The sequence below is a fragment of the Cyclopterus lumpus genome, chromosome 5, assembly GCF_009769545.1.
Source record: "Cyclopterus lumpus isolate fCycLum1 chromosome 5, fCycLum1.pri, whole genome shotgun sequence".
Taxonomy (NCBI): domain Eukaryota; kingdom Metazoa; phylum Chordata; class Actinopteri; order Perciformes; family Cyclopteridae; genus Cyclopterus; species Cyclopterus lumpus.
The window spans coordinates 16,176,613-16,248,701 of NC_046970.1; the positions used below are offsets into that span (position 1 = coordinate 16,176,613).

The following is a 72,089-nucleotide window of genomic DNA, read 5'->3' on the forward strand; positions in this document are numbered from 1 at the left end:
TCACAGAAATAAGATAAAGTAACTTTTAATAAATACACAGTTCATCACAATTATTAAGAATAGTTGTTCATGAACAATAAAGGTGGTGAAGTTAAGCAAAATGTATAAAGTGAGGGTTAAAATGCATTTCTTATGTTAATATGTAACAACGTATGCAAAAAAAACCTTTTCTTTAATACTTTTGGCGATATGTCAAAAACTAAATTTTAACTCCATTAATCCTTTGGAGCTCGACATTTCAAAATGTATCTTAAAGGTCCACTGTACTGTAATAGATTGTTAAAGGTTTTAAAGACTTTATACACATGTTGATGTTCTTTTAGTGTTATATATTTACTCTCCCTTCATTTGAATGTTGTACAACTTAAAAGATAAGTATAAGATAAATCAAATAACATAATAATTAAGAGATTCAAACACCATCAGGCAAGACTGACTCGATTGAAAAGCATGTGGTTTTAGGTCCAAGCCTTTGTTCTCCTTTTCTGGTACGCCTGGTCGCATACATGTATAGCAATGTCATTCACAATCCTGTTATTAACGTCTTTGATTTTTCAGGGCAAACTGGGCTATCAGAATTTGTACTCTTACCTTGATGCCGCATGAATGTATAAATAGCTATATTACAATAAATGCAAAATAAATCAAAATTAAATTTAAAAAACGCAGAAAAACATTTGATAGTTCTTCTTTTAAACTTTGGTGATTAGAGGAGAGAAATATCACCATATTGATATATTGGCTACACAATATGGTGATATTTCTCCCCTCTGATCATCTATATATATATATGTGCAGTCATGAATGGTTTTGTGTTGAAAGGACTTATGCATTGCTCATATTTTAACCAAAGATAACGGTGTACTCAAATACTATATGAGGAATGGTAAACTGTGAGGTCCTGTCTCCAAAGATCCACTAGGTGGCAATATGTAGATTTGAATAAATCCATACATCCATACAGAGACTTCTCAGCCTTTTCTTTCTTTTTTCTTTCTTTTTTTTTTTTTTTTTACAAAAGTATCATTTCATTATCTGCATTAACGTTGGCCTTCACACAGCCTTTTGAAACTAAAATGAAGCGGTCTTAAAAATAAAGTATTGAATACAATCAATACCAGTGGTTTGGAATACTAAAAAGTTTAAATGGTTGAATGAAAAACGTTTTTAAAAAGTTCTATTTATTGATAATGAAAAATTGTCTTTTTATCCAACTCCAGATGTACAGTCTCCACAGAGAAATACAACCCGACAAAACCGCTGTAATTACATAGGGCGGTATCTAGTTTCAGGCGACTTGCTATTGGCTGTCTGTGTGATGCCCTGCGCTGATTCGCTGCAGCGAAAAGCTTAACTTCGTCAAAGTCCGCTGACAGACCTTCATGTGGTTCAGATGAGGGAACACATAGAGCGACCTACATCTCTCTACTGTAAATGTGTGCAGCTGTGGATTGTGCTGGCATTTACTCCGAATCAAATGCAAAGGTGAGCTAATACATTACTAAACCTCTAAGTGTAATATTTGTTTTAAAAAAAACGCCCACCATTTATCTAATGCATTGTTTTGTGTTGCAGAATCAATTTACAGGATTTGGAACTTCACTCTAGATTTTTACTCACAAGCAATGGTAAGTTGTATCCACATGTTTTAATACAATTTAACAGTTGTGTACTGCCTTAATTGTAAGATTGCAAAGGTCGTTGCTCAGAACCCTGAGGAGAAGTGTACATTTTGTACTGATTCTTAAGGTTTTTCCACTAATGACTGTTCTTTTTGGAAAGCAAGAATGTGTCTCCATGTCCCAATTAATTCACACCAAACTGTCCTTACTGCACACAACTGGGTGAATCACTTTTCCTGGTTGTGTGAAGGCAGCCAAGGAGAACAGGCCATTCTGAGAGGTGCAGACTGACCACAGAGTCCCACTGAGGATGTTTCTGTATGTCACATTAGTCTCCCCCAGGGGCCAAATGGTTCAGCACCCACAGCTGTGATAACATCACGGCATTGTGGTGTCCAAGCCAACACTGACAGGACATGGTGGTTCAACAAACTAAATATTATAGGAACTTGTATGACAACAACAAAGTTGAGGTACTCATTTTGTAAGGATTTTTAGGAGTCTGCTTCTTGCCACAAGAATGGTTTGGATGGAAGAGTATTATGACATGTAATTCCAACATGTTGCCGTCACTTCCTGCGCTATAATACAGTCCAGTCAACAAGCTGTGAGTTGGGGGGCAATCCAGAAAAGATGTGTGCCTCGTCCCTCCTCTACGAGTCAGCTCTACTTTGTTCAAATTTCCCCTCCCTCTTCAGAAGGGAGAGAGTTTGTCCTGGTGTAAAATGTGCACCCTGTTCTCCGATCCACAACGTTTTCATTTTCTGGGATCATACTGCATGGGATGGTCTCAATAAAGCTGCTCTGAGGTTTGTCAGGAATGCCTCACTTGTTATATGTTCATAGAGCAGAGTGATCTCAGCTGGTAAAAATCTTATTGGCCCAGTTATAGAAATAACAAGAGCCAACTGTGTTATAGACCAGCCAGGGCATGATGGGATATTTTGGAAGCCAGCCTAACTGCTCTGTTGCCTCCTGCAAAAGTCGATCAAAGCGTTTTGGGGAAAAGAGTTGACTTTATATGAATTCTTCCTGCACCACTGAGTCTTTGGGTCTTTCTTCTAGCTGTGTTTAGGAGATTCTACTGACTGCCTCCGGGACCAGATGCAGTGCATGATGAGATCCTTGCAGGACCTGAAGCAGATAAGCAGGCCGAGGCCACTGAGTGAACCATGTGCTCGGTCCTTCGCTGTGACACGACTCTGCAAACAGAGGGCAAAGCAAGAGCGACTCACCCGTCTACGTGTTTCTGACGCCAGTGAAACCAGCACGTATGACTCTGCCTGCTGCCTGGCCAGCCCCCTGGAGGAAGAGGAAGAGCATCAGCAGCATGAGCGCTTGGCACAAGGCTCCCCAAGCAGTGAAAAGAGTCTGGACTTTGACTCGGGTTACTCTGAGGCTTCTTGGCAAGATGAAGGTGTGGTACTAAGGAGGACCAGGAATGTCCGAGTATCCTCTTCTGCCTGCCTCCGCACCAACAGAGGACCTTCTGGCCGGATCCGGCCCAAATCGACTTCGGACGCTTGCCTGGAGTGCTGGACCTCATTTGAGGCCAGTAACCCGGAGGACTGGACAACATCGCTGCTGAGCCGCAGCAGAAACAGACAACCTCTGGTTCTTGGGGACAACAGCTTTGCTGACCTAATAAAGAATTGGATGGACCTACCAGAGTGTCCTGAGCCAGCAGAACCAAAGCCCAATGCCGGCCGCCGCCTTGCCAAAGACATTTTGATCAACATGCGGCGGAGACTAGCAGGAATGTCTAAAGGTGTGGAGGTGAGGCCGAGGCCCGCAGACTCCACACGGCTCAGCAGGGCTGCAGAGGCTCCCAAACGGATGTCCTGCCCAGTGGGACTGCAGGCTCTTAAACCCTTCTTTCACCAGTCCCACACGGGCCTTCATCAACCGGACACCGACTTCTACCAGTTCACTGCTCTAATGAAGACAGGCAGCCGGCAACCCATATGCAATGACATTATTGGATACATTTAGGTGATGCTGTACCGCCGGACTGATTATAAACAGAAATGTGAATAAAATTGTTCTATTTTCATAATTGGATTTTGTCCACAATGTTGATACATCTGGAATAAAAGTTTATTTTGGATTTAATGAAAGTTTTCTGTTCCTGAGTTTGAGTAGTGCCAACTGTTGACATATTATTAATGCAGCCATATAATATTGAGTTTGACACGTTTTAAGCGTTTTCTATATTGATATTATATCACTTTTAAGCACACAGTTCGTAGTTGGGGGTTTCTTTAAACAAATCGATAGAATAGATACCTGCAGACTTAATATATGCAGAGTACACTTTATTTTAGCTTCTGGTCTAAAGGACCTTCAACGTCCTTTTGGACCTTTCCATTGGTTTTAGCTTTTTTATACTTCCAGCACCTTATTTAAGATCAAGCCAGGTGGAGTGGTGGTTGTCCTGCAAAAAAACCATCAACATGTAAACCTAATAACAACAAACACAGTTAAGACTCTTAACCTTTTTAAACAAAGTATATTCATCAGGACTCTTTACTGGTTAAAATATGAGTTGGGGTGCAGTGTGCTCATGGTAAAGTATGTTTGTGAGGGAACTGAAGTGTCTCAGTAAAGTACACAGATGGTTCCTCGTAGACACATTTATTGAATTATTATATGCATTACAAACACCATCCTCACACACCGAGTACACAGTGAAAAGATAACCTTTTAAGTAGTTGTAGTAATAATGTCAGTGAAATACAGGCAACTGGAAAAGCACATGCCACTGGCTTCTCCACACTGACCAGCTCTGGGCTTCTTCTGGGAAGGAGGGGGGATGCTCGTGTGTTTGTAGTGTCCAGATGGTTAGAGCACCCCCAAACCATCAAAGCACTGTACCTACTGTGCCAAGGGCCTGTTCTGACTGCACTCCTTCAACATGGAGCTCAGTCTGACCTGAATTAAACCTTGAAACCAAGCCAGTACTGACCCAGCAGCTCCAGCTTCATCTAATCCTTATGCCGTGTCAGGCATCTTCACAACCTCTTAGCCTGACCTCTCGAAAGACACATTTTACTTTTAAAATGAGAACCAAAAGTTGGCAAATGGAAATTGCTGGTAATAATAGTAAGGACATTAAATGTATGCTTTTGCTGTTAAATCCCAAAAAATAGTATAATAATATTTTTCACATTACATGATTATTAATAATAAACAAATGATCCCAGTACACCAGTAAAATAATTAAGAAATAGTTGTAGAAGAAAAAGATAGATGCTGGAACAAATCATTTGTAAACCACAGCTGAATAAACAAAATGAGGATGTTTTTAGCTGATATGAAGTCACCTGAGTGTTCGGAGTGTTAGCTTTGTCACAATGAAACTGTTCTATGTGATGCCTTTTCAATGGAAACTCTGTATTGGTGGCATCACTAGAGCATGTATCTGATAGGCGGCACTGTGTCACACTCCTCATCTTCAGTAAACGAGGGGATCAACTCCAGCATCTTCTTGTGTGGAGGGATCTCTGCCTTGGCGAACGTCCTCACAACCTCAGACACACTGCAAAAATATACAGTATACGTAAGCTTTGACTTGGAGGAGAGTATGAATAAACATTGGCAAATTCTAAAACATTACATTAACACACATTTGCAATAATGTAGCTTTTAAAAAGTGTCATTGTTGTCAACAAGGCCATAAATATTGGTGTCTTCTGTAAGGAGATTCGCTTGTTCTTATTATCAACACATCCCATGAAAAGACTGAAAGCAATGAATGTATCCTACTATCTATTCTAGTATGTATGTATCCAAAGCTTTATAAAGCGTAACCCTCTCTGAGATAGACCACGACAATTGTTGTTAGTCCCACCTACACCATTCTACTGCTGGAAATACTCAAGAGGTGTATTAATCAGTGGCTGAAAATAGTCCCCAACAAAAATACCTTTTACTATTCACTTCTGTTCACGTAAGGTTTTAGAAAAACTATAGTGCACAGCTGTTTTAAAAAACTTTTTAATTTGTTTTTAAATAGGGTTTAAATATGTGTGACCTGTTATTAAGAAATTACACCTTCAGTTGGAAGGCTTAAGTTTGGCGACACAGACCTGGTTTGGGAAGTCTGGAAAGTATTGAGAATAAACTGCAAGCTTTGGTCTTTTCATGTAGATTTTGACAGTAACAAAAACATTAATAATAGCAATATAATAGCAACTAAACAATTTAAATGATTTTGACTGGCATCTGACTTTTTAAGTTCTATGCTCCCCCTCACAGGCCCAACACAGGAAGCTCGGAGCAGGGCGACTGCACAGGAAGTGACTACTGAGAGGGCATTTGTCATGCGCGGCCTGCTGTGCACATGGCCAGCCCTCTGCCCCTCTCCCACAGCAGCTCAATCTAACCACAACAGATCTAACCTCCCCAGAGACTTGAGCGTCATAAACGGACATGGACATACACACAGTCCAGTTCAAGGTGACCATGAAGATCTCACAGCAAGAATTAAGCAAAGAACGATACCAGTCAAAAAGTGTTATTTACACATGACTGCGTTTAAAACCTCTATGTTAAACCTGATTTATTACAGTTTTCCTCCTCTTCCTCGAATTTAAACAATCCCAAGGGTGCATATTCTGCTGTGATGCAGTTGTTGATGTGGAGAGTTCACAGGCAAGGCAAGTTTCAAACACCCCGGGGGCTCATGATGTGCCGCAACACTGAACAGGCCCAAACAACGTGGCTCCCCACATGCAGAATAAAAAGGTTCATACTAATTTTACTCTTAAACTCTTGTCCTCAACAAACAGACGGAAACCCGATGAGGATCGGTCTCACTCGTCAGGGTTCGGTGATGCATGTGAGTGTGTCAACAGGCTCTCTGCTCACAGGCTCAGAGGAAACACCTCATCCTGCCATTAGCCTCTAAACAAACACAGGGAGGCTGCTTGTTGTGATTGTTTATGTAGCAGGGTTGTGTGCAATGTGTGGCAATGCATATGGAAAATTGTCTTTGTCTTAGCTAGACATACCTCAGCTGGAGCCTCTCTTCTTGCCCCATGTATACGATAGCTGGTCCATAGTAGAGCTCACAGATGCTCAAGCTATATTCATCCTGCACAAGGAAATAATGCAATTAAATGCACAGTGACAAATGCAGAATACAACAAACATAACAATGCATTAAAGTGTAAAAGAGGTCATTTCTACAAAAGCAGCAGTGTTAAAGGTTGATGCCGACCTGTGGCCTCAAACAACTTCAGCAGTTCAGGAAGCTCTTCAGTGTCTCCACAAACAAACCAGGAGGAAAGCAACCAGTCAAAGGTTAAACGAAACCTGGAGCAAATACGATCACTTGCCAATGTGTTTTCCCTTTACCTCCTTAGAACAAGCTGTCGCAGTATCGATAAATCAAACGTGCGCGCAAGACATGCATATGAAAACAAGCTCGGAGTCATGTGCATGGACATTTCTACTGCAAGTGGTCTATGTTATATTATAAAGAGATACTAAATATGAAAGAGCTTTAGGAGAGTACTTACTCATACTCATACTGGATATGGAGACTAGTAGACTGGTTACAATTGGGATATCAGGTATCTTCTATAAATGTACATTGTGTTTAGGCTTACTATGGTGTGCACCTGATCAATCGGTTTCTGCACTACGTGCTCCATGTTTTTAGTTAAAGAACAAACATTATATATAATGTTTAGGATGGTGGAAGTGACAGCTTAACATTTGTCAATGTTGTGAAAACTCGTGTCTTGTACTTTGGTGTGAACTTTGTGCAAGGCAGAATGCCTTGCACAAAGTTCACACCAAAGTACAAGTTATTAACAACACAATATTTAAAATCATCTCAGTAGATGCATGTAAGGACAATCCTTATGAATCATAACATCTAGGTTGTATGAAGATAAGAGTTAGACTACATGAGTGGTCGTACAACTCTCATGTCTGTCTGCTAAATATGGAGCTCCCACGAGCAGCTGGCTAACTTTAGCACAATAACTTGAAACAGGGGAAATCCGCTGCCTGGCTCTCTCCAAAGGTAACACAAGTCACCTACTAGCTAAAAACAATAAATCTGGTGTCAGATAAGTATGTATGAATAGTACACATGTGAACTGAGGGAAAGGTTCCAAATGTTGTTCTGCCATTGGAAGAAAGTTGTTAAACAGTTCAAAAACAACCTGACCTTGAATGGAAGGTGTAAAGTGGCCAGTAATTTCAAACGAGTGTGTGCACTGGAGGAAGGTGAAGAGGTTTAGGGAGGTTTTAGAAAGAAAAATGTACAACATATGCACTCAGTAGCACCGGGTGTGAGGAGAGTGCATGTTTCCTTGCTGAAAGGAATAAGGTATACGTACCAAGATATACCGGATCAGTTCTCTCAAGGTCATTTCCTGCTGACCGTTGGGTTTGCCCACAACAAGGAAGTTATCCCACAGGGTGTATTTCTTTTCTCCGACCTGCCGATAGACACGTTGCATACGCCAACACACACACACACACACACACACACACACACACACACACACACACACACACACACACACACACACACACACAAAGTTGACAGATGAAGTACTACTTGCTGTGAGGGGTGTTCAGAGAAAACGTTGGGGTCAATAGCAGGAGTCCCGGACACTAAGAGGCAGAGGGACTGCATTTTTCATCACTGCGTTATAGAGCAGCTGAGAACAATCAGCAGCTCTCTGAGAGGTGCAGCGTCGACCCAAACAAGCCCTGTAGAGGTCAAGGAGGGGCTTCCTCCTATATGATGAAGTTACCCTCTTGCTTTTCTCAAGTTTCCCTCTACAAGACTTCTCAGTTTTACAATCGTCCTGCTCTAGTGAAAATAAATAGTCAACCATGTCAGTGTAGTTTGGGGTGGACGATATTTGTGCAATTCCAAAAAAAAAATGAAGAATGTTGCTTATATAACTTCTGTGAGCACTGTTAGCTCTGGGCTAAGAAATAACATCATTGGAATTCTTCCAGACACCTTGCCAGATTGCACTTCTAGTAGCTGAAGTTTGAGCTTTAAGGGGCCATTTTCACTTTATCTTGTCACTAGAGAGATATTGTTTTTTACATACCATTCCGTGTTTACCATAATCATCACAATCCACACCTGTAGGACCTAAGGTGCAAACATCACCTGACTTGAAATGTGTCAGGATTCCTCACGTGCAAAAAATATGTCAAAATGTGACACAAAGTCAGATGACCCTGATGACTTTTGCGCTGTCTGGTGAGAGAAGTTGTGAAGATCAAAACTTGGCTCAAGATGTGAATACCAAAACTCCGGCTAAACCTGGATCCAATTATCTCTGCTCCAGCAGCCAAGGGGAACGTTTCGACGAGACCTCGCAGCTCCCACCACTTACAGGGTTTGGGGTTGTGGCGACACACTCGAGGCGAACCTCCCCTCAAGTCTGGCAGGGTGTCTAGGTCCTTTGTCCCACTTTCAGACAAAGTCCGTTTTGTTTGCAAGATGCACTTCTTACCCCCTGGTCATGTTAGTCTCTGCTTTAGTTTATGCAGAGTGAATTATTGAGTGAATTATCAGTACAACCCCTTCTATGGCAAAACAGAACTTAAGCCTTAAATGAAATGCACTTGTAGAACAAAAGACCTTTATTTGAAATGATCTTGCAAATGCAAAGTCATTTTCAGACTTTAAAAAGGACCTCTTTTGTTCAGGGAGTTTTTCATGAGTGGTTTTGTGTGTAGATGCAGATTTTACACAATGCTAAGCAGGCATGCAGACTATTTTTACTCTTTCCCCTCCCTTCCTCTCTTTCATATCTGTCGCACAACTCTGGAAAGGACCTGAAGCCAATCAACTCCCCCATCAGTTTGCGTGTAGAGTAACATCAACTATTCAACGGTGTAGTAGACAAAATAAGCATGAACGATGGAACCAATCTGTTGGCTGGAAACAATTACAAATGGTTTCCCACAAGCACAACTACATTTTCTTTTTGTCATGGAACCTCGACCATAAAAAAAAAAATGGCACAAAGAAACAGTTATCTCTGAGGAAAGAGAATGAATGTGAAGGAGAGTTATTGTTCTCCTCTTAAAGTAACATAAGTTCATAGCAATACACATTAGAAATGGTGAGAGCTAAACCACGGCAATGGGAGGACACAAATAGTCTTTCAACCTCATATATTTATTCAATATTGACAAAAACTAGGTTGGGTTCAAGTACTGTCCTATGGGGTGACTGTGGGTCAGTGGTCAGTGGTTAGCAGGTCCATCTTTCAAACAGGGGGTTGGTGGTTCAATCCCTGCCCTAGTCCTTGAGCAAGACACTTAAACCTGAATTATTCCCTGCAGCTGTTTTACAGTGTATGAATGTAACATGAATTTGGACAAAAGTGTCAGCTAAATGACACGTAATGTAATCTCACTCTGTGTCTGCTTGGACCTAAAGCTGGTGCACTGTTTTTAACTACACCGAGTTAGACTTCAGAGAATGAGGACGAGACAAACAGCCACTTCACAAGTGGAATAAAGCCTTGGTGGTATTCATTTAAGTTTATACTCTGTTTAACTATACTCTGTTGTTGAAGGGCGGCCAAATCTCTCATCTGTTGTTCACATTTTACTTTTTGGCTTTGGACTTCCCTTTAAAAAATGATATATTATTGTTCTTTCCGAAACAATGAAAGGAACACAATGACATTTCAAATCTTTAACCACTTCTCACTTCACTACTTTGCCCGTCATAGTTCCACTGATGCTAAGCATGGCTGTGGTATCAACTTCAATCACAATTTGGAAACACCATAATTTCCATTTAGTGTAACAGCAACATAAATCATCTTGATGTTTAATACTGTAATATTTGACTTCACTCTTCTTTACAGGATTTATAACTGTATTTTTTTTAAAGAGACCAAATTCTTCCAAATATATTCGTGGCTTCTGCATTATTAAACATTTTGCTCATTATACATTCTCCTATAAGTTCCCCTAATATCTGACATGAATTCATCCATCCATTTTCAATACCGCTTATCCTCATTAGGGTTGCGGGGGCGCTGGAGCCTATCCCAGCTGACATAGGGCGAAGGCAGGGGACACCCTGGACAGGCCGCCAGTCCATCGAGGGCACATGTAGGGACATACAACCATTCACTCTCACATTCACACCTATGGGCAATTTAGAGATCAATTAACCTGCAGCATGTCTTTGGACTGTGGGAGGAAGCCGGAGAGCCCGGAGAGCCCCCACGCTGCCACGGGGAGAACATGCAAATTCCACACAGAAGGACCGCTCCGACCGGGAATTGAACCCGCGGCCCTCTTGCTGTGAGGCAACAGTGCTAGCCACTACACCACCGTGCAGCCCTTTCAATTCAATTTAATTCAGTTTATTTTGTATAGCCCAATATCACAAATTACAAATTAGCTTGAGAGGGCTTGAACAGCCCAAACTTCAGGCTACTTCCTCTTGTTGACAGGAAGCCTGTCAAGCTCCCCTGCTCTTCCTGACAAATCTGAATGTAGCTTGTAGGACAAAAGGAACATCATCATTAAAAAAGCTGTATATCAAATACACACACATCCCTTCACCCGTCCCTTCTTCTGGTCTTAAAACTGTGAAACTGCATATAAATAAAGAAGCAGATTACTTTAACACACAACAAATGATGTGTCGGTTGTGAATATGCAGAGAAAAATAATAATAATGCTTCTGTTCTTTATAAGGTGAGATGCCATCAATCAACATAATAGCCTCATATCTATTTTGAGAAGGTGGTTATAAAAAAATGTATTCTGTTTGCAACAGTACAAAGATGTATAATTCCATCCAGCCCAACATAACATTTCAGCAGTTTATGTGGGGCAACATTCAATAAAGCCACAACTTTACAGAATGACATAATCAGAAGGTCAGAAGGTACTGGCTTGATCACAAAGTGTTATTTCCAATGAGTCACACGCAGTCTGAGAATCTCCGAGAATGCCTGAAACAAAAGCAGAACCAAGCCTCGCAGTCACAGTCTGGTCCCATAATAAAACAACATATCAAAGGGTAGGGAATTCAAATCAGAATTATTTTGTAGTTCAAATTAATGCTACAGCCTTTGTTAAATTTATTGTTTGTCATCAAGGAGTTTTTTTTTAAAACAAATTTTCAATTCACATTTCACATTTTAGAATCAGTTAAAAGTATGTTCAATATTATATAATAAATATAAAGAGGAAATAAACATTACAAGATTTGTGTTCTGGTGATTAAGAGACCTCGCAAAGACAGTTTACAAACACAATAAAGACCTGAGACACAATTAAGTCACTTATGATAACAAGGGCAACTGAACCCAAAATTAGATGCCTATGAGATATACGTGGGGGCATGGGAATGCAGTGCAGCCAGAGGAAGTTCAGCCAAGTAAACCTGATAAAGAGGTCAAATTAACTTCGGATTGCGATCCCCTTCAGGGAACACAATCATGCTGGTCAGATTGCACTGGTCACTCTGCATGTTGAGTGTTATCATAATGTGAGTTCTGAATCTTGCCCTTTAAGACAATGGAGCATTTGAGAGACAGGAAGCTGGGATCAGCAGGCAAACCTCGATAAGACCTCCTCCCTGCAGTCTTCCTCAAGAAACGGGCACGCTCCTGCCTCAGCTTCATTATCTGGACAGAATCCCAACAGTGGAAAGGTTTTTACTACCCGTTGTGGCTAGAGGCCTGTTCCTTCAAAGGCGGGCTTCAAAGTGAGGATTTGAGAGAGGATCTGTGTGGTCTTTTTGGATGATATTTTCATCTTAAGCTCCTTTAGATTCCCTTTTGTAGACAATCTGGTTCATTTCACCAATACATTATATCCTAGATTAGTTCTTAACTGAGCCTCAAGTCAAGGTGCATTTCACTTCATAGGACATGTTCACTGACTACTGTACATGCTGTATATTGCTGTACAAGCAGGAATGGTCAAGGTTATTTCAGATATACATTACTGGGGAAAAACTATAAAATAGTAGATTTTCTTTTGCTAGGTTAAAAGTAATTCATTAAATTATTTTACATAATATCACACTATTACATTTCAACAAGAGCTGGCACTTTATCTTCTTTAAAATGTAATATCATTATGTTATTGCTAAGTGTTGTAAGAGACAGATAGTTTTAGTCATAACAGCTGAGATTCTTAAAAAAACCCATTTCATAACAAATAAAACAACATTCTTTAAAGCTAAATCATGTTTCAAACAACCTATGTATTGACTGGAAACATAAGAGGGCAATCAATTTCCTCTTCACCCATCCAGTATCAATACACGTCACACCTACAGAGCCAATGGTGATGCACAGTAATTCTGCCAATGATATCACAACATCAATGGATGGCAATCAATGGACGTGCTATGACAGTATATCTGCTTGAAATGTGATTGTGTGTATGTGTGTTCGATAAGGAGTAACGTGCTAGTGATACAGACCTATGATTGTGGATAATGAAAGTGAAGTGAAGTTATGCACCATGTGGGGTACTTTTTGTATGAGATGTTGCAACCGACGAAGCAGTCAAAATGTTAAATCCCATCAAATGAAAATCCAGTATGCAACTGAAAAATAGTAGAATTCCAACTATGTTTATGCAATGTTTGCATATGAAACCAGAGAGCTGACGCTGCACTCAATGTTGTTACTAAGCCTATTTCACAAATTGTTACTGCAGTCACTTTCACGCAGGCTGTCTATTTCTGAAATGCTAAAATCGGTGGAGTACACTTTCAATGTAGATTACACCACTAAAGACCATTACAATGTGAATCCTGTTTTGTGGTTGATGTACCATAATCAACAATGATGATGAAGAGCAGTTTACCTAGATCTAGAGAAATCTAGGTAAACTATTGGTTTATGTTTTCCTTTACAAAGGGGCAAGAGTACTCTCATGTAAAGTGAGCCTTTGTCTGAACAGGAGTGTCATCTGCTACCTGGTCACTATTGATCACCCCACTCTTTGGACTGCAATGAAGAAACAGATGGCAGAGACCTCCAACATGCTCCCACCAGCCCACTGCAATTATTTGTCTTCAACCCCCCAGAGAATTGACAGGATACCAGCTGACACGCCTCCCAAAGACATTGAAATACATTAAAACAATAAGTCAAACTAAAAGCATGAAATTTGTATTAAAGCAACTTTGTATTTACAATCGTGAACTGTATGCTTTGCAGGCTGACCTGACTGGTGAAGGGTGAAGGAGGAGACACTTCGCTGGAGAGTGCCGAGTTTGACACAGACTAGTTATCTTTGAAAGGCTTCCATTGACGTGTAAAACGGCAAACAGAATCTCAATGTGATTGTCTTTCAAATGAGAAGATAAGAGCACTCCGCCTGACTGAAAATGACCTGGGGCAGAAGGACTGAGTCAATAAAATGCTCCTCTTACAAATGGGCCATTGACATGCTGGAGCCTGCAGAGACACTCAAATAGCAAATGTCCGATCCCAGTAAGTCCCAGTTATAAAGTCATGAATTATCATCAAAATGCTTCGAAGTGATCTGATGGCAGTCCCAACACATGACCACTGTTTACGCATTATAATTTGTAATACATGCAAGTTTCTTATGAAGTACTTTTTTGTAAGAGGGTTGGACATATTTTAAGATGGAATGATGCACTCATTAAACAGAGGTCTAGCCAATTGAAATCTTGTGTAAATGGACTTTAATTGATGGATGTTTGATTATTCCATGTAAAAAAAGATTTATTGTTTACAAGTACACCATGACTTACAGTATATGATTACTGTAGCATTTACAGAAAAGGTGTCATTGACAATGTGCCGCTCTGAACCTTAACTCTGATCCGTGTGTTGCTACATCCCAACGTGTACCATTGACTGATGGGTTAGTAATCAAATGTCACACTCTTTGGTTACATGGTGTGATGTAATAGTCAATTATGCAACTCTTCCATGTATTGGTCACTGGAGCAAGTTATTGATATCTGTGGGTCAAAATGATGTCCAATTTGTGTCAGCAGTTAAAACGCTGTAAGGTTATCTGACGTTGGACACATGAAACTAACATACCGCTCACAAGGCATTTAACATTTAATGAGGCCAATTAAAGCTGCATCTGCCCAGATCCAGCAGAGGAAACATTGCTTACTTTAAATTCCAGGTGTATCCCGATCCTAACTATGCGTTAGCACACGTCGAAAAAGAGAGGATCAATTCTAATGACTTTGTGATTTCCTCCAGTGCCACCAGCAGCTTGACTTTTATGGTTTTGAGATTGGATCGGTTGCCACAAAATGTTTATTCATTTCCCCCTTCACTGGTTGAGTTACTCAGCTTTGACAAACACACTGTTTGGCGCATGTTCCTGTCTCGTTCATTATACAGCAAATTGATGCAAAACCATTAATTTGCTCATTAAGCATAACATTAGCACACACTCTATGACAAACACTCACCAGGAGCTATTAATAACCCTAAAGCCCCAGTCTATGGATGTACACAAACTGTTCCATTTCCGTTATGAGCACATTCCTATGGCTTGTAAGACCAGTAAAAAGTCACTTTATTTATATTTCCATCACAGAACCTGGACATGTGTATGTTATTAGTCAGTGCCTCATGTGCACTGCATTCATAAGGCAGAACATACAGTCTGCACACAGACTCTCCTGCAGGGTCTCACAGAGCTGACGACACAATTAGCCATATGTGACATTATCCTTACAGACAGTGATCCAAGCTGGGGGTTTTGTGTGTATGTATGAGGTAACGGCTCCAGTGTGTGTTGATAAAGCAAGGAAGGGGGGAAAAAGAAGAAAGACATGACAGAATGCCTTTAGAATGCAGAGTTAATGTATACATTTGTAAATGAGAGAATAACGAGGCAAGAGGACAGAGACCACTAATAACATCCACATGCTTCCACTGAACAGGCGTGTGGAAAAAAGTTATGAGAAACATGGCACATACTGGGACTAACGATAGATAAGATAAATAAATGGAAAGATAGAAAGCCGTATCATTGATCCTTCGACCCAACCCTAATGCTGTTTTTTTTGGAAAGAAAATAGATAAATACGCTCCTTCCTGCTATATTTGAGAGTATCAATCAAACTAAAAGACCATTTTCATCTGCTTTCAGATGGATTTAACATTCCACTGAATCTACTAGATGAGACACGTCTTCAGTTCCACAGAAGAACAACATTAACTTATTATCACAGCACATAGCTGAGGTATCACAACCAACACCATGCCAATATTTAAAGCTCTTTTCTAACGCTATTTAAACAGACGTGTTTAAAAACTGACGTTTCGAAAATGCCTCTCATTATTTCCTATATGAAAAATAAACAAACCAAAAGCAGAAGTACTATAACCTTGGAAATGCATGATTTAAATTAGCTTTAGAAATGTGTGATGGTTGTAAAAATAATTTCTGAGGTATTCTTTAGGTGAAAACATCCATTAAGTGGTGTATGTGATTGTTTTCTCAGCTTTCGTCACTGTTGCTGTATGCTTGTCAAGTTTTCCGTTCTCAAGTGGAACATGCAGTTTAAAGTAATAACAGTGGCAGATTCACGACTCAAAATCTGAGTTGCTTTTGATCTATGGATTTCAGACAGAGGAAAATAAGCACCTTTCTAATTTCTGTTGATTTAACTGGCTGAAATAACAACTGTTAACAATTGTTATCCTGTCTAGCGAGCTAGTTAACTTTAGCTTGACGAGTTGATTGAAAACTGTCTCTTTCTAATGTTTCAAACTGACTCCTTTTACGAAGGGAACCTTGTAAAAGGATCTTAAATATGAAGGCGATGGCTACATCCCGGTTTCCAAAACTTTTTTTGTGGGGAACTAACTTTAAAAAAATGCCAAACCATTGCGACCCAATTCACATTACACCATATTGTTCTTATTGTGATTGTGAGAAATCTAATTCTTTTAATTTCCTTTCATCAGTAAAACAAACAGCATGTTCACGACGAGCCTTTTACATTAGATTCAATAGTATAAGTAGGCTACAATTATCAGCTCAAGACGAACATTCAGGATGTCTCATGTTGCTCAAAGTTGTACTGCAGATATAAATGTTGAATAAAAGACTATGGAAGAAGTTCTGCAAATGTATTATGCAATGCTTGCGTCACACTTCATCTCTTTTGTTTTTGGTTTGTCTAAGGCTCAAGAATAGAGACACCACACTAAACCTTGTATAGCCCACTTATTGCTTCTAGACCCCTGTGCACACCCTGTGGTTCGTTATGATTGCTAGATTGGACAATCACTGTTTTATAAATTGTGAATAATTCTTTCCATTTTGTATGTGCTCCTCTACGAAGGGGAGTGGTCAGGGGGGGCCTTGCTCAAGGACACTTCAGAGAACTGAATATGGCCTCAGTATTTACACAAAGGTTCTAACCCTGATTCAGCTAGTCGAAGGGCAGTCTCTCTAACCCAAAACCATCCTGTTATTGTGTTTCTTATTTAAGACTCTGGTCTGTGGCTTGTATGACATGAGGGGATGGTTGAGGATGATTTAAAAGAACTGTCAACTGTATACTTCTGGTTTTTTTATTTGGCTAAATTGGGAGCATGCATGCTGAGTTTATAAGCCGTACGACATATGCTACTACATAAATTATCTGGATAGTTATCTTTAAGTGGACTTTTATCTTAATGTTCTCGAGATGGCGTCTGTCTTTGTCTGATGCTGCATGAACAAACAACCAGTGTACAGACATAATATTGTTTTTGATGACACAAATGAGAAGCTAATGATCTGTGGGGAACTAAAGAAAAGAAGTGATGGAACAATGCAGCGTGACTTAAAAACATAAGGCCAACCACAAAATAACACCAACAACCAAAAGCCTGGAGGACAACAGAAGGCACAAGCCGTCTATGTTGATCACAGATTACTCATTATCCCGGGAGCACTATTCATGTCTAGGTCTTGAGTTACAAACTGCACAATGCAGGTCCATGCCGGTGCTCCCAGAGGAGTACTAAGGGCCTTGGATCATGTTCACCCTGTTTCTTTACTGGCACAGTCCGAGGAGGCCAGCACAGATTTAACCACATGTGAGGTAGCCTAAATCTCTTCTTTGTTCTTCTCTTTCTCTCCTCAAGCCAATCACTGGTATGTGTGCGGCAGATGTGAGACCTTCAATTATATACGTGCTCAAATCACAAATCAAGAAGCTGCAGGTTTTGCTTTCGACACGTAAAACAACCTACAACCTGCCTGGATAGTCTGTAAACATCCTTGTTTCTTCCTGACTTTTTTTGCTGAGCAAGTTGTAAATGAAAACAGAAAATTAGAAACAGAAAATGGACCAGATTCCTCTCTGCCTCCTTCTGGTGCTCTATAGACCATGCTGCAAGATCACAGAAATGCTCACAGGGAAATCTGTTTTCAATACACTGCTTCCTGTGAAGGCAGGAAATAGCCGTCATTTCTGCAGGCAATTAACAAAGAACCAGTGTGAGCAGCATCGGCCTTTGAGTTGCTTCCTTGAGATCAGGAGGTTTTGCCTTCCAGCACTGCTAATTCAATTAGAGACCGAAAGGGCAAGCCGGTGAAGAGGGCACCACGGGAGCGTGAAAGGGCACTCAGTTAAGGCTAGGGTGTGGAGGATGTGTGCACAGACATTGTAGAGGGAGTATTTCCATGGCACGTAGGCAGCCTAGCAGACAAGTAAAGACAGCATACACTGGTACAGAGTTGGACAAGCTGCTGGAGGGGTTGAGGATGGAGCTATTTTATACCCAGCTGAAACACGTCCTCCTCTGTCCTGGCCGAGGGTGATGTTTCGCTTCACATGTTTTACTGAGGCTGCAGCTCAATTACAGCTGCAGGACTCATTAATCGTTGTTGTACTTGAAATATATTTTAGTGTCTTGTGAGGTTTTGTTTCCTGCAATAACAAGCACTGTCTGCCCTTGATGATCCTGAAGCTATCGTATCAACTACGTACTGTATTGTACGACAGAGAGTGCATTTCAGCATTCGTTCGTCATGTTTTGCTTTGGCCCCTCGCGGCCACAAAACAAGCAACATTGATGTTATTATAACATAATTCTGAACACCCAATGATTCAAAAATGTACTCTCTTTTCAGCTCTGGTGTGGTCCTGAGAGAAATATCTGCCTCCTTACAGGAGCTGCTAAATGCTCCACGATCCTCACCAGCTAGTCACTAACTGTGTCTATCTGTTGGTTTGGTGCATACAGACAGTTTATCATTCGATTTGATGTCACTGAAAACAACTGCATGAAAAAGGCAAGGACAAGTAATTCAATCAAAAATAATAACCTGAAAGACATTAAAAATGCTCTGAAGCTGAGGGGAAGTCAATACAATCATTCCATATCCACTGTTAATATAAAAATACTGATACATTCAGCTTTAATTGAACTTTGGATGCCTTTAGACAGCAGAGTGTAATTCAAATGAGAATGTCTGTTATATTGTATTTTGCAGATAATTAATATGAGTTGGAAAGTGTTATGAGTCTTGGTACAACCAATCTTCTCAACACAACAACAAATAAGGGGCCACGAGTTAAGTAGGATACATTAACTTAAAGGCTGCAGCTTAAAAGCTGTGTCAGCAACAGTTGACCCAAGTAACGGCAAACTTTTCATGATTATATGATAATGTCTAATGCAGATTTTGCACAAACATTTCTGGCTATTTTAGAGATATCCTTCTCTGTGAGCCTGTCAGATGTGCTACTCCTTTAGTGCTGTGGCCTGTGCCTTGGCCCCCCAACTGACAAACATAAACACAAGGAGGAAAACGATACTAAAGAATCGCAGTGCTGAGCAGACAAGGACAGCCTCCCATTTGTTTACATATTTCTGCCTCCATAACAGCAGCGGGGGAAGGCCAAGGGGACTTCCTATTTTGGGAAACAGCTGCTTTAAAGCAACAGTTTCTGGAAAAGGGTTAGCGTGGTGGAAGAATGAGCAATACTCTATTTTAGTTAAAGAGTAAAACAGTTATCTATGGACAGAGTGGTACACTGACACATCAAAAACACCTTTTCCAAAAGCCTTCAATCCCAAAAACCAACTCACAAACATATGTGTTCCTCTTTAGAGTTGTGACAATGCAGGTTACATTACGATGACTGCCACACATCGGACAATGCTGTGATGTGGTGGTTTAAATACACATCACTTTGGGTGAACACCGGACGGGCCACCAGTTCTACCAGTGAGATGTGAGAGTTGTTACTTGATATTAATGAACTGAGACTGATCTCATGAGGGGAGAGGTCTAAGTCATTTCAAAAAGTAAGCTGAGCTCTTGATGCTGCATGTCAGATCAGTGATATTTAACAGCTGCACGTCTGAGGTTGCTTCAAAGACCGACTAATAAAACCTCTAATCATGGACAGATTTGAGGGATAAGAGAATATTAATTGCTATGTTGCTTTCATTACTGTGGACTCATTTCTGCTATTTGGAATAATATATGTTTCCATCCATAGTTTCATTTACATCCTACATTGCAAGGCTTAACTTATTGCTATGTGTATTCAGAATGAATGTGCAGTTACCACAACACAAAAAGGGAAATATGTTTTTTGAAAAGTATCATAGATAAATCTCAACCAATTATGACGACAATTTTTTCTTTGGCAGACATAAGAGCATCTCCCACTCAGATGACTTAAAGTTTGGCAGCCAATCATCTTTTCTCTCCCTCCCTCTCTCTGTGAGCAAGTGTGTTATAGCACATGTGTGTTCCTCATTTCCTAGTGCCAGATCTGTCCCCATCAGCTTGAAGCTAATGCTGCATCACGACAAGCCCCACTGAAAAGGCCTAGGCCTGGAAAATATAATGTCTGCCCATCCCTCTTTCTAAATGATTCAACACTTGAGAATACAACCTCTGGCTAGGATGATGTCAGGTACTCTGTCTTTGTGACTGCAATCATTTACTGAGTGCATCCAACGCTCCATGCTGCTTCAGCAATGTTGTGTTTCCGCCAGCAAATTTGAGAAATATGTGCAAACACTTTCACTGAGCAAATGTACAGACAACTGCGAGAACAGCGGGGTCTTTGTAAGTAAGGAGTGGAACTTTAAAACTGCGCAGAAAGTCACAGCTGCCTCTGTCATCAGCAGCCTTTAATGCAGCTGTAGCATTTCTGCCTGTAACCAAAGCTGAAACCAGACCTACACTGTCTCAGAGCTCCCTGCCACTGCACCCTCACGTCCCAGAGGGCACACCTACCCCACTTGCTGACCCCCAATGACCCCGGTCAGAGGTTCAATGCTCAGAGTGAGAAAGATGCAGAGGGCAGCTCCAATATCTGATTCCCTCCAAAGGGGAGATATTCAGAGGGAAGCAGTCGGGCCTGTAAGGGAGCAGCAAACATTTTCGACTGGATATCCTCTCAGACTTGACCCTAAAATGTGACCCGAAGAGTTGCTCGGCTTTTAAATCTGTCTGGCCATTCCATGTTCGTGTTTTATAGCTTGGCCGAAACAGAATAGAGAACTTTCTATGACCTCGCAAACCGGGTATAACACAAAATGTTGGGGTGGATTTGATCAATAAGCTCCTGTCACTTTTGCTTTGAGTTGGAGATGCCTTAAATCCACTTAATGTGTGCAAACACAGAAGCAGACTTGGGTGTGTTTAAGTCTTACCTGCACTGAAATGCCCTGAGGATTATGAGCTAGCTAAAGACGTGGCTCATATGCAAGAGATTGACAGTTGGCGGGGGTCTCTTACTCTGAGAGCACACATTCATGACTTAATGCGCTCCACCCAGTAAGGAAGGACGTAGATCTACCAAGGACCAAACTGATTTATCCCCAAAGTAAGCAGGCTTAAAGTATAAATGTCCATACAGTACGAGTCTGTCAGACTGTATAGAGTGCCCTAGTCATGTCCTGCTTTGTAAATATTGTCCCTAAACCCACCACAATCACTGACTGTAACTAAAAATGTGTGGGTGTAAAGAGCTGTTACTCACTTCAAAGGTCTTGGCCTGGGTCGGTTGGGCAAACACAATGTGCGTGACTGGCAGGTACATATAAGCTGTGCGGTAAGAGCTGATCTTCTGGTGACCCTGCACCAGTTTATACAGCTCCAGGCACATCAGGCCTGCCACTGCGGCCGTGGTGGTAGCGATGGCTGGGATGATGCTTCCAGCTATGCCCTTACTCTGTGAAGGAGACAGGAGACATGATATGTCTTATAACATCTTACGCAGCAAGGTAATTACTATGTCAGATACATTTTGTGATTTCTTTTGACAATATTTCACTATATTGGAAGGTTAGTTAAAAGCAGCAAACAATTGTATCACTCAAGTAGAGTACAGGTACCTCAAAACTGTACTAAAGTCGGCCTACACTTCTTGAGTGAATATATGTAGCTACTTTGCACCACTGATCACATTTCGGAGACCAACATTGCTCTTTTTTACTTTATTGCTTATATTTCACAGCAATAGTTACTTTGAATTTCAAGACTTTATATACAAAACAAATGGACATCTTAATATATGATGCATTGTTATAGATTAAGCTACTTAAAGTAGTAAAAAAATAGCTTTACTTCAGCCAGCTGAAACATAAATGCTGCATAAATAATGTATCAGTATTCAATGCATACTGTGATAATATAACACAGGGGACATTCTGCTGCATAACGAGTACTTTTACTTGAGATAGTTCAAGTGTACTTTGCTGCAAATACTATTGTACTGTAAAAGTGAACTTTTGTTCTCATATTTATCTATTTCTTTTTGCATTACATGTAAATGTTTTTGTTGTATGTAATGCATAACAGCACAGCACATTTCACTGTATTACACATTAATTTGATTATGATTGTTGTATGCCATATATCAGTGCAGGAGAAAAATGCTTATTATCATTATGAAATTGCCTTGACATTATGCATGTTGTGCAGTGTAGATATAAAATGAACATGATAAAATGGTTAGTAAACGCAAAGTTATTTCCACATGCAACATGTGGAAATCTCTGTATGATTACACAGGGGCAACCCTCTATTGTCTCCCCTCACTCAGCAGTACCCATCCCCCCCAGCCTCCATCTGTCTTGGCTGTGTGTGTCTGCAGCAGTGGCTGGTACAAGGCCTGGCTCAGGTGTCACCTCTCAGGCGACAGGTAAAGTGCTGTGATTAGTTCTGCTCCAGGAACAATAGGTGAGGAGGCTGTTTCTGTGGCTTTAGGGCAGGTGTGTGCAGCACTGACTAAAAACATGACCCCAAGGGAGGGGGAGCACTTTTTTCAAGCTTTTTTCTAATCTATACCGCCTCTCACTTCAGCTTCATCCCTCTTATTTACCTCTATATCTTATATCTTTTTTTGGTGATGCACTCGGTGAAAATGCTGACCTTGTGCCGATCAGCTGCAGGGATGTCATAGTTCTCCGCCCTCAGGTTAGAAGCAGCGACAATGTAGTCCATGTGGAAGTTACTGTCGTCATCCTATGCCAGATGGGATGTTAAAACATACAGAATATGAGCCATTCATACAACACTCTCCAAAGCTTGATACACAAGAACAAAATATATCTATGTGTTTATTCATGTTCATGCCAAGTGACATCCCCAGAGGTGTGATGCTCGGTTTGGCTGTTGTTGAGTCACTTACATCACTCTAATACATAACTTCCAACAGAATGCAGGGAAAATCAGATTTCTGTTATGATCGACATGGCCAGTGAGATCATGCCTCTGCTTCTGCGGCTCTACAAAGACTAAGGAGGGGACTGTCACTCAGGGATGGCTTTAGGGGTTGTGAGGAAGCTCCTAGCTCGCAACCTGATGCATCTGAAACCCTCCTACACACATTCCATCTTTCCACAGCATGACCTGGACATGAAGGGATAAAAATTAAGAGAAGGGGGTGGTTTGGGGATCTCATTCTTATTCAAGATGACATTATAGGTACCTGAATTACCTCATACCCCTTCAGTCCTGCTTCTCCTGAGTCACTGAATGCTTTACCAGAACCGCTCTCAGGCTGAGAGTCATATTCCACAGCCTCTCTAAATCCCTCTAACACTCACCTTTGCAGCCACAGCAACTGCACCCTGTCTGGCCTTCTAATAGCTCTGTGTTGAGGCGTCGGGCCTGAAGTGAAGCTTTTGTCGCTGAGACAAACCTTTCAACTCCACACTCCCAACTTCCTTGAAGATAAAGAAGAGGCTTGTATGGGAAGTGGCTATTTTAATTGTTCCACTCCTTTCCAAGGTTTCCTAGGAAACCCAGAAACTCACTGGAGGATCAATAGGTGGACATATTTCTCCCCACAGGGGTTGATTAGGTATAATGACAATTCTATTTGGAGAGAGACATTCATAATTATTCAAGATGTCACTGCATTTGTTTAATGCCACAACTGAGGATTCTTTTTGACGCAGGTTCATTATTGTGCTGATTTGTTTCACAAATAACTTTTTTTATTTGTATTTAATTATTTTATCATGATCCACGTCATGTATCCCCTCTGCTGAAATGTAAATAGAAAAAAACTGCTGCCTGTTTTTTCTCTGTTTATTTAGATCATTTCCTAGAAAAGAGGGACCTTCACACGCGGATTTTAACCGAGCACGAAACCTGACTTACCGTGCAGACATTTGTTGAGAGGTGGCGTGAAAGAGTGTGAGGTGAGACTGTGACACAGAGTTGTGGACAGCAGTGTCTGTGCTGAGTTGTTAAATGTAATGCAATTCACCAAATGTATTCTAATGAGGCTCTCACACATAGGGACAGAGTGCAACGTGTCATACTCTGAAAACGACAACCACTAAAGGAGAAAACAATTGGTGCCACAATATGCAATCAAGGGGCTGAAATGCAAATAAAAAGAGGCAGTAGCATATTCAAAATGATGTCAAAATATCAAAGGGTTCAATTTAGCACCATGTCCTGTGTTATACCCTAATGGTAGTGCATCCCCCCACACAGCAGATTTTAGGCAAGTTTCTGTTGTTTGCTAGCAGATGAAAGTGACAAGGAGGCACCTTCACACAATACAAAGCAATAGGGAGTGATGAATAGTTTTCTCTTGCGGAGTGGGCAGGACTTAATTGCGCTCTGTCTCTCTACAGATATTAATTTGTTCAACGTGAACTGACTGAATGAAGTGTTCTTTTCATCTAGGATTTATACTTCTGAGTATACATTATATCTTAGACCCAAAGAGTTATAACAGCGAACAAAGAGCACAAGCAAGCTGTGTTTCATGAATGTGTTGAGGAATAACACAGATTCGGGTCACAGAGGACCCAAAGAAGAGGGGGGAAAAAGCATATTCTGAAAGCAGCCATAGATTTGACTACCCGGCTAACACTCAGCCGCCAATCTGTCTGTGGCGTGTGCAGAGTGTGCAGCAGAGGTGTCACTGCACTCATGCCCTACCTTCTCAAAGTCGGTGGGCTTCATCTGCATGAATGAGCTTTTCAGAGATGGTGAGGCCAACTTCCTTCTCAACTCCTCAAGTCTGGCTTTCTCTGGTGCAAGGACACAGAGAGAGTTAGGAAAATATATTCAGGAGGAAATAACAAAAAATATCAAAGTTAAAATCACTCACCGGCGTCATCTCTGTCCTCTTGTTTCTCCTCCTCCATCTCCTTGTCAGTGAGATGAATCTTCACGGAGGACTTCGGAGTGAAATATGGTACGTGGACTCTTTCTAAGGTTTCTTTGACAGAAGCGCGGTCTCTTGTCCCGCTGATTCCGAAGATCTGCCCGTACAGATTAGCTGCTGCCACAACATACTCCATATGGGTAGTCTAAAATACATAATTAAATTATAAACTGCTATACAACTATTGTCATGTTTGAACAGAAAACACAATGTCTATATAGATGTTAAATATACTAAAGCACTACCATGTCATTGTGCATTTCTTTAAAACATTGCTTTGTCTTTCTACAGAAAAAAAAGAAGCTATCTAAGAAGCTATATAATTATAATTGTTTATTTAAAGCTGACTCAGCAAACCTAATCTTAAGGTTAAACTGTAGAAGGAACATTCTGTAAAAGGTATATGAAGGTAGTGCATTAAGTCCAAATGACTTCCCTGAACAGAACAGGTAGCTGTAACAATAGGTCACTTTCTTTATCTCTCTCAACACACACATGGAGCTATAGCACAAGTTCAGACAGGAAGACCATACCCCTCAGCTCGCCATCTATTCCTCACATTCCTGCCAATCATTCCTCACGCATGCTCACGCATTGTTTACTTGCTGTCATCGTCCTGCACTGTCAATCATGACACCAGCTGCGCAGATCAGCTGATCCCCTCTATCCAATAAGCACACGGAAACAATGACACGGCTAGCCAATCATCTTGCTGCTGTCTCATTTAAACATGACTGTCTCTCTACCTTCAGTTCTTTCATGCTGCTGTTACGCACCCCTCCACCTCCCCATCTCCGCCCAGTCTCCACGGATCCATCAGCCTCATCAACTCATCATTCCATCAGCTCATCAGCCAGCACCAGGTCTGGACTCCACGGGGGGATCTATCTCGTTGCTGATCGGGGCAGTCGGCCCTCAATTGCAAATCTCCCCGCAGAGTCCAAGCACCAAAGACGCTGAGACTTCATCATTTCATATCATCTGTTAACAATAACATGCATCCTTTCTTTATCTAACTGGTCTCTCCCTGATTGAAATGTTCATTGTATCTTACTACAGTCACTGCTGCTCACGGCATGCATGTGTCTACAACACAGTTAATTCACTAATAAGTAGAATTGCAGGTTGTGTAAATGCTGCATACTCAAACTTACATCACCTGAATAAAACTAGATACGAATTATAGAATAGAAGAGCAATATAAACAATATGTAGAAACTGTAGAAATTACAAAGATAATGATAACACACCCTAAACAAAACAAATAGATTCAAACAAAGATGTTGCAAATAATAAACACAGATTTGATTGTGACATTTTACCGTATTACACTGACAAATGGCCCTGACCATTGCATCTGCAGTAGCATTGTCTGTCACACAGGTGGAGGGTCAACAATAATTTGTGAAGAAGATAAAAGGTCAGATGACCGGACATGGAATAATAATGCTGAAGAAAAGGTGAGGCCACATGACAGAGGGAGGGAAACAAATCTTCTGTGTGAGATAATGAGATGTTGCAAATTGTCATTTTTTTCTACTACCAATGCATCATTTCAACCTTCCAAGTTAGAGTATTGAAAGCTTATTATCAGTGTGTCTCTCTCGTAAACTTAATTTGAGAGTATGTAGAAATCAGCCTTGTCATCAAGGATGTGAATGTGTGGCGAGCAGATTATTATCTGCAGGTCATTGTCCATTTGGAGGTTAAGCGGCATTCATAGCTCAGATAAGAATCAAGTATATGGTCAAAGTGGGGAAGAGACACTATCAGACCAGATAATGAAGGAATGCGAGCGGTCATCACCGAGTACTGTGGCATTTTCCAGTCATTTCTGTCCAATGTTTTAGAGTGCATTTCATGATTACTACTGCAGGAGGAATTGGACCAGACGCGACTCACATTATAGGGGTCAAAGGTCAGTGGGTGAGGGCATATCTTGGAACCAGTCCAGAAGGATAGACCAGCAGCAGTCACCTAAAGGGGAGAACATCTCTTTATCACAATGATCAACAGCAAAAATATTGCATCTACATACAGTACATTCTTTTACAAAGCTCTCCGTAGTTCTTCAAAATACAAAAGGTGACAGCCACAAGAAGATCTTTGTCCCTCATTAAAAAGGGGGCAACTTCTTTATTACAAACGCTTGGTCTTTTAGAATAATTATTACGCAGTGTACCTTTATCACAAACAACATACCGTATAAATGTATTACATGATACAACATCACTTAGTCCTTTCCTGCCAGACTAATATTGGTATCAGTCGTGTGTTGACAACACAATTTGTATGTCTGATAAAGGAACAAAGGAGGTGAGAGCTTTGATGTTTCCAAATGGTCCATATGCTGGGAAAGAGAGAGAGTCTCCTACTGGTGGTGCCAGTTTTCACTGCAGGGGAGCTTTCTACAGCAGCCAAAAGGCACCAACAGTGTTCTCCTTTTCACCATCAGGATTCAGACGGCTTAAGGGCATCAACCATGATTGATCCTTGAAAAGGTTGATACCACTTAGTTTTGATATGGTGCTCTCATGGCCCAAGAAGACTCATTTTAAAAGACTACAACCTTAAGGTCCCGTTCCTTTATTCATAAATCATTGGTGAATTTGTGAGTTATGAGATTTTGTATGATTATTTTTTGACATCTATTCATTATTATTTCAGAATTGATTATTATTATAATATTATATATTGATCATTTACTGGATGGGATTGCATTAACAATACAAGGCCTTTAATCTCGGACGTCTCTCACTCTATCTTTATCTCTTGGACATAGACTTGAACCTTGCATGGAAACTGATCATTGTAGGATTAAATATGCTCCCATAATGTCTTTGGTTAAAATCCAACCATTGTTCCATGTGTAAAAGTGTAAACACACATGCAAGACCACATTCACTTCTACATGGAGGTTCACACCCAACAAAGTAGTTGTTATATTAGTCCGGTTGGTTTGTGAACGTTAACGGACGTTAGCTGTTTTATCAAACTGTAGAAATTACAAAGATAATGATAACACACCCAAAACAAAACAAAGTAGTTGTTATATTAGTCCGGTTGGTTTGTGAATGTTAACGGACGTTAGCTGTTTTATCATAGTTCCTCAGAAAGTTTGTGGTCGAGAGTGACTTTCCAAGAAGACAATGAAACCATAACTCTCATCTAGGTTATTACGACAACGAGAGCTACGGAAGAAAAAAGAGAAGCAAAACATGATTACCATAACTGCCAGTTCTCTGTGCTGGGTTGAGATTATAAGGTTAAACAAAAATGTTTGGATGTTTTCCGGATTGGTTCAAATGCTAATTGTAACACATGATGGTTCCTTTTCTCAGCATAAGCCATAATACTAAAAGTTGTGTTTTTTCTCAAGGGAAATACAGGGAATGTAGTGCCCTATTATAAATATTTAAGCAGAAGAAAATCTCACTTAGGAATTTTTATAACCCTACGGGGACATCTAATAAGGCTAGAAACAGCCAGTTGCTGGACTGGGATTGGGGTTAGTGAGGGTCTATTTGGGTTGATACTGATCCGTGCCCCCCCAGGTGTGACAGCAACATGTGACATCACTCTGTCTGCATGCTTCACCAGATTACAAACTCTCAGAGCCGCTCAAAGATATTTATCAGCGATGGCTTTCAGTGGTTCGGGTTACAGACAAGGCTCACAGTGGTCTCTGAGCCACGGGAAATATGCTGCATCACACCATGAGGTGAAACGTGAAAACTGAAAAACTGATTGGCGTTCCTTTTGTGTCATTGCCTCATTGCAGTGTTTCACTGATTGATATGCAAGAAACACACTTACAAACACAACAGTGCCCCTCTGTGTCCATACAAATAAATCACAGCTTTACAATACTTTGCTTTGTGGAGTTATGTTTCCTTATGGTGTGATTTTACCGCTTTAGGAGGGAAGCAGTGCAGAAGCTGGCGGATATCGTTGTTATAGAGAGTCTCCCATTGGCAACGGGCCCAGCTCACACAGTCTTCCCAGCTCCTTGGGCGTTGTCCTCCAGCTTCCATGTCCTCCAGGCTGCTCCACAGACCCCCAAGAACCTCCAGGGCCTCAGCGTCGCCGAGGCCAAGCGTCCGCTCCACAAACCCTTTATCGCTACAGGAAAGAGTGCAGCAATTCATTTTGATCAAATAGATTACATACAGTATATGAAAGGTAATAATGTGGGAAAAGTAGTCTACATTTCTAAAAAAGCTTATAAAAGCTTAGACATCTATTTTTCTGGCATGATTTTTTTTTTTGCAGTCATTTAACTGTGGGAAGAACATTTGACCTGGAAAGTGAAAAAGTCCTCATGGAAAACATTTTGGTTCTAGGAAGAATGACTAATCAGATTTTTGTAAATTAGGGCGTAGTCTTGTTGACTCAGAGGGGATTCTTTTGACACTCGGCTGAGGATTAATAGGAAGGGAAGGAAGTGGTTAGTACGTTTGTAATGTGCTGGTCAGTGCAACTCCATACTACACACCATTTTCATGTGCCAGCTCACCGTACACATCCCTGTACTGCGTAAACAAAAGAAATCTACCTCTTATGCGTGTAGTTACATCTCAACAGGTCTAAAGAAGAACATTTAGCGTCACAGTTCTGCATTGAGCTGCATGGGCTGGAGGTTAACACAACAAAATGTGACTTTTGTTTCCATAACCTCATTAACAAGGTCTTAACATCTACTGGAATACATGTAGCTGACCTGTCTCATGAAAATGTCCATAACGGTTTTCCATGAGTGCACTACAAAGAGGCCTCTGAAAAACACACAATACATTATTTCTACACATTAGTGTGAGGTGAGAAACATTAATGGCAGTGTGGACCAATGTCTGTTCTGTTTAAAGACACGGGAAAGTGTGCAAGTGCTTTACAATGTGGGGGGATTACATCAAATCCCACCAAAACAAACAGAGACATCTCAAAACATGGCTGGATTAGGACGGCTCCGAGGCTCAAAGCTGTCACTGACATGCTGTTACGTTATAATTAGGTCTATTTTATTTTTCCCAATAACTGATGAAGACCATTGACATGATGGAGAACTCTCTTCTGCATTAATCTACTCTCTTTTTACATCCAGCAGATGTTTCTCACCAGAAAACCTCTAATTAGTTGATAGACTTTATCAGTTTTTTTTGGAGAAAAAGAGCTGCTGTGGAGGATGCATTGCAGTTTTTACTAGGGGTGTACTGCCTAAAGCCAACCACATGTTTCCCTGTTTATTAAACAAAATAATGAGCTTGAAGTACTTTGTAGAGTTTGTAGGTTTCCTGGAATGCTTTGTAGAAGAACAGAAAAGCATTGTGAAAACAACAAAAAGTGGCCATTAAGTGGCAGCAGATTGAAAAATGTCATTTCTCACGTTTGTCGGAGGCAACACTTGTTGTGGAAAAAGGTAAATCACATTACAATGCCATCATATCTTACCTCCAGAACAGATTCACATTTGCAGGTGTTTGTTTGAAAAGCCCTTCGAACTGGTCTCTGGCCCACTAAAAGAATTGTAATGCAAGATTTGTGTCAAGAAAATCCAAGAATACAATAAGTGACCAGAAAGACTCTTGATAAGATTCTAGTGCTGTATTGCGCCGCATGTTAAAACAATATATATGACCCTCCTTACTGTATGTGTTAATGAGGTGGATTCAATTATTAGAAACATATTTCCATATAATGCAGTTCAATGCAACACTGCCATAAAGTACTATAGGATTCTATCCATCAAGAAAAACTAAGCATAAGTAGTAGTCTTTACTTAGACTCAACATGTTAAACCCTTAAAGTATGACATATTTCATGTGTCTGGTCCTCTAGTGTAGGTTTGAAGAAAAACTTAGGAAATCAATCAGTGTAACTCAAACCCAAAGCCTAATTACATCGTACCTGCAGGGTGTGCTCAATGCGGTGAGGGAAGTTCTTGAGAGTGCACAGTGGGATGCCTTCATTAGAACTGGATGTGTCTCGGCCATAAGACTTTGTCAGGTTAGGCACCACCACCAGAGTATGACCCTGTAATCCTGAAGTTCCTCCCTCCAGCAATGCTTTCTGGTGTTGAACGCAGCGTCCATCAAGATAGACCCCTGAGCAGCAAAAAGAGGGATTAGGAATGTTCTTTTACAAGCATTTGTATTCCAATACGTACTGTAGGCTTTAATGCTCCGGTATAATAACTGGGGTAATGAGAACTTAATATAATAATAGTTACGAAGACATAATAAGTGCCCTCACTGGCTTCCATATTATCAAGGGCTGCAGCCACTCCATCGAGACCCATGAAGAAGTCGTAATCATACACTCCTTCGCTGCCGGGGTCCAGGCGGTCCTGGTGAGCGGTGATGTTCATCTGTGGGTTCATCTCACGCACTGCTCTGGCTGCAACTTCGGATTTTGGTTTCTGTTTTTGGACAAGTTAGTAATTGGGGGGCAAGCAATGTAGGTACAGACGACCGATGGAGGGAGAACTTAATAAAATGTCAATTCATACAAAATCAATATCCAGATTTGTTTTAGGGTCCTTGTATGAAACCTTTCCAACAAATCAGCAAAATATAGAAGAAATGTGGTCATTCATACTGTATTTTTTTACTGTCAAGACTCTCAGTGTTCTTCCATTATATAACACTGGAATCAGCACATTTTATCTCCAGAATGTCAGAGCAGCCGAGGATTTCTTGTCAACATACGCACTAACTGCAGTAAACGATGTGTTGCATAAATTGTTTAGACAGTTGTTGACTCAGACATGTGTGATCAACTATCTGATATTGTCCTAAAGCACACTGCAAAACAAAACTGCTACAAATGATGGAACGTGGATGTGTAATCTGACACGGGCTGTCTTAGACTGTCAATACTTTCTCCCCCCCACCACCACCTGTCCCATTAGTAAGCCCTCTGAGCCTTCAACTTAACCAGGTCAAACAAGAACCTGTGAGCTCTCATGGCACGTGAGATTCTTCATTACAGAGTGTGATGTTGGGCTTTTGTCCTCACCCCAATATCCTGAGACCTGAACAGGAACTGTCGGTTCAAGTTGGATCTTTCTATGAAGTCCATGTCTGTTACGGTGATTCGGCCTTCTTCTCCGGCACCGAGCCCCATGAGGGCAAAGTTCTTAAAAAGCTCACATCCGATGGCACCAGCTCCAACCTTGAAAGATGACAGGAGAGACTGTGTCAGGCTACATGTATATATCAGCTGGTATAATGCAAGGGAACGTCATTAAATTAAAGCTGTGTTTTACAAGATCATCTGGTTTTTACAACATAGCAGAAAATGATTTATACTGCAGCACATTACTTGTTTCACTTCCTGATACTTTGCATGCAGTTTTTACGGTAATAAAAGAAACACATGCATGCAGTTTGTCTAAAAAGTATACACAGACAGCCAGTAAACAACAGTAAAAGTAACACCTTTAAAAGGAAACAGAGGTAAGGCCCCTGAGGTCAGCACTGGGCCTGGCAGGAAATGCTCGCTGTATCCAGCTATTTCCTGCCTGTGCCATCATTAACACCACACAAGCTCAGAGGTAAACACAGATAGAGCGCCTGCATTCCCACGAAGAGTGTGCCCCCTTCTGGACATTAACCAAACCTGCCCTCACCAGGAAATACTTCTGCCTTTCAAGCTTCTCCTGGAACGCCGGCCCAAATACGGCAATCTGTCCATCATATCTCGTGCCTTTCTGTCAGAGAAGAAAACAAAAAGCATTCAATTAAATACCAACGTCGGATATTATTATTAGTAACATTGTTATCACTATTGCCGATGCCACTACTGCTTTTATTATCACTACATCCACTGCTGCTGCTATTTTTGGTAACATCATGCCTACGACTCTCATTATATGAATCACTGGTATGGTATGATTGGCATGTGTGCTTTATTGAAATCGAAAGTATCTCTGAACATACTGCTGAAAGGGTTGCCTCTGTCAGCTCGTCCTCTTCTTCAGGGAGGCACTCCAGTGCATCAAAATATAGCCACTGGTTAAGAGGCGTATATTTCCTAGAACATGCCTTCAGGAATGTCATAAAGTGCAAAGAGCAAAACACAGTGAGTAAGTGCTATAATTAATATACACAATGTAACAATCGCAATGTTATACTCCATAAAAAACTGAGAGTTGAAGATGACCTTACCTTAATAACTTCTTGAGCTGCAAGGCCTCCAATGAAAGCATTGATAGGAGCCAAGTCCCCCCGGGCTGTGTAGGAAAAGGTTCTCACAGCAGCTTCATCCAGCTGTTCCAGCTGTGTGACTGTATTCAGCTTTCCCACTATGGCAAGAAGAGCATCTGCATCTGACTGTATGAGATTAATCATGTCGCGAAATGAGTGGAAGCAATCGTGTAAACTGCTTTAATGATCATACTACACCACTTTAACTGGTTTTACTTTTGTTATATTTATATTTGACTAATCATATAACTTTGTTTTGTAAAATGATTGAATACTGGCTGTAATATCCTGTAACCTTCACCGACCTGAGACCGAGGACCAGGGAGTCGCTGCTCTTTCTCTACAAAGCCGTGGAGGGCCTGGAAGGCCAAGTGCAGGGTACGGTGCCTATGAATCTTTCCATAGTCATTCATTTTCAGCAGCGTGTGGTCCAGTAGAGCTTCATTCAGTGTTTTCTGCAATTTATGTTGTAGTTATTTAATTAACAAAGAGTACACATTTAAAAAAAGGGTTGTGGATGTGGATACTTACAAAGGTTAGGACGCAGGGCTGCTTAACTTCAGTCACTACTCCGCCCCGTTCATACTGAGAAAATGCTGAAGTATCCCCAATGCTGAAGGAGTATTTGCCTGGTTACAGGTGACAAATATACAAATAGTGAGACCAAGATGAATTCTCATCATGACTATTGTTAACTATGGATGAGTGTGGCTCATGCCTACACTGCGTTTCAGGTGTCAGCAGCTGAGGGAAGACACAAAGTGACACTTACCACAGTCTTTGATGTCCACAGGGTCGATGCTGTTGAGCTCCGTCATGCCTCGGACTTCAGAGAAGGACACTTTAGAACCATCTGAAAATGTACTCTGCCGGTCATCTGTGAACAACACCACTCCAGGATTCGCCTGAAATAAAGTTATGTTGATAACCTTCAAATTTGAAAGATATATTTGAGTAATTTTTTGACACTTTGAGAAAACATGTAGAAGACATTTGGAGTGGGAATTATTTACATTTGAACCAGAAAAGTCAGAGACGCCTACTATGTGGAGTTATGCATGTTCTTCCTGTGCATGTTTGGATTTCCTTTCACAGTCCAAAGGCATGCAGGTTAGGTACCAACTCCAAAATACCCACGGGAGTGAATGTCACCCAACACAACTCTTAACCAAATGGATGGCTTGATAATATAAATGCTTTCAATATGCCAATATCATAAATCAAATGGAGGGATTACCTGAGAGACACTTTGTATCATCGCTGTTGCCGGCTTCTCCCCATCCTGGTCCAAGACCTCAAACTCCTTCCCAAAGTCACAGAACAGCTGACTGCAAATTAACCATAGGGGTTTTCACAACTTTCTTTCTTTGCATTATTAAGTACATTCAATCTTCTTCTCGCCCACTTACCCACAGAGGCCTTTGGTGTCTGCTACAATGAACTTGATTCCATTCAAATGGCAGAACTCATTAAAACACTTCTGATCACTCAGTGAGGAGCCAGTGAGCACCACCACCTGAAAAAGGAGTGTTTATTTTGTTGTTACTGTTGTTGTTTATCTATGCTCACCTTAAATCAGAGTTTAAGGTGTGTAAGTAAGCAGGATTTTGGGACATCACAACTAGTTAAGAGGCCAATTGTGTTCCAACATACAAATTATAGACCGTTTCCAATTCGACAAGATAAACATTCTAAATGAGCCACATTTGTATTTTCTGTTGTAATGTTTGTAAAGATGCTGGAGACATCTTGTGTCCAGCAGTTACACTTTTTAAATGGCAAATATTTGCATTATCATAAACTTTTCAATGAGGGAGAAGAAGTCAATCCCAATGAGGTCTAATATGCAGCTAGTCTTGTCTTCGTGTACCTGAAACTGCAGAAGCAGCTCCTCATCCAGGGGTTCAGTGCTGGCCGACACACGCACACCTGGGTTCAGAGCAGACAGCTGTTGGAGGGAACATGTGGCTCGATTTTGACCAAGATGGGATTCCTTCAGGAAAAACTGGTGAGAAAATTACATTACAGGTTGTTAAAACAATCTCAACTCAACTTCACTGTATCCCGCCGTCTTCATCTGCAAAGTGAGTTTGCTCAGGTGTCATTGATGACCATGAGCACCTTTTGAATGTTTCAGCCTTTTGCCAGATCAAGAGTTAGTTAACTATTGAATTCAAAATGACAAGTTGTTTGATGGCATGTTTTAAATTAAGTCCATGTCAAGGCCTCAACAGCTATTTATAATCCTTTCAGGGTAACATTTAGAGCATTGGATTGGGAAGGGAGTAAATGTGAAAGAAAGTCAGTAGGATGAACTTTTATGATGGTGCATTTAGACAATTAATGTATTAAAACATGCAGTGACTATTTAAATAGAAAAGTACAAAACACACGTTAGATAATACAAAACAACTTGTTCACTTAAATCGAAGTTACACGTAGGCTTTATCTCCTAAAAGATGTATATGTATTTATTTACAGATCAAAGGGTTGTTGGTACCTGGGAGGACAGGTCTGTCCACACCACCTGGCCTTCATCCTGGACGGTGACAGACTTCACTCCGGACAGGATCACATTTTTGGCAATTTCTACGCCAAGACCACGCATACCTGCAATGAGGACGTCGGCTCTGGCCATCCGGCGCATCGCCTCGTGACCCAGAACATACCTGTGCAGGTACAAGAAGAAGTGAGCCCCGATGGGTCTAAAGTCTACGTGGTTACACTGATTGATTTGTATGAGTCGGTAGCACTTACAGCTGTCTGGAGTAAAACCCTTCGTCGATTTGATCTATTTCTGACATGTCTGCTCCGATATGAGTTGACCAGTAGCCTATGAAGCGATCCGCTGGAATGACACCTCACTACGACGAGCGCACAGACCGATCCAGGATCAGAATGAAAACCGGGCGTGACGAGTTCGAAAATGACAGTTTAAATTAAAGTATTTCACTTTCGTTTCAGACGATTCTTTGGGTTGTTGTTGTCGTGCCAATACGGTGTTTCTAGTCAGGCCACCAGAGGGCGACTCGGGACTGTTTATTCAGTTGCATCCACAAGCTGCTCCTGTTAGGAAAAGCATTCGAGTTTACAATGAACTGGACGATGTCAGACTCGAGTGAAACCTACACTTCAGGTTTAAGTTGATCAAGTTAGTAAATTGATGTATTTGCTTATAATGGAAACTTTCTGAAAGTCTATCTGTATAAAAGAAAAAAAGCCCCAACGTTCTCTGTGCTCACCTTACATCTGAGTTTAAGATGTGCCAAGACCAAGATTTGAGACACCAAAACTTTGGATTGTCCATATTCAACTTACACAAGTGTTATGGAATACTTTCAGGAGAGACTGTTCAGTGAAGTAGGATAGGTCTTCAGCATTAACGTGTTGAAATGAGCACTATTTCCATTTGAATAGATTTAATGAGGTAGGAGTAGATGTAATTTTAGTAAAATAAAAGTAACTGAACTTTTTTTTTTTTACACAAAAGAATTCATCAAAACAAGTTTGTTTTTTATGCATGTCTGGGGGGGGGATCTTTATCATTTGCGTGGTGACAATAACAATGAAACACCCTATTGCCGTGTTTGTCATTCATTTTAACAATGTGAGTCTGCTGATGAGTCACACAAACAAACCTCCAGAAGAAGGTTCTGCATGCAAAGGAGAGACAATAAATTATGCATTATTACATATCAAATAGAGGCAGTAATTATGGCAGACACCTCTAGTCTCATTGTGGTGTGTGAATGACGAACAGACAACTTCAAGATCTAAAAAAAAAACCTGAAATAGTATTCAATATTCATATGATGACTGAAATTACTGCATTGAATCATAAAACTGACAATTTCAAACGCGGCTAACTGTGCTAAGCGTGTGGACAATAACCATTTGATGGCAGTTTACCAATTTAAACTTATTCTGGGAATTTAATCTCAGACATTAATATATCTCTGGAGATACTTGTGCTTAAGATATAAATATTCCTTGTATGGACCACATCTAAATCCACACTGCATGGCCCATTGCACTGCATATGTTTGTTTGCTCCCTGTGATATGAGCCACATGTTCAGTAAGTTAGGGACAGACCAGACGCATTAAGGACTGAATGTGGTGTCCTTAACGTTGTTGGTGTTGTTGTTTTGACTGTTTGTTTGTTTTCTCTGTGTTATGCAACGTATTGCTTCTGTATTACTTACTCATTACTTAGTTTTCTCTGGTGATTTTGGGCTGTGAATATGACAACACTGTTCAAACAGTCTGTGATTACTGACCTTTGGATTCAGTGGTAGATGTTTAACTTTTGGATCTATAATGCTTCATTACGCCAATGAGAATATTAATATTTTCTGATGATGAATAGCCTCATTATTAATGTTACAGTTCAATGTCCAATATGAGTGAGTTTATTTAATTTCTCTTTTTCTGTCAATCCTTTTTGTTTATCTGTTAAAGGTCACATTGCTGACATTGTATGAGGTGGTGTGACTGGAGTGGGGAGACATTCCTCTCAGAACTTCCTGGCTAGAGTTGCTTACATTTTAGGAGTAACTTCATTCCATCATCTGAAAGCAATGTGCTTGGCTAAATCCCTACAGGCGTAGCCAAGATCAGACTATTTTTCAAATGTTGAGAAAGTCGCCTTAGTGAAAAAGCAGTTGGCGATATGATATGACTCTTGGGAAAGAAATTAAGAGGATATTTTTTAGTCGGATTTCGCAACTATTTCAAACTTCCTTGTTGCGGGCGCGGCTTGTCAGGAGAGCGACCACTTTAGAGTCAAGCACCTCAGAAAGACTATAGCATTTCCGGTCTTCAACTTTCAAAATAAATCAGAAATCTTACTCCAAAAGAGGTTTTCCTGATTGGTACTAATACTTGTCTGCTAATCCAACGGTAGAATATTAAGGAATTGTAAATATACGTTTAGTATAGTATAGTATAAGAAAAAATCTATCCAAGTTAGTTCATGCAAGGACGAAGTATATGGACAATCTGAATAAATGTTACACTTACTCAAACCTAAGATCACAGTGCTGCTTAGCTTTAAGGATGTTTGAATTCAGTTAAATTTTTCCACAATGGTTACTTGGACTCGAATGTCATTCAGTGAACTGTAGGTCTGATTTGTGGTCATGATCTGTGTGTTTAATTGTTACAGCAATTATTAGTAAATCATAGGCTTGTAATATCAACAAATCCTGTTTTCAATTGGAACGCATACCATTTATTTAAAATGCAATCACAATAATTTCTTAATGTGTTCCTCTTTTATTTTTTAAATACACACTTTCATCTTTTTCCTCCCTCTTCAGACTATTTCACGTTGCCTACTTCTGTGAAATGAAATTCTCACGGGGAAAAAACTATTATTATTATTATTGAATTTTTAAAAAGCAGTCATAAATCATGAATCAAATGAACAATGGTATTAGCGATGGTGACTGAAAATCTTGCTAAAAACATTAGAAACTAATCATTAATCACTCCCACCATGATGACTTTTTCCAGGAGCGCTTTTATTTTGAAGGTTAGTGTAAGCTCCTGTTTTCATCTGAAGACTGTCGTTCATACCAAAGCCTAGATGTAGTTCTTTATCAGTGTAAACTCGGTGCCAGTGGGACTTCGGTGCTGTCAGGTGAAACACAACTGTAGGTCAGTGAATGGATCGTCACTAACACAGGAAATTTATCTCAAATAATTCACATTTTGAGACTGTTGGTCAAATCACGACGACAGGTAAGAAGATTGTTTTTTAAATAGCCTACATTTGTTAAGGAAGATGTCTACAGTAGCTGTTGGTCCACGTTAATGAATGACTGAACACACTTTCTCATAATTCACAGTTAATCGTCTACCTGCACAGGAAATGCAATTTTTGTTATTATAAATATACATTATCATTATTAATCATCTTGACTTTAATGTTCAGCAGACTTTAGTCTCTGTTTTGAAAATGTTGAAAAATAGTTGTACATTGCATAATGATGTATTCACATTCTGATACAGGATCATTATCATTTGCATAAATACATTTCCATGAATTTTGGCATTTTTACCTTTTGATTAATTTAGGCTAAGCTATTTCTCTTTATTATTCCGTGTATGACTGGAGGCCTGAACATTTCCATAGTTACTCCGCATGTTGCAGCAAGTTATGTCTTGCCCACGCTAGATTGTATCTTGACTCTAGCAACTTGTTATTCTAAGCTTTATCAGCTCAATAACCCATTCAGTTTCACAGCTACGTCATATTTGTGTTTGTCAAGTATTATTTGTCTGAAAAAGCAGCATCTACTCCATCATGGGACTCTGCAGCTGATACCTGTTCCTCTTTCCTCACTACCCCATGCTGCATTTCTCAGTTTAAACAAGCTAAGATGTTTACAGTATCCAATTCCACATCAAAAGCAAAGCATCTCTGTTGAATGTGAGATTAAAATGTTACTGCTCTCTGTCTGTTAAATCTCAACATTCCTTCTGTGTTTTCCCTCACAGACGGGTGCAGAACCACATTCTGGTTCTCCAGAATGTTCTCTTTGAGGAAAGTATCTTATAGGTGATACTCAATCACGGTGGGCTGTGACGTGGAGATGGTCACTTGGGCCGCCTTAGTGACAGTATGCATATGGATACAAACACAAACTGCCTTAGGGCAGCACACATGTGCTTCTACTCCGCCCAGGAAGCTGGATTTCACTGTAAAATACTCCCTGCCCCACTTCCAGGCGGACAAACCTATACAGAACATAGCTGTGAACTGGGAGGAGAATCGGTCAGACGTCTATGTTGCATGTCAGAATGCAATAAAGGCTGTCAACTATGAAATGGAAAAAATCTGGGAGGTGAAAACTGGACCTGTTGGCAGTCCTGACTGTGAAACCTGTAGGTTGTGTGACATAGAAATAGATCCTGAGGATCCCGTGGATACAGACAATAAGGTTCTGCTTTTGGATCTCTCAGCAATTCCCACTCCGTACTTGTTCATTTGTGGGAGTACTCAACATGGGATCTGCCACTTCATTGACACTGGCTCTCCACAGTCTGAGCCGATGTGTTTATACAAAAAGAAGCTAAACTCTCCAACCAGCTGTCCAGACTGTCTGGCCAGCCCCCTCGGCACCAAAGTCATTATCATTGAACAGAAAGCCACACTGCTCTTATTTGTCGCAGCCTCTGTCAATGACGAAGTGGCACAGAGGTATCCAAGGAGGTCAATATCAGTGGTGAGGCCACTTGCAACTGAAGATGGCTTTCAAATGGTCATGACTGGCCTGACAGTGCTCCCAGGTCTACGGGACTCTTACAAGATTGATTACATCTACAGCTTCTCCACCAAGGAGTATGTCTACTTCCTGTCCCTGCAGAGAGAAACCCCATCCAAGAGCAACTCAGCTTTTCAGACTCGTCTTGGACGACTACCGATAACAATTCCAGAGGTATGGATGTACAGAGAGGTGGTCCTGGAGTGCCGCTATGAACCAAAGCGCAGGAGGAGACGGAGAGAGGATTACAAAGACATTGTGTATAACGGGCTACAGGCGGCATACTTTGGGCGAATGGGGAAGGACTTGGCAGAAGAGGTCAGGGTGACTGAGACAGAAGACATCTTGTACGGGGTGTTTGCAGAGATGAATGCGCATGGTGAACCTAAAAAGAACTCAGCCCTGTGTGCCTTCCCTTTGGCTGAAGTAAACCATGCGATAGACAAAGGTGTGGAAGCCTGCTGCAATTCAGGTCCAGAGCAGCTGTCTAGAGGTCTCTGTCACTTCCAGCCGTGCGAGAGCTGCCCACACGAAGTGAGTAACTCTTTTTTTTTTCATGCCAGACTGTTGTCAGAGCAGAGGAACAGTGCAAAGGTCCTCCTACGCCCAGATAGGAAGTGACCTATTCTGACAAACACTGTGTAATTAAGTCACCTGGGACCGGAACATTGTAGTTTATCATTAAGCTTCAGGTTTTATATCGTCCTCTTGTGCAATAAGGGATAGTGTAAAGTAAATATTGACTACTGGATTAGGGTATGTCTGTGGGCAACTCTGATGAAGGTGTGTGAGAGAGTAGGGAGGGGTGGATGAGTCAGTAGTGTGACCTGCACATTGCCACACCGTTTCTCCGCTCTGTTGAGTTTTAGTATTTCTCTGTGAATGGGTGGTAACTGTTTACAGTACAGAGCTTTGATATGAAAACTGTTTTATAAAGATTAGAGGCTCAATGATTAGACTACATTGGATTCATCCGGTTGCTCCAATGTTCCTGCCCAGAACACTTAACTGATAAGCTATTGTTGGAAGATAAAGACGACAAGGTGGTTTATATCTAAACCTAAAATAAAAATGCAGGGTTCACTCTCAAAACACCCTCATGTAATAGAGCATTTGGCTGTGGTGCTCGACACAAAGATAAAGGTGTGGTCTTTTCCCTTTTGTGGAGTTCAAACTGTGTCCTTTGAGCTCTCGCAGCCATGTGTACACCTACAGCAATGTGTGCCAAGAAACACAAGTTATAAATCCTGCTGATAAAAAGGTGGAATTCCAAAGGGAGGAACAGTGATAGACTGTGCCTGGCTTTTACACATGTTATTTGAATAGGAAATGGTTAGAATATTGAAGAAGTGAAGAGTATAGGGAGGAAAGAATCTTTCATCTCATCGGTAAATGAAAAACTCATAAATCTATCTTAAAGCTGCATGCAAAATAAAATAACTTCGATACCATATGTATTCAAGCTTCAAATGCTGAAATACTAAGTGACTGAAAGATAAAATGACGGGAATATAGAGCTGTCAAATGGTGGGAAGCAAACAGGGGCATGCTGGGGCAGGTCAGCTAAATTGCTTTGCAGTGGAATGTTTATTATTAGTTTAACATATAGTCTTTTTTGAATAATTACTCTTTATCAACCAAACGTATGCTCTGACACATCAGTCATCAACTTTGTTTTTGTGTGTGATAGTATGGAAAGTCCAGTTTCAGTTAATGACGATCCGCACTGAGAATCAGTCACAAAGTCAACATATGGAGCCGGGGTCACTGCTGTTTTATGACCTTGTTCCTCTTACGGTTTGTTACTATATGACTGGAGGTGAGGCTTCAGAGCACTTCCTTCCTAGAAGGAGACTGATGCTGGCAGATGCAGATACTTTAGATGTAGTGATGTAAAAAGTAACACCCTTGCTCTGTATGTGTATCTCCTGCTTGCACAGAGCTCTGAAGGTAATGACACATGCAGTGTCAAACCCACTTTCGTGTCAAAGCCGTACTACAGACTAGACCTCTTCAACAGGCAGATGAGAGACGTCCTTTTCACTGCTGTCCTGGTCACCACTATTGGGAATCACACGCTGGGTCACTTTGGTACCTCAGATGGCCGAATACTACAGGTAGCAGCATAACATAATAATTAAGTGTGTGCTTCTGCAGTTTGAATGTATTATACAAGTGTCTTCTTCAGTAGTCACAATAAACTGAATTTAAAATGACTAAACATAAAACATGCTATTGTTACTCTAGTCAGCCAGAAGCACGTGTATATTAATAAGACTCTCAAAAATGTAAATCCTTGTGACATTCCTTCTCTGTTTTGTGTGGTTTAGGTGATTCTTGCTCTGTACAGACCTATTGTTTTTGCCAACTACTCTCTTGGGGAAAGCCAAGTGTCCAGGACAGCAGATGTGTACTCAAACGAGTCACTTCTCTTCGTGGTAGGAAATAAGGTACATTTGGTCAAATCTATTGAGGGTATACTGCTTGTATACCCTACTGCATCTTCATCAAAATGGCAAACACACACATAGTCAACTTAGAATAGGTGTACATTTGTCAGTGTCTTGTCAAAACTGTGTTAAAAGTATGATTTCAAAATGCTTTTCTGCAGAATAGTGGCTAGACTTGTAGGAGAGGATCCATAATTCCCTGCTTACCTTTTACTTACCTTACTTACTGTTTTTCTCTATTACGTGTGGCTGAATCCACCCTCGTCTTCTTCTCTCCTTCATCAAGATGTTCAGGGTGCCCTCTGCAGGACCAGGGTGTGCACATTTTATGGCATGCTCCATATGTTTGACGGCTCCACGCTTCATGAACTGTGGCTGGTGTTCAGGAATCTGCTCGAGGCAGCATGAGTGTGCCTCTCAGTGGAACAAAGACTCATGTGCACCTTTGATAACAGAGGTAGGTCTGTAGCTAGTTGAACTGATTAGCGACTGCATCAAGTTTAAAAACTCACAGGTCTCATGCAGCAACATCCTGTTCAATTTCTGCTATATTTTCTGTTCAAATAAATAAGAAAAGTCATGAGGCCGATTGTTCATTACTACAATAGGTAACGCCCACCCTAAACACCATATAAATGGCAGGTGTTGTGCTGTGGCCAAAGAATTGGAAAGATGCCACCAAAAAGCAATAAACCATTCAGAGGTTGAACGCACACAATATCATCTGAGGCCTTTATAGTTTTAATTGGATCCATAGTATTTATTCAGCCCACAAATGTAATAATCCAATAATAATTAATACTCTAAATATGATATGAAATGTCTTTTTTTAAGTTACTCTATTTTAAACGTGTGTTTCCTTTCATTGTACAAACAATTTTTGGACTGTAAAGACAAGATGTTTAACCTAGTCTTGACCGCTCCTAAAAGAGTAAAAAAAAAAAAAACGTGTACTAACAAAACAAAAGAACAAATCATGGATAAGAACAAAACTAAGAGGGCATTTTGTTTTTAGATTGTGTCCTGCACGAGGCCCTGTGAGTCAAAGTTACACCGATCACTATAATAGTACTGATTGTACTGAGACGCTGATTGCTCTGGATGAAAACCCTTTCCTTTGCAGTTTTTTCCTAAAATGGCACCTGCTGGTGCTCAGACAGAAATGACACTGTGTGGCACGGAGTTCCAGTCTCCTCTGCGACCCGCCATCATCAGCAGCAAAACCCACATCGTCACGGTGGGCTCTGGGACCTTGTGTAGGGTGCTGCCAGAGAAGAGCAGTAGTAAAGTGTGAGTAGCATTCATGCACACAATGTCAGACACATTTCATTTTCTCAGCATTTATGTCGGAAGTTTGGAGCACAGCTAGCCACAAGCCAACAAGTTAATGAGGGAAGAGTGATATATCAGCTTAAATTACAAAAATGCATTCAAAACGAGAGCCGCTGTGGATCGATGTTAGAGTCCTAGACAGTGTCACTATTTAGTTATTCGATTTGGGATGTTTTGGATTTATTAAAAGGTTTTCTCATAGTGAGATAAAATAGCAATATTTTTCCCTAACGAAATTGTTTCACAGTATGAAAACTGTGGACATGTCTCATTGCAACATTTGCTGGTGTTAATTTCTGTCTGACTATCTGTTGGAATATCTTCATCTATTGAATTCACAGACATGTCGTTCCTTGTTTCTTTTAATACAGTCTAGTATGCAAGATTCAGGAAAACACACAAAACCAGAACCTCACTATCACTCTGGAGGTACACGAGGGGGAAGTGGAGGGCCGCTACTCAATTGAAGGCACAGCACAGATGCCTGGCTTTTCTTTTGTGGTGGGAATGATAACATTTATGTAATTTAACCTGTTTTAAAATGAGTTAAGTGTATGGTCTTTATTTGCCTCAATGATCTGTATAGTGTAACATTGTAAAGTTTCACCTCTTTCTAACCAGGAGCCGAGCATCACGGAAATCAGGCCCGACTATGGACCTGTGTTTGGAGGAACGACGATTACACTGACAGGCAGATATCTTCATTCTGGGATACAGAGAAATGTCTTCCTTGCTGACAAAATGTGCAACATCCAAAGGTGAGCAAGATCGAAGAAATCACATGACTAATGGTATCTAACACATTCATTTCACTGTGTTCAGATACCCCTTTATTGTACACATTTGCTTTCTGGTTATCTCTCTTCTTTTCAGTGCTCCTGAAGGAGGCGGTGGTTCTTCAATCGTCTGCATCACAGAAGCTGCAGCAGGTGTTGGGAAGGAACCGGTGATATTCTTCATTGACAACTTTCAAGTGACGACCAACAAGACGTTCTTCTACAAGACAAATCCTGTTATAACCGATGTACACCCTCATTGCAGTTTCCAAAGGTTAGGCCGCTGATCCCAGTCGTATTATTGTGTGATATCATAAACTTAATAACACGGTGCTTGCACATAATAATAACATATTGCTCATTTGTACTGACATACAGTGGCTCCAAGCTGGTGATAGAAGGTACGAATCTTGACTCTGCCCACAAAACTGTGGTTCAGTACAAAAATCCCAACATGAAGTTTCTTGAACGAGTAAGTTAACATTTTGATTTTATATTTGTGTAAGTCTGTACACTATTCAATTAAACTACTTTAATTTCAGTTAAATTCAAACCAGTTCATTCAACTATTTCAGCAATGAGTGGCCAGTCATACTCGTTCTTTTAGTTTCAAATAAAACTGGATATATATACGGTTGTTGTGATTTCAAATAATACATGATGTGCTTTTTTCCCTTCAGGTCTGCAGCGACACAAGTAATGCCACACATATGGAATGCTGGGCCCCTGCTTTTCCTGAGGAAATGCCAGAAGAGAAGTCTGACACGGGAGAACTTTTTATTCACATGGATGGGAAAAGTAACCTTTGGACGAGTCGTTTTGATTACTACCCGGATGCCAAAATCATTCCTTTTGAAAATGAAGACAAGGAATTACCTCTAAAACCAGGAGAGACGGAAGTTTCACTGCATGTATGTTATGCACACACTCTACGCTTACTTTTTTACATAACGAGTTTTGTTGTATTCAAATCTCAATCACAACCATACTTACACAGCCCAATTATTAATATCCGGGCATTCTTCTCTTTTTCCCCCCAAATGTAACATAGCATAACAAACTGAATACAGTGAGTTTATGTATGAAGATCACAATGACCATTGGGGGTGTGAACTGCAACGCCCAGGTTCTGTTAAATGAGCTGACCTGCAGGATACCCAAAGGCCTGCTTATTCCCAGCGAGGGGTTGCCTGTCAAGGTGAGAGAGTCTGCTTTTAAATCATCAACGTTATCCTGATTAACTTTATACTCATTTAAATGCATTTCATGAGGGTCCTCAACTGTTCCACCGCTGTAGGTGTCCGTGAATGGGGAGGTGCACGATGTGGGTAAAGTAGTCCACGATGACAGCAACAACAACACTGTAATTGCGGGCATTGTGCTGGGCATTTTTGCCGCATTGGTAGTGGGTGCTGGCCTTGCGTTACTTGTGATGATCCATTTGAGGAAGAAAAAGAGAGGTAAGGAAATCCAGAACACTTGCAATTGTGATGACACCTTTAGACTTACTTTACTGCATATTTTCATAGTTTAGTAATTGAATTCATCATGTGCATCCTTTTAGCCAACATAGAGAATCGTTTGTCAACAAGGCTTTCACGGCACCGAATGGGCAGCGGTGTTGATGTCTCTCCGACAGGTGACTACAGACGAGGTGAGAAATCCAAATTCATTCATTCATTATCCATTGTACTGTCACTTGTAATCATCAGCAGCAGCTGCTCAATACATGTTCATTAGTTTCATCAGTATTGGATGGTCTCTTCAAACTTTTTTAGATTAGAAGATTGTATGACATACTGTTGTCTGTTTGGTAAGAGAACTAACAAAATATGCGAGGGCCTGTTGAGTCCAACATTGTCATGAAGTGGTTCCCTTGTGCGTGTCTCTTGTGTGCTGCAGTAGATCTGTCCAGTCAAACATCAGGTTCAGGAGGAATGGCCTTCCAAGGTATATTGTATGCTGCCAGCAATGATCATCTTTCCATTCCTTTAATGTCCCGGGACAACATCTCAATGGTCAGTCTGAGCTCTGAACTTCTTGAAGAAGTCAAAGATGTCCTGATCCCGGCTGAGATGCTCCGGATTGAGGATAGCCAGATTATTGGCAAAGGTAAGTGTCTTGTCTTTTATATTTGTTGTTTTTGTTCTTTCCTTTGAATATTTTTGTACCAAATATTCACAATAACCACATTTTCTTGTTATGCAGGCCACTTTGGCACCGTTTATCATGGTTACCTGATAGACAGCAATAAGCAAGAGACCCACTGTGCAGTCAAATCACTGAACAGTATGTGAATACCCTTTCTAAAATAAATGTAATCAGTATCATATGAGCTCCTGGCTGTTGGATTAATTTTATAACCGCCTGTGCTGTATGAACAGGGATCACAGATTTGGGGGAGGTGGACCAGTTCCTCAGAGAGGGCATTATCATGAAAGGTTTCCACCACCCCAACATCCTGTCTCTACTGGGCATCATGCTGCCTAAAGAAGGGCTCCCTCTGGTGGTTCTACCGTACATGAAGCATGGAGACGTGCGTCACTTCATCCGCTGTGAGAAAAGGGTAAATTACGCAAAGAAGCTTTCTGCATATTTGTAATACTTTAGAACATGGCCGTTTGTCTATTTGATACTTCCTTGTCCTCCTTCACAGAACCCAACAGTGAAAGACCTGATCGGCTTTGGGCTTCAGGTTGCCAAGGGGATGGAGTATCTAGCCCAGAAAAAATTTGTCCACAGAGACCTGGCTGCCCGTAACTGCATGTGAGTGTGAATCATACACTGATTACAGGCCTGTGACATGTCAGTGGAGAAGCTGTTGTCACACCAGAAGGTCATGTATAAATAAATAATTTGTACTGATCTACTACAGCACAGAGACATGTGTTAATCCTTAAAAACAACTTCACAAAGTTAGTAAAAGGAACTCAAAGGGTATACATATACAGCTTGTATTTTCCTTAAACATTAAACCATTTCCCTATACCCTTTTTGCTATCTTAGAGACAATTAGATACAATTGATGCCACCCTCATGCATTTAACTATTTCTGCATGCACCTGTGCATAGAACATTTCGAAGGAGACCTCACTGCTCATCAAAAATGGTGTAAATTAAGGTGCCTTCTCTGTTCAGGCTTGATGAAACATTCACAGTAAAGGTTGCTGACTTCGGCATGGCAAGAGACATCTATGACAAGGAGTACTACAGCATTCAAGATCACAAACGGGTAAAACTGCCAGTGAAGTGGATGGCCATTGAAAGCTTGCAAACACAAAAGTTCACTATCAAGTCTGATGTGGTGAGTATTCTTTACCCAGCCTACTAAAATATGCTTGTTACAACTATCACATATCTACAATATATTGCATTTATGTTTCCCAGTGGTCATATGGCATCTTAATGTGGGAGCTGTTGACCAGAGGTGCTAACCCATATCCAAATGTGGACCCCTATGACATCACACACTACTTGTTGAAGGGACGTCGGCTTCCCCAGCCACAGTTTTGCCCTGATACTCTGTAAGAATCATACCTGCACCCTGTAAACATCACATGCCATTATGACAACCCGCAATTGTTGCAGTATCTTATCATCATTATCTCAATCTCAATTAAATATAATATTTTTAAGCTCACAATGGCATCCGATAGTTCTCTTACCTGCTTACATATTTACTGACGTACTTGCTCATTCACTCATTGACACATGTTTTCCTTCCACAGCTACTCTATAATGCTGACGTGTTGGGACCCGGAGCCTGAGTGCAGACCGAGCTTCAATAGCCTAGTTACAGAAGTGCAACACATCCTGTCCTGTCTGGAAGGAGAGCATTACATAAATCTGAAAGTAAACTATGTCAACTTAGACCAGCCACGGCCCTACCCGCCTGTGACTGGATCTGCAGATGAGGCTGAGGCCTCAGACTTCGACACAGACAGCTGAGGGTGCAAAGACTCTGTAATAGGAACGCAGGATCTGGATTAAAGTTGGACAGCACACAGGAGCAGTGACACCTGGATCCAATCATGCGTCACATACATTGTTGATCTTTTCTACAGACCCAGCACATTGAAGGTTTGGCTACTGATTTAAAAGACACTGTAGGTACAACAAACTCTTATTGGATCCGAGACAAAACCACGCTGGAAGTTCCCCATCCCTGTGACCACGTTTTATTTGTAGCGAAATGGAGTGTGACAAAATGAATGTAAAATATGCAATTGTTCTCAAACTTGGATGAGGTGAGACTCTGTGCTGTTATATAAATATATGTATCTAAACCATTGCATTAGACTGTTAAACACAGGTTCTATAACAGAGTCCACCTTTTTCTTGTATACACAATTTTCCTGCTGAATGGGGATATAATAAAGATTATATCTCTTCATAGGCTATATAATGTGGACTTAATACAAAAGGACGTGGACATGTGAAATCATCCTACTGGATGCAGAGTAACTCAATGATTTTGAGTCATTGACTGACTACGGAATCATACAGCAAGCTGCCCGTGCTGGTCAGATATCATCGAGCATTAGAAACACATCCAGTACCTATCATTACCACTAGAGGGCAACCGATGCCTCCTTCTTAAGCACGCTTCAATGGCTGCGGCAGTGACGTCTGCTGCACTACGGCAGATGGTCGCTCAACACAAATGGGTTACATAAACCGTACAACTGCAATATATTCACCTGAGCAAACGTATCCATTAATTTCAACTCAATCAACACAATCCATACTGTGCATGTTTCCTGCATGTAATTACAATGATCTTCATAGCAAATTAAACAATCCATGGGATATTTGAATTTATGCACTGATTTTTCAACTTTTAGACTGACAATGAATGCAGTTTAACAAAACAAAAATAAATAAATAAATACAAATATCTATCTATCTATCTATATATATATATATATATATATATATATATATATATATATATTTCTACCAGGGGTAATAACTTTGGCTCTGGTGTACTGCTGCATGTTATCTGCTTCCTGCCAAGCTTGAACTTTGCTCTAGGTTTCACTGTAAATGGTCGATTGTACACGATACTTGCGTGTCAACCAATTGAGGTTTCGCTAAACTTGTTTTTTAAAGCCTCATCCTGAATTTATACAGAACATTCTTTACATGTTTCTTAGCATTTATTCACAACTGCTGTTTTTGTCCTGAAAAAAATGCAGATCACTACAGCAAGACAAGTCCTTATGAAGTGTATCATCAAAGCAAATGACAGGCCAGAGGCAGTACAGCCCTTTCGGTCAGCTGGATGAGAGGAAAAACACACACTGTTAGAGGTCTGAGTTATGTCAACTGCATGCTTCTGTCTAATCTGTGTATCTAGCATTTGTGATATTCTCTATGAATAATGTATGGCTCTAAAAAAAAATGTTGCCTTCAGGTACTGAAAAGGTGGCAGTGATGATGGCAGGCTCTAGTTGTATTCAGGTAGAGGTTCTGGATTTGGAAATGAGGTGATGTCGGTAGCTAGATACTGACCAGAAATACACAATTATGGATATGTCTTGCTGTGAACTACCATTGCATTTGAGATTTGCTTTTATTTAAGTAATCTGCTCTTTCAATACCATCAGGACGTCAAAGAAATAATAGAAATCCCTGACTAGAATGTGTAGACTGCATATGATGAAGAAGAGGCGAGTAGTGGAAAAGAAGAGGTTAGTCAATAAATAAACAGTATGCACATGAACCCATGAAAAAGACCCATTTTACACCTCAGGCAATAAGCAACCAAAACCATTAAATAAAGTATTTCAAGTAAGTCTGATTTTGTACAGATTTGTCCTCTAACTCGTCATCGTGATCTCATAATTAACTGCAGCCTCTGGGTTTGAATACATCTGTTGACATTTAAAATACAATTTGGCATAAAACAAGCACACTGGAATTGAAATTAAAACTTGAAAATAAAGATTGGCATCAGCTTTGGGTAAAAAGGTTATACTGAAAAACAGCACAGTGGCATCAAAACAATATTTTTCCATCACTCTGCTATTATTATGATTTCAATTATTTTTTAGTAGCAATGTTCTGCTGCTGTTCAGGATTTGATTTCAATGCAGAAGACACATTGCATGTCTTTAGGATGTTAAGGGAGAAAATAAGCACTCTCAGTCAACTATGGATACACAAGTGTGTTGGTAGGTAGTAGAAACCCCAGCTTCTTGGCCTCTTGGCTCTAACTAGCTTGAAGGGTTAGTCAATGTATTTAGCAGCACACACATTTTCATCAACTTGGGGGATTAACACCTTACGAAATATTAGTCACAATTAAAGTAGCAGAGGCTATGATATCTTGAGTAATAGTCCCTAGCATGCATCAAGTTTAAAAAACATAGGATCCTACACTTCCCATGATGCAACTGAAAAGCATCTTTAATTGAAGAATGACTGAACCAACCATCAATGAAAAGCCTGATTATAACCAAAGAGTCCCTGAGCACCTGAGCACCTACACCAAGTCTCAGACGCTCTATTCATTCTCAAGCACCACATATGTTCCTCCCCCACTTACACACACAGCACACTCATGCACACACGCACACACACACACGCACACACGCACACACACACACGCACACGCACACGCACACGCACACACTACCCCATCTAAACCCAGTAGCACAGTGAGGGGGAATCGCTGCACTGAAACACGCTGAGAGCAGATCCCTAAAGTGTCTGGTCTAAAATTCCATTTGTTGTCTTCAAGTGTATATATTTATAAATATTTTACACTTTTATTTCCCACTGCCCTGGTTTTGAAGCAGGGTTTGGTTGAGATCTGCAAAACTGCAAATATCTTCCAGCAGCTGTTGTGTGATCCATGGCAAACTGGACAGGGGAAAGAAACCGTGGCTACCTGTTTACTGTCAAGACTTATGCAAATGTGTCCTCAACAGACTAAATGGAAGAACACAAGATGAGGACAGGCAATTCACACTCTCAGTGTAGCTTCCAAAATGTCATTAATAACAACAAATCGTTGGTCTAGGGACCTTAGAAAAGTGGAATAGACTTCAAAATCATCTGTGCCTATGTGTAATTGTTTTACTCCAGTGATAATTTAAATGGATCACTGCTTCTACATTTCCAAAGATGACCGTTCCTTTTTCACCGAGTGAGCTTTTGCAATCTGTGCATGTTGAAGCTGAAAACATAAGTGGTAGCACCAGGCATCAGATGTTCTACCGCTTGGTATAAGCTGGCTTGAGGAATAAGAAAAAAAGCATACCTGATTCACTGATGTTCAGCCTTTCCTGGCAGGTGTTTTCAACTCTCTGAATTTACAGCTTGGCGTTTTTCAACATTGCTCAAGGTCTCTCGGTTTGTTTTGAAACAGTCTGCAGAGGAAGACAGGAAAAGAATGCAACGCAGGAACGCATATTTAATCATTCTGCAACAAATGTGCCAATGTATCAATTTTACATTTTGATAAGAAAACTGAAATATTAACCAAACAATTCTAAATTCAATAAAGTTAAATACAATTCATAATAAAAGACTAAATTCTAAGACAATATGTGTATATAATCTTCAAAAATACTATAATTACTAGTAAATGTTAACATTAAGTTTACTTCTTGTGTATTTAGTGAAAATCAAATCTGTCATTCTGTATCCTCATAAAATAAATAATTGTAATCACTATTCTCTTAAGAAATGGACTGAATCCTTTATTTGGTAAACGCCTAACTTCCTGTGTGAAATCTCTTGTGTTAGTAGCCTTTCTCCTGCTATCCTTGAGCGTGTGTACCATCAGTAGATACCTGAATAGTGAAGCAATCTTCCTCCCTCTCCTTTGCTCTTCTCCATTGTTGCATTGCATTCAGAGGGAGGAGGAAGAGCTGGGAGGTCACAGATAGAGAGAAGTGTTATGTTTGTTCCCGTCTCTGCTCTCTGAGTGAATGTCTCCACAGATGGGATTATATTGAAAGGCAAACAGAAATTTGCCCAGCAATGAAAGTGCTTTAGAGGCACAAGGCCACATAAGGCACACAGCTAACTGTATTTGTTAAGAGTTTTTCATCATCCATCTTGTTATCCGTATGCCAGAGGTATTTTGCAGTTTACAAAATGCACACTTTGTTGCTGCAAAGATTCATGTTATACACACAACATGCTGAATATGACCGACATATTGATTATGTTATCGAGATGCGCACACAATTGCAAATAAAGGTGTGTAAAAATATGTTCAGGCGATAAACTGTATGTCATCATTGGCATTGTTAATGTGCCGGCTTATAGAATTACTTCTGCACTAATGATGAAACGGGTTCCGTCAGCACCCATGGTGCAAAGGGTGATGGGTTAAACATGGGAGGTTTCTTCACATGAGGTGGATATGAGCGTTTACAGAGATGCTTATATTTGTATTGATCGTGATGATATCACAGTGAGTATTTAAACTATGATATACATCATTTACTGGGATGCTTAGTGCCATAAGGTTATTGCACTGGTGTAGACCGATGTTGTTTTGGTGTACAGGGTTTTGCAGCACCTACCGGTTCAAACATGTTGTATCCAGGATGTGATGGCTCTGCAGTGATGTTACCTGCCTGTTGCCTTATGAAAGACGAGCTGGAGGAAAGACTGCAAGTCCACTTTAGGTCCTGGGAGGTGGTGGAGCCCAGAAACCTGAAGGATTCCACACAATGTTGTCCATTGTAATAACTTGCTTTCATATCGATTGGTAGAACATTGTTGTGTGCGTGTGTGTTTGCAATTACTGCACCTAAACAATGTAAATAAATGAGATTCAGCTATCTTACTTCTATGTCAGGAGCCATGTAGCTGCAATTATTTCATGTTGGCAATTGTACCATTTGAAAGTAGTTTAAAATCCTTGGAAATACTGGTACTTTAGTACTTCTGTTTTATTACATGCAGAAAAGACAACAACGGAAAATGACGTCATATGGAATCTGGTTTTTAGGATAATAATTTCTGGTACATACTACATATTACATAATTGTGTTCATGTGTTGGCAGTAATGACTATGCTTTCTCCTCATCCATTCAGTTATTTTGTTTATGGATGATGCTTCAGCCCGTGGTATTTTTGGGGGACAGGATACAATCCAGGTGAGTCATACTCATGGCACACTGCTGGCTTTCCCTTGTTATCAAGTTCCAGAAAGGTGAGTTGGTTAAGTTAAATAAGGCAGCGTTTGGTATTCACTGTCGCACGACCCTTAAACAACTAGATGCAGCTTGTTTATCTGAAATTAGAGGAGGACAACACCGGCAACCATTCAATCCAATTCTTTACTGTTGCTCATCAAGGTGAGACAACACACTTGGCAGCTATTTGACAAATCCACAACCATACTGTTTTATTGTATATTTGAAGTAATACAATACTGTCATGATGTTGACAGTAAAAGATGGTTTCATGAAAAAGTTATGTTGAAAGTAAACTGTCTTGTCTGGAACCTCTGTGAATATACCATTTAATATTTACAAGACCGTTCATTTACTAAGATAAGAAGCATGATTGCGTGGTACTGACATACTGTTAAACCTACAGTACGGATTATGTGCCTACAGCTATGCTCTACTTTAATCACATTAATTTGGCATGAACCTGCCCAGTAATTAATTATTTACACACACCTGTAAATAAGATACGATGTACTAGGCAACATTGATTGTCAAGGACTGCATCCCCCCTCCTGCCGACAAATATATAGTTTGTGAGGCTTTTATTGTCAATAATCGTGCAGTAGAAAGGATCAAAAGCCTATTTAAGTAAGACCTCACAAGTTTCACGAACAACCGCTATTGGAAAGGAACATCTTACCTCCATCACATTAGGAGTCAGACTCCCACTAAACAGGACATTGAGTCAAGATAAATCCACTTTTAACAAACACAAGTGAACTTGTCTTACATTGAAGAGCCAAAGGATCAATTTCATATTTTAGATCATCAAGCCAAGAAAGTAAACCACAGTTACAAATGTTAAACACATAAACATTCTTTGATACCTACAGTATCACAATAAGTTCACAGTGATGTTCTTTTTATTTCTAACCTCCTGAAACAGACAAATATTTCTTATTGTAGCGAGTGATGACTGGCCTCAAAAACAGACTTTTAACTGGCTTATCCGGACACCTGTATACTTGATCACTTTGTGACACTAGAAATGCCTCCACTTTCATTCTTTCATTGTTTTATTGTTTTTTTTTAAAAATATTTGTATTGTGGATTCACTGGAAAGCAGTATTGCAATTGATTGGATTATCCTGTGAAGTAAATGTATTTGTCAATAAGAATGTTCCCACTTTAGTGACATAAACTAAATACAAACTAATGTAACAATGAATGATAATAATTGGATCCACTCGGTACAAAGAGGTCTCAAATACACAGAGAGGAGAATCAGGCAGTACTACTTCCTCCTTTATCGTCCTCCTCCTCAGTAACAATGGTTTTGACTCCTTCAGATTGCAAAAATCACACATCGACATTTGCTGAAGCTTTTGTCAAGTTTTGAGTTTCACACTGGGCCCGAGCTTTGGAAACAGCTCAGCAGTGTGTGGTGAGTTTCAGTGCCTGGAGTGTACTGTAATGATGGACTGACAAAGCCTTCAGCCATTTCCTGTCCGTGTCATAGCTTCAGGCACATTGAACAAAAACGTCCACACCAGTTACTGAGGCATCAACCTCCCTACAAAGCTTGTGTTAAGTTTAATTATGACGATTTCTGAACTCTATTACATTAATAGGGTCAAAGAATATAAAGGATTGAGTTACATTTTCTTTTTGCGTTTAGTTTTTACATGCATGGGCATAATTACACAGTCCTTTGTTTTTATGTCCTAGGAGTTTACAATACAGCTTCAAACCAGACGGTCAGACCAGAGAGACATTTCCGTGATCAATAAAACAAAATGATTTACGAACATCAACTTTTCCTTGAAACTGTTTAACTGAGTAACTCTCAATACTAATGTTCTATAAATATCAGTGGGCTACAGTGTTTTGGATTTTTGATTATGAATAATGCCGTGAATAAAAGTAGTTAGGTCAGTCGATCTTCGGCTAACCTTGGATGCCTGCAACCTGCAATGGGAAGTTGTATCGGAATGTTAAAACATTTACTTTGGAACAAATTAAGTTATTTATTTCGACCTGTATTCATTTCAGTTAAAATACACTCACTCCTCTCAAGCTCCACCAAACAACGCCTGAGAAATAGAAATGTTGTAAGATGCTCAAACTTATTCTTCCAACAGGACTTTAACTGGTGCAGGAAACCCATCGAGGCACAGAGAGAGAATATGCACAACTCCACACAAGAAGAACCCAGCTTTCTAGAACCCCTTCTTTGAGCCCCCATGCCACCCATCCCTAAAATGCATACAATGATACTATTAGTGTATGTTATTCCGTGACAACAAGTCCATGTGTTGCTCATGTTAGTGTATCTTCTATGAGAGAAGCAATAATCAATCATGTAAACTTTCGTTCGTGGGGTTTAGACAGGTTGGTTGACAGGAAAGGTGGATATGAGATTTTCTGTTATGCTGATCTGTATTTGTCTTCCAAAATCCCTGTTGTGGCTTGGGAGCCTGTTGCTATGACAACCACCATTTAATACCAGTGGCGTGTAGGAAGGCATAGAGATATGGTTGGAAATTAGCAAACGGCTTTATGCATTTTTTATAATCTATTCATCATTTTCACATGTGTTTTTGTGTCAGGGTAATGAATAAAATAGGTTTGGAAGAGCAATACACACGCTCGAGAAAATAACATTCATTCATGTACTGAGTAACACTGGGTCATATCTTCCCATGATTAATTCAAGGAATATCATATTGTATACGCCTCAAAGTGAATACTTAACTGTGGATACATTGGAAACATTCTTTTCGTTCACTAACTCACCGAATTGCTTATTTGGCTCATCCTTTTATGGAGATTGTGACCCACATCTCTCATGAGAATCAGCATCAGCCCAGTTCTTTCATAAGGGAATGTAAAAATCCTTTGAGGCATTTAAATGTTGACTTGTTAAAATTGTTTATTGATTAAAGACAAGTTAGTGTTTAGAAAGTATTCAATGGTGACCATTAAACCGATATGTCGATCCAACGTTATATATGTAAAGTGATACAACTTCACATTTAGACATTTAATGGTTAAGTCATCGTTACAGAAAGAAATGCACTATGGTTGCATTACTCTAATCAGTGAAAGCTATTTTTCTAAACCGTGGATATAACAGTATACACCGTAATAGTTTTGCATCAGTTGTAAAAAAAGAGTACCACTGTTTATTAAAAGTGGTTAGGTGTCAGTGCAGACCTGAAGGCAGACCTCATAAACTCTGAAGCACAAGAGAAATTTCATTTAAATTGCCTTTCCACATGAGCAGAGAGACCGCAGTAATTACAAGGATGTGAAACCTTTAAAGAACAATTATTGATGTGTTGCTGCTTGGTCCCAAGAGCAAGACCCAATACAAATGGACTAAACTAGTTACCATTGAATTGTAATATTTGTACTGTGTTAAGACTTTGAATTAAAAGTTGGGGACTCGGGTTGCACAATATATTTTACAAGTTAGCTCATCTCTCTTCACAATGAAGTGGACTGTTATTTGACATCAGAGATGCACCACCTGTTACAAGCTGATCAACATTATGGACATCCGGTCTTGCTGTGTTGTGGTAGCCATGGTAACCTCAAAGAGCACCAAATGTTCTGCTTGAAGTGTGAGGGTATCATCTGTGACACTGTGCCTACTCCCAGTACGGAAGCAAAAACAGTAAAAATCCACATGACTTCTCCAATTATTGAGATGATTTACTCTTAATGGACCAATTCATCCTAATTCCCAAAAAACTATTATTTTTGCACTGAGCAAAACAATTGTGGTTTTATTTGCTTGGGGGTAATTAAAATGCCAGTCTCAGTCTTTCTAGAAACAGTGACACTGTTATAAATCTGGATAATTAACAGAACACTGCAATTTTACTATCAAAATAGACTATTTATTTTTATATAGTGTTGGAATTCATTAGAACGCTTGATAAACAACTCAAGCAAGCATTCAAATTTGCAAAAACACTGACACAAATGTTGGCATTCTAAAATTGTATAACATTACACTTATTTAGTTGGCATCCAAAGTAACTTATAATAAGTGCAATCAGCCATGTGGGTACAACCCCAAAAAGTACAATAATAAAATATCATTCAGTTCCTGAAATGTCCTTGTTTATGTAAGATACTGCATGTTATATTAATGTTTGAAAGCCAATACTTGACCAAACCATAAGCCGGTGTTATGTTATGAAAGCTAGTTAATTTATACATTCATTCATCCCCCCAAAACATTTTCAAAATGGATTTGTGAATATGTAAAGATGCGATATACCAGATGGGGTGCATTGCCTTTGCTTCTCAACGGCTCTCAGCAAGGCGGCGGCCCAGAAAAGGCCAACGGCGTTTAATTGAGGGGGAACTGGAGGGTGGATGCTAAGCTTCGGGACAGCGCTATGAGCTGCACCTGCCTTATGAGGACCGTGCAGAGCGGTGGCTATGACCTAGCCAGTGTGACAAGCTCACGTGCACGAACATGCACTAAAAACACACCTGCCCAGCCTATGTCAATAAAGCAAAAAGAAGCTCAGATTGCAACATTTAAATTGCTCAGCTAGATATTAATCGTCGATATTTTCACATAGCAAATTGACATTTGTTGCTATATGCCCTGTAGAACCTCATATTTTCAAAATCCTTTGTTGTATTTTAAATATGTTATGATGTAGCACTTTTATGTTGCTTTTACATGATTTATCATATACATGTTATATATGTTTTAATATGTATTCTCTTTTATCAATTATTACATGTCACATTGTATAATTGTATAACTCTTAGGCAACCTTTTAAACTTCCTCAGAAACTGCTTTACGAGCTGTCAAGGTCTCCACTGATGCGTGTGAGAAGCTTGCATTCAGCCAAAGGTTTCCATCACAGACCCCATGACTATTGGTTTGGGTTTCTATGACAACTAAGTTGAACTATAAGTTGACTCATCTTTTACAAGCTTGAGAACATGAATGTGGAGAAAAAATATTTTGGTCAGAATAAGATTTCAGGGCCAATCCTGCAATGTGAAAAAAGAAAATTAATCCTATTTTGTGAAAACTATCGATTGACCTCAATACATTCTTCGACCTCTGTGATAACTTATTCTGCATTTTTAATATATATATATATATATATATATATATATATATATATATATATATATATATATATATATATACAATCACCTATTGCTAGAATATTCCAAAAACAAGGGAAATTGCACCAAGATCAAATCATGTCAGGTATGGGTCTGAGAAAGGGAGTTGAGAGTGATATTCTTTCATATATATACAGTATACACAAATACATATATATAATGGTATTTTAGGCAAGAAGACAGAAATGTTGAAACAGTGAAGCAGGGGAGTCACTCGAGTCCATTCATAGACTTACAAATGCTGAATAAACTAGATGTAGCCATGGTAACATAAGGATGAGCAGAGCATTGATAGTTTCAGAGAAGCACAGTGAGGTACTTACTGCCTGCGAGCTTTGTGACGCAGATTGTGTATTTGCGTATGCCTCTACTGTATGACGGACTGAAAAGCTTTCTTGTGGATAATAACAACAGATATAAATCAAATTAGAGCACCAAGAAAGCATTCTTTTTTTAGCAGATATTATAATCTCCACTGAATTACATGTGGTACAAAAATGACTTGAGCGATGGCTAATAAATGATGATGTATAGGTATCCTGCATATATTGCGTCGCCTTAACAGCAACAGTTACCAGTTTCTCTTTTGTCTATGAGTTATGAGTGTTGAAGGTCGAGGATCTACTTTCAAAATACTGACAATGTAAGTGGATGTAACAATTTTGACTGATTTCAAGGCACAGCATAAAATATTGAGATAAACAGATTAATGTAATTAGAACTATGCATATTAAATATCAACAGAAGATCTACTAATAGTAGTGTACTGAGTCAAAGAGTCAGAGAAAGACCGAGGGATACAAAGCTATTCTGACTCCAAGACTCATTAAATCCTCTAATATGATAATGCAGACTCTCATGCCACCAAAGTTTTAATTTAAATTTAGCAATAATCCTAATATTGCAAATACTCCTGGAGTCTCAGATATTTTAACATAATCCTAAAAGTTGCTTGAGGAATGCTCGCTGTGAGATTTGTTAGTGCAAAATGACTTTTATTACAGCTTCTTCTTTCATATGGCACTAAACACTGCAATATCCATGTCCCTAAAGAGGCTGTTACTATGGTGACAGTGCACCAAAATTGTGGATGTCAACGGCAATTTAGTCGTTGTAAGTGGATAGACATTGATTATTAGAATATAAACACATGACAATGGAGTATTTTTTCTGAATTAGAAAAATCCTTCAACTCGTGAGGTGTCCGGCAGTTCAGAGAAGAAACTGGAGAGTTAAGTTTTGTTTGTCTATCATGTATGGCTTGTGCTAGACATTTTTGTGCCTCTGGCAATATGTCGGTGCTGTCTCCAAAAATGGTGTTGCCTCACCTTTTATCGGAAAAACCTTCTATCAGGAAAATATTAAAATATAGGGTACTTGAGCCCTATTTGTGATTTTACAAACTCCCCATCTCCTAAACACTTTTGGTGAATGATTGCTACTTTAGCAACTGTGTAACTGGGGTTATACTTATATTTCCAAGTGTACTTTTACCATTAAACAATTTCCAATTTGCCTATCCCTATTCAAAGTTTCCAATCCCAATCGGATGTCTCAAATACACTTTTAGACTTAAACTTAGACCGCTGTGGTTGACTCCCTCCTGCAACTGAGGATTTGAGGAGGATGATAAACTTCCTGCTCTAAAATAATGACAGTGGTATAAGGGATTCCAAGACTTAGATGTGTGATACAGCACAACCTGATATTGCTAAGACAACCAGAGTCCTGGTGAGCTGTGTGATACCGGGAGTCAGAAAAGAGAGAGTAGGTGTTTTTTGTGGGTAGGTGGGGAGCAGGTTAAAGATGATCCACCACTCTCTTTCCTGTTATCCCAATGGCCTTTTAGCGGCATTACTCATTTTAGGAGGAGACACTCGTGTTACATAAACCGATGCTACAGAGTCTGCTTGCCAGCTAAAATCCCAGCATATATCCTCTGTATACCTCTATATAATTGCAACGGGCTACTAATGGTCAGATCAGTTTTAGCTCTTGAAACTACTCAGCTGCCGCATGCACACAGAGCTCTTTGGCAAATCTGTGGTAGCTTTTGGAGATTTTTTAGACAAACGTTCACATAAAATACATGTTTCCAACGCTGTCTACTTCCAAACATGTACATTTTGACAGAAATGTTACATGACACGTGGACATTGCAGTCTCATCCATAACACATGATTGAAACACATACACATACCTTGTCAGTGAAGAGGTTGAAGGTGGCAACTGCTCCGGGTGCATTTGGGTGGTAATGTTGTTTCTACCTCACTTCATCAGAGAAGAGACATAGTTTTTATTCTACATCATGCGTCAACTTTGAAGAAAGCATATAGTCCATATTTAATAATGATGGTAAGTCCAAGTCCTAGCTGCTTTGCAAATGCATTTTCATATCATCCACGCAGCATGGTTTATGTTCATTTTAGTACAGTTTTGAATCAATGTCTGTTGGTTGTCTCTCCAACATATAGTACAGTGTTTGGCCAGTGTTTTCTACCTTCCTGCTCCCATGGTGCTGTCAATCAGTTCATCTTTTATGATTTAGCTTTCATTATAAAATATGTGATGTCTTAAATCAAATAATGTAAGTACATTTTTTTTTAAACATCAATGTTAAGACTACCTCTGTCTTGGTCCCTCTAAATAAAATGTTGAAAAATCGGTAAAATCACTAGAACCACTAATGCTGATATTGAAAATCAGTGAGAAAACAAACCCATGACCACATAGCCATCTGTCCTGTGGGAAGAGATCCGAGATGGAACCTTAGCATGCAAGGAATAATGAATACTTTTAATTTTTTTTATAGATAAAATGCTCTTATTCTGGGACCAAATTGTGTCGTTTGAATGATAAGAACCAACTTCCGTATGGACTCTGAGAAAAATAAAACTTTTGACCCTCCATCACTGATAAAAGTGCTAAAATGACGATTCAATTTTCAAAACATTTGCTGCACTGGCGCGCGCACGCACACACGCACACACACACACACACACACACACACACGCGCGCGCACACGCGTTGTAGTGGTGCATTTCGCACACACTCTTCCCCTCCTTCCTGCATCATAGTCCGCCGTTACCATCACACGTTCACGTAATTCTCCCATGAACAAGCTGACTTGTTGGAAATGCTCGAGGATCTTAAATCCCTCTACAAGCACGCTGACTGTAGAATCAGGGGGAGAAAAAGTGAAGCTGCAACAGGAAAAGACTAAAATATTACAGATAGCGGGATTATTGATTATTACCCGTTCACTTCATTGAAGGTAAGTGGACGCAATTTGCGTAATCTTCGGTTTCCCAGCATAAGATTGCGGTGAACAATGTCGAGGGATGTTTTCTGAGCTGTATTCATACAGTCTCGCGTATAAAACGGAGGACGCGTGATTGGTTTCGAAAACTTTTGCGACGATAAAACCTTTTCGGTTAAAAGATCAGACGCGCTCATGTGATTTGAGGAGTTTTCTGCAACATGACTGTAACCTGGGCGATGCGCAAAAAGCCGACAGCATATGAAGTGTCCGGCTGCTTGAGCAGTGAAGGTTTGTCCAGACTATATTCGGTCACAGCCGTGTTGCTGTCAAAGCCAAAGTTTACGCATATTTCTGATCAACAAGTTCATGCACAATATGAGCTTACAGTTCATAAAGACTCGCTCCAACTGCGCTTCGGGTTTACATAAGGCATGCTGCTCATGCACTCAGACTGCAGCACCTCTTCAGTTCACATTTTCAGTCTAACAGTCTCGCGGTGTCCCTGCCTCCTTGTCATAATTTGTCATAATTTCACACTCAAAACGCTTGTGATTGCAATGCCCACTTACTTTGCCAATGCTATGCCACTACTTCATACACTTCAGAAGGATGGAGGGCAAGTGCTCTGACAAGTTAGGACATGAAGTTGTCCGTCATCTACTGAATAAACCATAAAACAGAGACACAGAGGTCCTTCTGCTGTGTTGGGAATTTCATAATTGGGAAAATGCACGGAGATCAATCACAGGGCATCACATCAATAGTCTAACATACATGTAAACTGTGCTAAAAGTTTGTGAACCCAGCTGCACTAGTTAGTAGATGTGATGAGAAATAATTTTGTGTTGGAGCCTACTTAGAACAGCAAACACTTTGTAGGGGGTTCACAGACAAATGTTGATGCTATTGGAAATACGCATGTCTTTTTTATGAATTAAACAAGATCTAATGTTGAAGGAAACTCGTTGAAAACAGATACTGATATAACCCCTGATTTACAATAAGCTGCTGCATGTTGTACTGCTTTTAAAAAAAAATGCCATGCACGTACCTTTGCTTGCACCTTTGTCTAAGTGTCTATTTTTTCTCTTCCTCCTAGCCTTGATGGTTCATTCTGAGAAACAGTGACAGAAATCATTGAATATCTAGATTTATCTGAATAGAGTTTCAGCCTTTTGTTCAGGCTTCACACTAAATGTAATCTGTTACCTGGGTTGTGGTGTGTGTCATTAGGCATTCAGATAGACTAAATAAATACATGTAACTGTTAGATAACTAGGGACATGGTAAAATAAATGCAAAAACAATGATTTAATATTATTAGTTTGGTTAGTATTCTAGATTTTGTTTTGTAAACTGTGTTTGAGTTCAGATAAGTAAATGGAGTTTCAGCCACATGCTCTTGAGCAGAAATGTCCATGAGTTCGCAGCGAGCTATTCTGCAAAGACAGTACCATGGTGCATACAGTAGCACTTGGTGACCATGGCAACAAAACAACATCAGAAGACACTGGTCAGATGAGCCAGTGATGCCCAAGAAGAGATGAATGGTCGACTCAATATATAGCAGAGTCTATCACAAAGACGGACTGATTCATACTTCATCAAAATGTTCTTTTCTTTTTGGTTACATTTCTCTGCTTTTGCTCAAGTCTGATATAATGTCCTTGAAAATGAGAGGTGTGAATGTGTTCTTTGTGTTCACAGCTAGAATGTGCAACATTTAGGCCACAAATGAGACATTACAGGCTTTAAAATTTGGCTCAAACATCACCAGCACCATCTGCCCTCTGTCCACCAGCCGTTCACTTTGAAGAGGCTCAGCTGTTGCCAAATCCTTGCCACCGTCTGACATGAATTTGACCAACAAACCTGAGTTCTAAAATAGCAAAATAATGATTATGTTACCAAAACCATGTGTGTTGTTGTAAAGCAAATGAAAACACACTTCTAATCGTAGCCTACATCTTGATTCAGTGATCTATAGATCATTTCAAGTTAATTTAGATAGACATTGTTCCCAAACTGCAGTCAGATGATGCTGGAGGAATTTCAGTTAAATATCATCAGTAAACCTAAAGTTTGCTAACTTTATGGTGTTTGACAGTTAGAAAGCAGTCTAGCTTTATCTGTATCACAGTTGACACTGAATTGATTGAGGAAGCTGGACAATCTCAAATGAAAGATGTCATAATTTTTATGTTGGACCGAACATTTTAATATTCAAAACAAAAAACTAAAAGTTTGCTAAAAGCGAAATTGAGGGCATTTTGCCTCTCAACGGCATTAAACATGGCGACGACTGAGCCCTGGAGCCAGCGGCTAGCAGCTAACGATGCTAACAGTGCAAACAGCTGCCGTACAAGCGCAGAGCAGAGCGGTGGCCGTGAGCCAACCGGTGGGGCTCGCTCACCAGCATTACAGCATTAACCTGCACTGTAAGGCACGTGCGGCCAGCTGGCTGGCTATGTTAATGAAGCACAGAGAAACTCAGATAACAACACTCTGATTTACAGTAGTAGTTGGAGTCTTTTGTTGTTTGTAACATTGCTCCTGTTACTGCCAGGCCCTCTGTTGTCCTGCTCAAAGTAAGTGTGCACAAGCTGGTTTTATTTCGTAACACCCACAAACATATCATTAAGTGTTTGGAAAAGCTTATCTGAACACTGGTCTAGGTGGCAGTAGGCCAATTACCCCTACCTCAGAAGCCGAGCTGAGATGGCTATTTCTCTCATCATAACTCTCATTACATTTTTCATTAAACCATGCAGTAAGTCATCATTTAAAAACATCACTATATTGTACTGACATAGAGAAGAAATCCTGCAAGTTGCTCATTATTTGCAACTTCACTCTTATAGTTTGTATATTATGGCTGTTACTTGAAAACGAAATAATCTAAATTGAAGAGGTTTTACCTTTACCTTTGTTATGCCACTGGAATATTAATTGGATACAGATTTGAAATATGATTATCAAATGCAACAGCTCTGCATTTGTCATTATCCTCCAAGGGTGTCCATAGTTAAGTTTTCACAATGCCGAGCTCTGGGACAGTCTGAATTTGGAACAGCATTTAGATTCCAATTAGTGAGGAACACTTCATTCAGATCTTTCAAAAGGCAAAGATAAAAGAGGCCTGATTCAGCAATAGTCAAGTGTTATCTATCTTTTAACCTTCCGGAACCCGGACATTCCAGAATCCAGACATTCCGGAATATGGACATCCAAAGTGGGTTCTATTAAAAATGTAAAATCCTCCAGTATGATGTTATAGAATAGTGTGATGTCACAATATATAGAGAGGTGTAATGTGTCTTGAACACCAGTGATTTTGAACACTCAAACTCCTCGCTCATTGAGGTTAGAGCTCACAGTACTTGCTCGAAAAAGTATATAAGTAGGACCGATAAGAGTGTGGTTAGTTAGCCACGTTGGCCTTAGAGCCCACTTTGGACTTAGGACATTCCGTAACACGGATCTTATTCTGGTGATGGGAAGCATCCTTTTATCTCCAAGATTGCTTAAAAATGCGGGGGGAAACAAGTGCGTACAAGATTGTATCTGACTTCATTCTTAGTGTTTAGTGTTTGCTACACCGTGGCACTATGAGTCAAGCTTCCAAGAACATGTGAAGGAATGATTCATTGGGAGGTATAATGATTGTATTATAATAGTCTTGCATTAGCCTCGCCCCTTGACTTTGCTTGTCATGCAGGGTATTGTATGTCTTTGGGAGATGGCTATTTGATGGTGTGGGTATTTTGAGAGACAGAGGCCTCCAAAGTGTAGACGCCTATTCAAGATTATTAGAAATATTACTTAGACATTTCTTACACATTTGGTTCAAACCCTTTCAAATGTGACCACTAATCTGATGACGTCCGTAAATTGAATACACCTTGAAAAACATTATTGAAGAGTTTAGATGTGACAAAAAGAGAAATGAGGAGTATTATCATATCTTGTGTGCATCATCTATGTGCTTATATTGGTCTGAACGAGGATCCTGGCACTGGAGTGAGGCATTTCTTATTAAAATAAATAATTATGGTACCCAGGTGGCACAGTTGTGTGAATTTAGGCGAGAGCCAGAAAACACTCGGATGAGTGTGGGTATTGTTCTTGCAGGGATCATGTAGAGGATGTGATTTAGCCGGAGCATACAATACTTATCATACTCCTGACTAATTGTGAAACGACAGCCCTCCTCTTCAGGACAGACGGCCATGTACATCACATACATCATTGTTTGAAGCGCCACAGTAAGAGATGGACTCTGTGTTTGAGTAGTTTGGAACATTCTCCAACCCTCTTTACTCAAAATGTGTTATTTACTTGTGCATGCTTCTGAATAAACAATTAAAGGAGTAAAAATATTTAAGTAGGATGAACTTAAACAATAAATGTAATGGCTGAGCTGATCCCTTTAGCTACTCCAAGTTGACCTCCAAATGCACTTAAAAAAGATTAAAGTATGTCTGGCTTATTGTTAAGGTGGCGTGTGGTTAACTTTTTCCTATAGTGACTTCGTATATAGTGACACTACAGGTTTCTTCTGGACATGCATTACAGTTAATAAATCAGTGGCATAAAAATACTGATACATTGTTTGCTCAGTTTGTGTTTGAAATTCAAATGAAAGAATAATTTTGACTGTGGGAGTTAAGCTTTATGATCGACAGACAGACATTAGGGATGTAAAGGAAAGGCAAAATGGGAGCTCACCTCCTTCTGATTTACCTTACTATTCTATTCTATTTTGGATTACAGGGCCCAAGTTTAATACAACACCTTATGGTTTCCATTGTGAAATCAGTAGCCTCATATAAAAAAAAAGTCAAGTTTCATTAATTCATTTGTATTAAACTGTATTTAACCTCTGTAAAAATACAACATCTCTTTGATATTCACTGCACCACTTTTGCAATTCAGTACATACGGGGCTCTGCTGAGAAATTTGTATAGCATCAGATGCAAGTAAAAGATCTCGTTATTGGGAAGTATTACCATAAATGTAAACGTAATATATCTTGTTTTAACACAGCGTTTCTGTTGTTGCATAACATGCCTGTCCTTGAAACACAAGTTCTCAAGTTCTCAAGAGCTCATACATTTAACACTTCATACAAATAAATGAGAAGTTTTTCACAACAGAAAAGGTAAAGTTACCCATGTCAGATTATTTCTCTCAGTTAAATGAAAATGTTGAGGTATTGTAGTAACTTCTAATGATTAACCAATGGCACTGAAAAGGTTTAAAAGACCAATACCAACTGACTGGCAGGTGTAAAGACTTGACAGTGACACATGTTGACCTATCCAATGTCAAAGCAAAGGTTATTTGGGGGAAGAAGGAGACCTGCAGCACTGCAGCACAGCTACTTCAATAGCCTGTTATTATTATATAGGATTAAATCCAAATGAATCAAAAACGTAATATTTGTTCTCCCTGCTGGATATGGATCAAAGACAGAAAGACAAAAGCTCCATTCGGATAGTATCAATAAAGAGGCTGAAATAAGGAACATCAGTGGAAACGGACTCTCATAAGTTATAATAACCAAGCAATTTTCATAAGGTAACACTTTTTATAATGAGCTCCACAGCAGAGAACTGAGGAGAATGGATCATAGATCATAGTCCCCTTGTGGGCAGTAGCACTATTCACACACTACAGCCTACTGTCTTCAACTAAAGGGCTTTCTCTTGATTCACAAAACATGAGATCTTCTCCATGATACTTTTTGCTTTGTTGCCTGCAAGTAATAAACAGTAATAAATCACATAAATAGACCATCCCCTTAACATGTGCTGTCTTCAAAAAAACGTGTGTTCATATTTATAAGACCGCTCTTTGTTGTACTGCCGATGGATACTGAAGCCTCTGATAGGGTCTTGACTGAGGCTCCAGACAGCACCTCAGTCAGAACTTCTCTACTCCCACTCTCCTGTGCTGGCTGCCATTTCTTCTGTGAGGCCTGCCAAAAAAGTGGGTCTCTTTTCCATATGAGCATCCTGCTTCACCAGTAATATTTAGCTGCTAGTGGTGGATCCGTATTGTACTTTGATCTGAAACTGCAGCGATTCGAGTGAATCTCATTTCAAGTTGTAACTCCACTTCTGCAGTTTATTGCACCAAAATGGTTCACCTGACACCATAATTTACTAAAAACATATATCAGAAAGTTATTAAAGAAATATAGGTTTAATTCAAAACACTGAAGGCCTAATTGAACTAATTGAATTAAACTACATCAGAAAAACATGTTCTAGCTAATATGCCAGTGTTACATCATGGTACAGCAGTTCTTCAGTATTCATTGTGAAACTAATACTAATTTATTTATTTAGTGAGGCTTTGAAATTGGCATAAAAACGTGTTAAAGGTGTTAAAGGATTTCATGCGGGTAAACTTCATTTATTGGACTTTTTATTACAGTTATACATGTTATATTTAATGCAGGGAATTATCCTGCAGTGTGTTCAGATATACAGTCCGATGTGTTACCTTGGGAAGCAGAGAGACCACCGAGTTTGATTGAGAGTGTATATATTTATTTTCTTATACAGTATTTGAGTACTATGATTTGATGATAAGACAATATGTACTGGGAGATTAAACATACCATTAACATTGTGGTATCACTTTACAGTCATATCTCTGGTTGTATCTCTCAATTGTGGTCAATGTTGCAAATCAGCGGGCAGCTCTGCTTTATGTTTTTTTTTACATTATCTAGTCTGCAGCATTATGACTGTGGGTAGTTACAACTTCATCTTTCACAGACTTGCATTAATTAATACACAAAGCTCTTCTATGTTTATTCCTTCAGAGCTGGAGAGTTAATAGCGTACACAACTTTCAAGATAAACAAAAGAGGAGACAAGAGTTACAGCAACAGCACAGGGTCAAGTCCATCTGAATATCTATTCCGTAGAAAGCAGACAGATGAATAATGCTACAGCTGCTGCTGCTGCAGTACGGCGCTGACTCACTGCAGACTGGAAAGAAACAAGCCTGTTCACTGAGGATGTTTCTGTTATTTGAACATTAAATGTTGTTGTTGTTTTGCTCTTGTGGTCATTTGAAATATTTTTGCTCCCACAAGATCAATTGCACTTATCTATTCTCATATGTATGTTGATTTACTGCATTGATTTAGTTTTAAGTGCCTTCACTGAGCAACAGTTTCCCCCATTTATAATACTACCAATAATTAAACAGTTTAATTCTCTTTATTTAGTTTATTTTCTGCTTTTGTTTACAACAATACATTTACAGTAATTTTGTTTTATGTTATACAGTAATGAGCACACAATTTAAGCTATGTGGCCTTTTCGATCCAGGTTTCGATCACCTGTGTACAGATCCACTTTGTACTGTGGAGATGCATGTCTGTCAAACTGATGCTCTACTATTCAGGTTATTATATAACATGTTGCACATTTTTAACAGGCTGTGTTGTGGCAGGACATTCCCTGGCTATAGGGCACGAGCTGCCATGCCATTTGGTTGTCTGACACTCGGGGAGAAGAAGGATTACAACAATCCCTCAGAGGTGGCCGACAAATATGACCTCGGACAAATTGTTAAATCGTGAGTACATCTATGTTGAAATGTTGAGGAGTGTGTAAAGACTTTTGAGAGATCTGCTCAAAATACGTTTCTTCTTTCCTCTTTTGAACAGAGAGGAGTTTTGTGAGATATTCCGGGCAAAGGATAGGAACACCTTGAAAATGTACACCTGTAAAAAGTTCCACAAAAAGGATGGAAGGAAAGTGAGGAAAGCTGCCAAGAATGAGATAATGATCTTAAAGATGTAAGTGAAGTATTCCTCATTAAAGATGCCTGGGGAACTGTCCTGGCACTGAGACAAAGTGTAATCACAAATGATCAGCATTTTTTTTTCTTCAGCTCGAGCCAAAGACAAAGCAGAGTGTGATGCAAAAGCTCAACAAACAACATCCTGAAATGTTACCTTTGGAGATTCTTATAGTAATACACAAGGAGGAGTGTGGTGATATTCTAGATGTTTCTTACTGTTAACAAATCCGATGAAAATAAAATCAGTTACTAATGTTACCAACCATATAGCTCTATAGTGTGTACTCAGCATTGACTCTACTTATTGCTCATTGTCAACCCCACTTACATCCCTCTATTCTCCTCCCCCTCCTATTGCTATGTTCCCCCTTTTTCTGCTTTTCAAAGGATAAAACATCATAACATCCTCCAGCTGGTTGATGCTTTTGAAACTAAGAAAGAGTACTTCCTTTTTCTGGAGCTGTGAGTATTATTAGAGGCACTTGAGATAAATGTTGTCACAGACTAGTGTGCATTGTACTTCCCCAACTGTGTTGTTATTCAATAAGTGACATGCATTCAATGTGGATGTCCCATCTCTCCAGCGCTACGGGCAGGGAGGTGTTTGACTGGATCTTAGATCAAGGATACTACTCCGAGAGGGACACCAGCAATGTTATGAGGCAGGTGTTGGAAGCTGTAGCGTACCTGCACTCTCTGAAAATTGTCCACAGAAATCTTAAGGTATATTACACTGCTGACACCTAGTGACACATAGTAGCATTTCCACCCAGGCAAAACAAGTTGTATATGATATATACTGTATATATAATAACTTCTCTTTGGAAAGGCTTTCCAGTAACCTGTATTTGTTTACGCATACAGCTGGAGAACTTGGTGTACTTTAATCGTTTGAAGCACTCCAAAATTGTTATCAGTGACTTCCAGTTGGCAAAACTGGAAAATGGACTCATTAAGGACCCATGTGGAACCCCAGAATATCTTGGTAAGTGACCAAGAATGCCGTTTTAACTAAGTTCAATTGATGTGTGTAGTCGTATAGAAACAAACGTTTCTATTCTGTTTCTCAGCTCCTGAGGTGGTCGGGAGGCAGAAATACGGAAGACCTGTCGACTGTTGGGCCATAGGTGTCACCATGTATATACTGTGAGGGATCACAAATATATGACAGTCATTTTCTAAAGCATATTTAAGTGATTTTATCAATATGTATGTTTTCCAATAATGTTCTCATTCTGCCAACTCAATAGTTTGTCTGGAAACCCTCCTTTCTATGATGATGCTGATGAAGATGATGATCGTGATAAGAATCTTTTCCTAAAGATTTTGTCAGGGGACTACGAGTTTGATTCACCATATTGGGATGACATTTCAGATTCTGGTAAGAGATAAT

General features: G+C 39.9%; 4 protein-coding genes across 6 annotated transcripts in view; 3 read left to right on the forward strand and 1 right to left on the reverse strand.

Annotated features, from left to right (window-relative positions):
• Window positions 1-1,373: 1,373 nt before the first annotated feature.
• inka1b (inka box actin regulator 1b) lies at window positions 1,374-3,739 on the forward strand. Its single transcript, XM_034532713.1, has 3 exons — window positions 1,374-1,485; window positions 1,576-1,628; window positions 2,688-3,739. Exons 2-3 carry the CDS (start codon window positions 1,626-1,628, stop codon window positions 3,612-3,614), a joined length of 930 nt encoding a protein of 309 aa, XP_034388604.1. The 5' UTR covers window positions 1,374-1,485; window positions 1,576-1,625; the 3' UTR covers window positions 3,615-3,739.
• A 501-nt stretch (window positions 3,740-4,240) lies between these two features.
• uba7 (ubiquitin-like modifier activating enzyme 7) lies at window positions 4,241-36,462 on the reverse strand. The gene is made up of 24 exons (XM_034532181.1): window positions 36,228-36,462; window positions 35,971-36,139; window positions 35,341-35,475; window positions 34,880-34,986; window positions 34,708-34,798; window positions 34,243-34,375; window positions 34,002-34,099; window positions 33,776-33,925; window positions 33,432-33,596; window positions 33,204-33,308; window positions 32,894-32,974; window positions 32,281-32,436; window positions 31,516-31,681; window positions 31,171-31,367; window positions 30,715-30,779; window positions 29,178-29,388; window positions 27,169-27,243; window positions 25,210-25,411; window positions 25,038-25,129; window positions 23,007-23,099; window positions 21,613-21,804; window positions 7,976-8,077; window positions 6,635-6,717; window positions 4,241-5,160 (listed from the first exon to the last, which is right to left on the reverse strand). Exons 1-24 carry the CDS (start codon window positions 36,272-36,274, stop codon window positions 5,031-5,033), a joined length of 3,045 nt encoding a protein of 1,014 aa, XP_034388072.1. The 5' UTR covers window positions 36,275-36,462; the 3' UTR covers window positions 4,241-5,030.
• A 2,620-nt stretch (window positions 36,463-39,082) lies between these two features.
• Window positions 39,083-49,706, forward strand: LOC117731243 (macrophage-stimulating protein receptor-like). Of its 3 annotated transcripts, none has more exons than XM_034533462.1 (21): window positions 39,083-39,214; window positions 39,974-41,274; window positions 42,681-42,857; window positions 43,071-43,190; window positions 43,477-43,647; window positions 44,314-44,480; window positions 44,894-45,023; window positions 45,144-45,280; window positions 45,396-45,572; window positions 45,677-45,770; window positions 45,979-46,209; window positions 46,350-46,496; window positions 46,596-46,758; window positions 46,863-46,952; window positions 47,201-47,410; window positions 47,507-47,587; window positions 47,683-47,864; window positions 47,955-48,064; window positions 48,437-48,602; window positions 48,686-48,822; window positions 49,027-49,706. In XM_034533462.1, the coding sequence occupies exons 2-21, from the start codon at window positions 40,069-40,071 to the stop codon at window positions 49,244-49,246; spliced, it is 4,116 nt and encodes a 1,371-aa protein (XP_034389353.1). In that variant the 5' UTR covers window positions 39,083-39,214; window positions 39,974-40,068; the 3' UTR covers window positions 49,247-49,706. The 3 variants fall into 3 exon arrangements, with proteins under 3 accessions (XP_034389353.1, XP_034389354.1, XP_034389355.1); XM_034533463.1 differs by having other exon boundaries at window positions 47,204-47,410; XM_034533464.1 differs by lacking the exon at window positions 39,083-39,214 and having other exon boundaries at window positions 41,189-41,274; window positions 42,761-42,857.
• Window positions 49,707-70,373: 20,667 nt separating this feature from the next.
• The window catches only part of LOC117731174 (caM kinase-like vesicle-associated protein), a 2,562-nt gene continuing 846 nt past the window's right edge, over window positions 70,374-72,089 (forward strand). The window contains exons 1-7 of the mRNA XM_034533350.1: window positions 70,374-70,468; window positions 70,560-70,691; window positions 71,084-71,158; window positions 71,281-71,419; window positions 71,561-71,681; window positions 71,767-71,842; window positions 71,947-72,077. Coding sequence (XP_034389241.1) covers window positions 70,374-70,468; window positions 70,560-70,691; window positions 71,084-71,158; window positions 71,281-71,419; window positions 71,561-71,681; window positions 71,767-71,842; window positions 71,947-72,077 — 769 coding nt within the window. The remainder of the gene's footprint in view (window positions 70,469-70,559; window positions 70,692-71,083; window positions 71,159-71,280; window positions 71,420-71,560; window positions 71,682-71,766; window positions 71,843-71,946; window positions 72,078-72,089) is intronic.

Coding starts and splice junctions, on each gene's coding strand:
- uba7 (XM_034532181.1), bottom strand. CDS start 36,274: ATGTCAGAAATAGATCAAATCGACGAAGGGTTTTACTCCAGACAGCT. Junction 33,597..33,775: donor TCCCTGGTCCTCGGTCTCAG/GTCGGTGAAGGT, acceptor AATCTCATACAG/TCAGATGCAGATGCTCTTCT. Junction 32,437..32,893: donor AAAGGCAGAAGTATTTCCTG/GTGAGGGCAGGT, acceptor TCATCTTTCAAG/GTTGGAGCTGGTGCCATCGG.
- LOC117731243 (XM_034533462.1), top strand. CDS start 40,069: ATGGTCACTTGGGCCGCCTTAGTGACAGTATGCATATGGATACAAACA. Junction 46,759..46,862: donor TTTGAGGAAGAAAAAGAGAG/GTAAGGAAATCC, acceptor GCATCCTTTTAG/CCAACATAGAGAATCGTTTG. Junction 48,603..48,685: donor TCACTATCAAGTCTGATGTG/GTGAGTATTCTT, acceptor TATGTTTCCCAG/TGGTCATATGGCATCTTAAT.